This window comes from Oryctolagus cuniculus, chromosome 3 (assembly GCF_964237555.1).
Source record: "Oryctolagus cuniculus chromosome 3, mOryCun1.1, whole genome shotgun sequence".
Lineage (NCBI taxonomy): Eukaryota > Metazoa > Chordata > Mammalia > Lagomorpha > Leporidae > Oryctolagus > Oryctolagus cuniculus.
In genome coordinates, this window is record NC_091434.1 from 171,718,272 (window position 1) to 171,790,360 (window position 72,089).

Genomic DNA, 72,089 nt, shown 5'->3' on the forward strand with positions numbered 1-72,089 from the left:
CTTTAAAAAAATTCATAAAATGTTTTCCAAGTATCATGTTCAAGCATAAAATGGTTTGAATAAGTTCCAGGAGTGTTGGAGAGGGAATCCAAAATAGGTGTGAAGATCACAGAATTAATTAACTGTGGTCACAAGCAAGTTGACTAACTTCCCAAACATGGACCTGGGGATGGGAATGATGGCAGTCCTATCTGCTAGGGTTACTGTGAAGATACAATGGGCCAGTTCACATAAAACAGGACGGTGCCTGCATTACAGCTCAGTTAAAAAGCTGAAACGAGTTTCATGTCACAAACTCTAATTCCCTTAAATAATAGTTTTTGATAAAAATGGGTATTATGCTAGTATCTAGGTCTACAGTGTTGAGGTATAATCTCATGGACTTTTAATTGGGAAACTAACAAGTGAGTTTGGTACTTTCAAGCTGATGGCAATTTGGGAAATTACAAGCAAGGTGAAGTGTAGCTAGATTTTGTAGCTAGTCTCAGGGGATGGGCATACACACATGGGACCCTCTTAGACGCCAGGAAGCGGACATGCAGGTACAGCATGTATTTTCAGGTTTGCTGGTAAAACCTTGGGAAATGGCATATCCTTTACAAAATGTTAGTTACCCAGCAAGTACCCTGAACAGCTGGTGATAGCTAGGAGTTGCCTATGTATTATTTCCCTTTGTGAGAATGAGATGCCGTTGCTAAGTGCCACCAGCCATGTGACCCACCGTCCTGCTGCAGCAGCTCAATGCACAGAAGCTGCTGGGGTGGCCAGCTGGCCCTTTGTTTTGCTATGCCATTTACAGCTGTGCCTCAGTATGTGCCACAATGGCCCAGTGACCTGCGTTTGCCGCCATAGTCAGCGTTTCCTCAATGAATCGTTGTGACTTTTTTTTTTTTTTCCTGACAGGCAGAGTGGACAGTGAGAGAGAGAGAGAGAAAGGTCTTCTTTTGCCATTGGTTCACCCTCCAATGGCTGCCGCGGCTGGCGCGCTGCGGTCAGCGCACCGTGCTGATCCGATGGCAGGAGCCAGGTGCTTCTCCTGGTCTCCCATGGGGGTGTAGGGCCCAAACACTTGGGCCATCCTCCACTGCACTCCCTGGCCACAGCAGAGAGCTGGACTGGAAGAGGGGCAACCGGGACAGAATCCAGCGCCCCGACCGGGACTAGAACCTGGTGTGCCAGCACCGCAAGGCGGAGGATTAGCCTAGCGAGCTGCGGCGCCGGCCTCGTTGTGACTTTGATATTTGTCATTTCACTGACCTGAGCTGGCAATACCAGTAGAGTCCAGGAGGCTACCTGGCCAATATTTAGGGAGTGACACTTGGTTAGCCTCATGGTTCTAACAGCCCATCTTTTCTTGGGTAGGATTGCTTAACCAAAGCTGCTCTTACAACTTACGATGTAATGGTTTGACATGAATAATTCAGAAAAAATGGTTAATGTCCATTCAGATGCTACTGAATCTGCTGAAAATTTCTCTTCTCAATCAGCAACTAAATTTCCATACAGTAAAAAGCCTTAAAGAAAAATGTTCCATGCGTGATGTGTGAAGATCCAGTTAGTACCTGGGGAAGACACTCGATCTGAAATAGAACATGTCTGGGAGGACAGGGTAAAGATGACACCAAGAGAAGGAAAATGGGGCAGCACTCCACTCCAGAGAACCTGGCCCAGGCCCAGGCTTGTGGGGTACCCCCGGCAGGGGATCTGATCCATCTCACAGCACTCCACAGGGCAGTGTTGCGCCTCTCAGCTTGGCTCTCCTGCCACAGAACTGGAGCAGGCAGCGCTCACGGGCACACAGCTCAGTGCTTGTTACAACCCCACGACTACAACATTGTCGCTCCCCGTCTTCGTGGAGGAACGACACAGGACCCTGCGCTGTTCTTTTGTCTGCTCGGCCCTCCCCGGGTTTGCTGCTGGTTCTTCCCGGGTTGGCTACCGTCCCTTCCACCTCCGTGGAAGGGCGGTTCCCCCTGCCACTTTCCCCACTTCCGCGGGGGGAGCGGCACACCGCCGGCCGGCTCTCTCGGGGGCTGCTCAGGTGTTCCTTCAGATAGATGTTCTCCCTTAGATGTTCCTGGTGCATGTTGTCTCTCTCCTCCTTTATAGTCCTCTTCCACCAATCCCAACTCTGCTACCCACACCCCGAGTACGCTGCTCTCCTCCAATCAGGAGCAGGTCCTACAGTTTATTGGTTGAATTGGAGGCAGCTGTGTAGAAGCTGTTACTCCCTTCTCAGCGCCATATTGTGGGAGAGCAGATGCATAGAATAAGTCTTAATTCCATAACAGTCTAGTCCGAGTTGCTCCCAGTTGCTCCCCACACAACATGAGAAGCACTTAGCGACTGACTAGATTATGGCATAGTTCCCAAGAATTCCTTATGTATTCCTGCACTCCCAATGTCCCCCTCCCCCCCTTTTTAATTCAAAGAAATAATTTGGGTAAGGCACTGCCCAAATCATTCAATCAAGAATTCAGCTATGGGAATTGGATTGTAGTGGACTATGGAAATACTATCTACAGAAATTAATATGAGGGTACTACTACACCAAGGTTTGTGGAAAATGAAAAGATGTTCACTTTGTTGTAAAAAATTCGAGGTCTATGAATATGAGAGAGCTTCAAAATGTCTAAAGTATTGTGAAAAACCATGCATAGATTCCTAGTCCGTCTTTCTAGGAAGTCATGCCTGATGACAGCCTATTTATAGGTTTTTGACTTTCTTTCTCCCCTTAGTCATGTACAATGGTCCTCAGCCTTTAGGCTTTAATAGAATGACGAGGTCCAGCTCCACAGCTTGATTCAGTCTCAGCTGGGGCCTGGAAGTTTTTAGGTTATGCTTTTGCTGCTGCTGCTGGTCTAGCGACCACATCTTGAGAAGCACTGATCTTACAGAAAAAGGAAAAAATCTCCTGGCAGATGAGAATACCATGCTGTGTCAAAGTCCTGTGAGAGCTTTCTTTAACCACAAGTGAATCTGAATCCAAGTTCGCTCTTTCCTCCATGTGTAAATTCCATCCACATATACCAGTCTCCTCTTCAATCATTATATGAAAGTGAATCATTTAAAATATATTTAAGCAGATCTAAATGTTTACAGACCCCAAGTGTGTTTTTGTTGTTGTTGTTGCTGGAAAGGCAGACGTGAGGTGAGGAGGGGAGGGGCTTCAGTTGACAACAGCAAAGTTCTGAGGGACACCTTTTGCTGTATCTTAGCATTGGCATGTGTTTTTTTCTATCACTGCTGGACCATCTCAGAGGTGAATTACTAGTGTTGACAAGAACACAACAGAATCCAACTAATGTCATATATAATCTGTTTTGATCATATATCCTGAAAAGTAGACCCTCAGAAAGTGCTTGTGATTGAGTTGGAGAAATGCAGACCTTCAAGCAATGTGCAGTGACTTAAATGAGCAATGAGTGGTTCCAACACTGATTGTTTTCTTCAATACCAAGAAAGATGCTCTGGGAGGGTCAGGCTACACCTTGCCCCACTCAGCCAGGAATGTTACTGAACATTTCAGTAAAACAGTTTGTACCAGGATACCAATACAAAAGCAAAATCCTTCTCATGACTAATATGGTTTATTTCAACTAAATTTTTGATAATGTTTTTCTTTCTACTTAATTTTTTCAAGTAGTAGAATAACTTAGATTAATTAAAAGTCAGAGTCAGTCAACATTCTAGTATAGTTATAGAGAAGACTGGAAAAGGAAAGAGATTGTAACTGAGGGAGAAAATGCTGCTGACACATTGGCTGTAGCACAATTCAAGTTTATTCCATTTGTTCTTGCAACACAAAACTTTAACACAGTATTATTTAGCATTCGGATGTACAGGAACTAGGATACTCATGAGAGACCCAATTGTGTCAAAAGTATGACATTATGAAAAAATGAACTCAAATATATCAAAATGCACAAAGCACTAGTCTTCCTCCATTACTGCTTAGAAAGATATGATTGTTTCTCCATTTACAAAATAGAATCAGGACAATTTAAATTTTTTAAATTTTGCATGCAAAACACTGCAATTGCTTATTTATGTAGGAGGGCACTCTTACCAGCTTCTTCTATACACAATTGAGTATACGATATTGCATGGAAGAAAACAGTAGCTCAGTTGAAGTGTTAGGAAAAAAAAATCAAATAGGAACACATAGATTTAAAAATCCATTATCTGTGGAAAAAAAAAATCAATGAATAAAGGGCCTACTTGTTTGCAGCTTTCACATACTGCATCTACCTACTATTTCTCCTTCATGCCCAAATGGGTTCAGAAAGGTTAGCAACTACTTGGGATACTCAGGTGTTGTCTATGAACTATACTGCAAGAGGGACCTTGTTAGTACACTACAGTCAACAGGTAAACCACCTGTTTTTACTTGAGATAGTGCATATGAAATGACTGATTTAATACAAAACTACGGAACATGCAAGATCTTTTCTGAGATGTTAAACAGTATTTTAGTGGAGAACAAAACTTACTTAACCATTTGCTAATGCATGTAGTACCAAAAAGCAGACAGTTTTAGCTTCCTTTACTCAAAATATGAACATTAAGTGTTGTAAATTTCTCTGCCAAGTGGTTTAGAAATACATTATAAATAACCTACTTAAAAAAATTGTAAACCACCTTGGTCAGTCTATACTATTCTATCTTTATATGTTAATTTCTCAGGCAATTGCTTCATAATTATGGGGTTTACAAAATGGCTGAGATAGAAGAAGGAAGGCGAGATAGCCTCTACTGCATTACAAGGAACATCAGATCAGGACAAACTGTACAAAGAATCCCAATGGTTTCTCTACCGTAATTACACAGAAAGCAGACCAAGTTTAGGAATGATAGGACAACACACTCTCTACAATAGCCAACTACAAGAAAGCACTTGGAAAGTAATGGGTAAAACTCAATCCTTTTGAATAGCATTATGCCAAGAGGTGGAACAAAGATACCCTGGTGCACTATGTTGATAGTTGTAGACTGATAGAATGCCCTCCAGGTTCAATGAGGATGTCCAACTCTAATAGGCTGCATTAAGTTATCAGAACTAGCCAAATATATCAAAGTATTTAAACCACTCTTGTGATTGTATTCTTGGATGTAAGAAAATTACAGGGTTAGGCTAGGTGTAAGTGAAAAAGCCACAGGATTAAAAAAAGGATTCATGGGAGAAAACCCACACACACCCACACAACATCCACACACCCACACACACACCCACACACATACACACCCACACACGCCAACCAATTAGTAACTGATCAGTAAAACTTGTTATTAGCCAAACTGACCTTTTTTGATCATGGTTTAACCCTACTGTAGAATGAATGCTACACTGCCTTAAAAATCATTAATTCTTTATTAACCACAATCTGAATGTAAGTCCCTAAATGTACCCTCCTCCCCCACTTATTTAAAAATTTGAGGTACATTCAATTATTGCATGAGTTGGCCTTAAGGAAAAACTCCAGTATTTTCAGTAAGCTTACACGACAAAGGAATCTTAATATTTTAAGTTCAAGATAACAAATTTAAAGGTATATATTTTAATTAATTGTACTGCCTCTGAAATAAATATTTGGAGATATGTCTAAATTTTCTCCAGGCAGGTCATAAGAACATTATTTTAGGGCACTGTATTCTAAGAACACAATATGAGTATATTTTGAAGTTGTCATATTTTATGCAATGTATGATTTATAAAAAAGCCATTAAATATATAGGTGGGTTGGCATATGTTCTGCAGAAACCTATCACCAACTCAGGGGAACCTGGTAACAAGCACATTTTTGAAGGGATGGGGTTAAATTTGTCCAAACAGTAAATCTTACCCCAGTGACAGCTTTGGTACACTAAATAATCAGCATCCAAGATAGGTCTGAGACAGGCATTCCGAACAATGTTTCTTGATTCTCCAAAGTAACTGAGGTCAATCCATTCAATTAGGAAATAAAGAAAATATCCATAAGGTACTAACACAACTGTTCTTTCTTTATATGATACTAACACACATATGGCTATGATTCTATTTTTAAATCCCCTTTAACTACCAGCAGGAGTTTGAAAGTGTTTCAATGTTATATAAATGTCTGAATCTAGAGGAGAAAAAATATGCATACTGGAATGATTTCTCCTTTAGACTTCTAAAATTTAGGATTTTATAAATAAAACTAGTCAGTTTTATCTAAAGAGACATGAAACCCATGTGAAAGGGGAGAGAAAATCCAAAGTTCAGTCACCCAGCAATTTAGGAGTGTGCCCCTCCTCACCTTCACTGAGCTTTCACATAAAGCTCGAGGTCACTGAGGAAGATTTGGTCACCAACCACAGGCAGCGCTCTTAACGGTGCCAGGGAGTCCCCAGGAGAGTGCATTCTTAAGGCAGAAGGCTAGAGCTAATTGCTTATCTCAGCACCCTAAGTTGACATTGCAGCAGCCACTACTGCTTGCAGCGAGGGCTACCAAATATGTGGAGTTGGCCTTTGTACAATTAGATTTCCAACACAAACTAATTAACAAACTAGCTAGGGAGCTGAGAAGGTCACATGTTCCTGGTATATTTTGTCTTTGCTCTCCCTGGGGTTATAAACTGTGTAGTTCATTAGAAATGGAAGAGGCTGACTTGATCAGGAATCCTAGAAAAGCCTGATCATGCTTTCTTCCCTCTCCTCCAAAGCATTGTTTCCTTTTACTTTTTCCTGGTAGTCTGATTTGTTATGCATTTCTCTCTCCCCTCACCCCTCATAAAGTATTTAGCTGAAGAAGCTGGCAGATAGAGAGTGATAGACAGACAGGCAGCAGTGTGAGGCCACAGGAGAGTCATTCGTCCGAGTTATCAGTCCATCTATCCATCACTGGAGAAGAGCTTTGATTGCCTGGTTGTCAGTGGCTTCAAGGGCGGTCAGTCCATCTGGACCTTTCACAGTCTTATCAGCACCCTGGAAAAGAGAGGGGAGGACCTTCATCATTAAGTGAACCCACAACTGGGAAAAGAGAACATTGCAATAGATTGTGTGGCAGGGTTAGTGTTTACACTGAGAATTAAAAATCCTTACTAACAGAGTCCATTCTGAAACAGGCAAACAAAAAAGCTGGCGGGGTTTGGATTAAATTTTAAAACTGCTGTATTATATTATTTTCAAGGCATTCAGAATTTTAAGCTACAAATACCCTTTGACATTAACATGGGTAATGACTGGGTCTTTTGTACTATCATATTTACCTAATAAATCAAGTTCTAAAAAATAATATCCCCATGTATAGTATGAAAGAGGAAACAAGTAAGCCTCTTTAAGGGAGAAATCACTCCTATTTCAAATTACTTTTCTTCTTTGTAATACTCACTGCAGAGTTCATATTTATTAGACATATTAAAAACACAGAGGACATTAGTCATCTTTCTTATGAAAATTTAGTAGTAAGTGACTGGGAGATAGGCTCTAAGCAGGTTCCCTTTTATGTTCTAGGGAAATCTTTACCGCAAATCCAAGATTGCTCTGAATGCTTAACCTAGAGAGTACTGTCCCGGAACATGTTATCTGCAACATGATGTTTTAGTTTTGCAAATGTGTATGTGTACCTTTGGGTCTGTGTACTGTTTTATCTGTCCTCCATTCTTGAATCAAAGCTCCATGACAGTGGAAATCTTGTCTATATTATTCACTTCCGGACACCTAGCACTTGGAATGTGTCTAGTTCATAGCAGGTGAGTTTGTACACAACCAGGTCTGAACCCTTTCACTCCTAGGGTAGTAATATTCTATCACCTGAGGGTTCTCTTTGCCAGCTTCAGCTCCAGATTCAGTGTCACATCCAGCTCTGCTCATTCATTCTGTCAAGTTCCTGAGGCCTGCAGACTTGTCTAACTCGAAATAAATAGTCCTTTAGAGACTAACTCTAGTCAAATTTACCAGTCTTTTCCCCATTAACCTTTCTATGCTCTCATCCTGCAGAATATCTTGCCAATTCCCTAACGTGCTATATGCGGTGCCTTTATACACATGGGACTCCACAGGAAACGTCTTGCCCCTTTCCTTTGGCAAATCTATCCATTCATTTGTTCCACAAATACTAACAGAATGTACAGATCCTGTTAAAAGGACCAGAGAATCAAAGAAAAACTAAACAGGGTCTACAAGTCAGGCTGGTATGGGAGACAGTCAAACGGATACGACCCAATGGGATGAGGCCAGTTATCAGTGCTAGGCCCAGGAATGAGTGGCCTGCTGATGAGAACAGGATGTAGTAGAGAGGTGTAAGTGAGAGTCATCCTACATGAGTAACGCTTGGTTGAGTCCTGAGAAGTACACATACACTGTTGGGTATAATATGGAGGAGATAATGGGCATTCCAGGCAGTGTACAACGATCACCAAGTCCTCCTCAGAGTCACCAAAGGGCTCTACTTCCTCATTTTCTAATTTAATTTCTCTGCTTTATGGAAAACATGGAACTCATATTCAAGTGGGAGGGAAATCAGGAAGTGAAAACTTCAATTCCTATAGCATGGGCTGAGTGACAATAATTGGGATTACCACAAATGGTTTCTTACTCATTTGGGTGACTGTTGTTTCTTATGATTAGCATTGTAAATCACTGTCACATATTGTGGTGAAATCTGTTGCTTTTTCCTTCTTTTATGACTTCATTTTTTGGGGAGTCATTTGAGCCCTGCTGTATGAGTCCTAGGACTATAAATCAGAGTACCATGTACTTTTCTTGCCATGTGACAAAGATTTATTTAAGTCAAGCAGGAGCTCTGTCCTAGGCTCTGAATTTTGATTGGAGAGATCAAAAGAAGCAGGGGAGTAAGTTAGAGCTGAATTGTATCTGTGGCATAACCAGATAAACTGTGAAGTTGGTGCTACCCAGAGTCCTGGAGTTACCATAGCCTGGAGTTCTTATCATCCTGGTCTTCCAGCTTTCCTGGTGATTCTACGAGTACAACCTATGACTAGAGTACAACCTCTTCAAAAACTCCTTTCTATTCCTGCTATTTGCAACTGAAAATACTGAGCTGATGAAATATTTTTCAGAGTTACATAAATTACCTCCTCTTCCCAAATTACAATAGAGAACCCAAAGCACAATGGACTAAGCTAAGTTAGTTCTTGCTCTCCAGACGGTCCAGTGCTAGCCATATTAAGGTTGGTAGTGTGGTTCTGTTGCTCTCCCATGCTCTCTCTATCCTAACCTCCACATCTGCTTCCAGCCTGCTGGACAGGAGGGTGGGGATGTTGACAGCAAGTGGCTTTATATTTGAGATAATGATCTAGAAGTAGCACACACTATCTGTGCACATCATATTAGCCCAGACTTACGATACACAGACAAGAACAGTGCTATGGTGTAATGGTTAAACTGCTTCTTGGGAAACCATCACATACCAGAGTGCTAGGACAAGTCCTGGCTACTCTGCCTCCTAATGTGTCTGGGAGGCAGCAGATAATGGTCCAAGTATTTGGGTCCTAGGTGGAGTTCTGGGTTCTTGGCTTCAGCAGGGCCCAGCCCTGACTGTTGAATGCATTTGTGAAGTGAACCAATCAATGGAAGACTGCCCTCCCTTTCTCTGTTATGCTGCCTTTCAAATAAACAAACAGATGAAGCTGAGGATACAAATACAAGGGAAGCTGAGATACAAATCTCAGGTAGGCTGCCACGTGTGGAACTGAAACCCAGGGATCACTTTCTAAAATGATGAGGAAAAACAGACATGCCAGACAATTTACAACTTGACCTCTACTGTTGGGAATAAGTATTGTCAGGTTCTGGCAGCATTTATGCTAGCTTAACAGTGACTGACAGCCTTATTCCTAACTTATTAGAGCCCTACCTCTCAAAACACTACCTACCATATTCTCGTATCTAGCCTGCCTTTCCTTCTTCTTGCTCCCCTCCCCCTCTTCACTCCCTCAACCACCTTCCGTCCCCTGGCTGGCCCGAATATATTGGTATTTTCTATGGTTCTGGTTTTGGGAACTCTTCCTTGCTCAATGTGCTTTCCCTTGATCACTGCAGCCATATCTAGTCTTTTTCTTATCCTTAACATCTATCCTGAACATTAAATCTATTATTTAGTGTGTGTGTGTGTGTATACAGGTTTTGATATTTAGATGTAAGTTTCACAAATATTTCAAGTTTGACCTCTCCTAAAATGAGCCCATAATCTTTTCCTACAAATTTGTTCTTTTTTCAATATCTTTATCATGTGAAGAACACTATACCTTATAGGAAATGTGGACATTCTTTGCAATTCTTGTTAATTTCCCACATAATCAGTCACTAGGTTTTTAAACTGCACCATTCTGAACATTTTCCATCTGTCTTTGCTTCTCCATTGCTACCATTACTCTTAGTTCAGGATCTTCATATAAACATTGTGATACAGCAGTTTTCTGTTTTTACTTCCTTTACCATCCAATTTAGACTTCATGAATCAGTCTCAGTCATCTTTCCAAAATGCACGTCTAACTATACTACTCAACTAACTACGAGCCTTCAATAATATCCTTACAAAAGATAATGTAGATAAATAATATGAGGGAGAAAGACACTCATTACCTACATCTCTAGGTGTCCTTGCTAAAATCCTTTCTATCCTATACGTGTACCTAGGCTGAACAATTTTTTTTGTTTAATTTTTACTTTAAAATTTTATTTAAGGCACAAAAATTTCATGTACACAGATTTAGGAATACAGTGAAACTTCCCAGCAACACTTCCTCCCTTTTCCTCTTCTAAACCTCTTTTGATTTTTTTTACATTAATCTAATTTGTTTACTTTATACTCATAAGATTTTTTTTTTTTTTTTTGGACAGGCAGAGTGGACAGTGAGAGAGAGACAGAGAGAAAGGTCTTCCTTTGCCGTTGGTTCACCCTCCAATGGCCGCCGCTGCAGCCGGCGCACCGCGCTGATCCGATGGCAGGAGCCAGGATCCAGGTGCTTTTCCTGGTCTCCCATGGGGTGCAGGGCCCAAGCACCTGGGCCATCCTCCACTGCACTCCCTGGCCATAGCAGAGAGCTGGCCTGGAAGAGGGGCAACCGGGACAGAATCCGGCGCCCCAACCGGGACTAGAACCCGGTGTGCTGGCGCCGCAAGGTGGAGGATTAGCCTATTGAGCCACGGCGCCGGCCTATACTCATAAGATTAACCCTACATTAAGTAAAGAATGCAACAAATAGAAGAAAGAAGAAAGAGGGGGAGAAGGGGAGAGGAGAGGAAGAAGGGGGTTAGGAGGGAGGAAAAAGAAAAAATACTGTTCAGGGCTGTAAAAATCACTGAGGCTCAAAATGTCATTTTCACTCCTATACATTACATTTTTGGTACTTTGTTACCACAGATCAGAGAAAACACAGGGTATTGGACTTTTTGGGAATGGCTCATTTAATTAAATATAATGATTTCCAGTTGTGTCCATTTTGTTGCAAAAGATAGGATTTTGTTCTAACGGCTGAGTAGTATTCCATAGTGTAACTATATAACAATTTCTTTATCAAGTCATCAGTTGATGGACATCTGGGTTGATTCCATAACTTACGCTATTGTGAACTGAGCTGCAAAACACGTGGGGGTATAGATAACATTCATATGTTGATTTCATTTTTCTTGGGTAAATTCCCAAAAGTGGGATTGCTGGGTCATAATATTTATTTTCAGCTTTCTGAACTGTCTCCATACTGTCTTCCAAATTGGCTGTACTAGTATATAATCTCACCTATAGTGGATTAGGGTATCTTTTTTTGCAACATCCTCACCAGCATTTATTGTTAACTTCTGTATCACAGAAATTCTACCTGAGGTGAGGTGAAAGCTCATTGTGGTTTTGATTTGCATTTCCCTGACAGCTAGTGATCCTGGGCATTTTTTCATGTGTCTGTTGGCAATTTGAATTTCCTCTCTTGAAAAACACACGTTCAAGTCCTTTGCCCATTTCTTAACTAGATCGTTTGTTTTCTTGTTAAATTTCTTGAGCTCTTTATAGATTCTGGATATTAATTTTTGAAATTTATTTTTTTCAAAGTTTTATAGAAAGAGGTCTTCCACTTATTTGTTCACTCCCCTGATGACTGCAATGGCCAGAGCTGAGCTGATCAGGAGCCAGGAGCTTCTTCCAGGTCTCTCACGCAGGTGCAGGGGCCCAAGGACTTGGGCCATCTTCCACTGTTTTCCCAGGCCATTGCAAAGAGCTGGATCAGAAACGGAGCAGCCAGGACTTGAACCGGCACATACCCAGATGGGATGCTGGTGCTGCAGGCTAGGGCTTTAACCTGCTGTACCACAGCACTGGTCCTGTGGATATGAATTCTTTATCAGTTGCATAATTTGCAAATAGTTTTTCTCCCATTCTGTCAGTTGCCTTTTTACTTTGCTAAGCGTTCCTTTTGCAGTGCAGAAACTTTTCAGCTTGATGTAATCCCGTTTGTCTACTTTGGCTTTGATTGCCTGTGCTTCTGGGGTCTTTTCCAACAAGTCTATACCTATGCCAATGTCTTGCAGTTTCTCCAATGTTCTCTTTAGTAATTTGATGGTATCAGGTCAGAGATTTAGATCCTTTATCCATTTTGAGTTGACTTTTGTATTAGGTGTAAGGTAGGGGTCTTGATCCATGGAGATCTAATTTTCTCAGCACCATTTGTTGACTGTCCTTTCTCCAGGGATTGATTTTAGCTCCTCTGTCAAAGATAAGTTGGTTGTACATAAATGGATTGATTTCTGGAGTTTCTATTCTGTTCCATTGGTCTACATGTCTATTTTCGTGCCAGTACCAGGCGGTTTTCATTTTAACTGCTCTGTAGTGTGCCTTGAAATCTGGTATTGTGATGCCCCCCACTTTGTTTTGTCTAGGATTGCTTTAGCTATGTGGGGTCTCTTATATTTCCATATGAATTTTAGTATCATTTTCTCTTGATCTGAGAATATTGATGGTATTTTGATTGGGATTTCATTGAATCTGTAGATTGCTTCTAGTATTATGGACATTTTTATGATATTAGTTCTTCAAATTGAACATGGAAGAGTTTGTGTGTGTGTATGTCTTCTTCTATTTCTGCCTTTGATGTCTTGTAATTTTCATCACAGAGACTTTTCATTGCCTTGGTTATAAGTATTCCAAGGTATTTAATTTTTTCTGTAGCTATTATGAATGAGATTCATCATAGAAGTTCTTTCTCAGCCATGGCATTGTCTATGACTACAAAAGCTATCGACTTTTGTGTGTTAATTTTATATTCTGCCACTTTACCAAACTCTTTTGAGTTCCAATGGTCTTAGTGGACTCTTTTGTTCCCTCTATATACAGACTCATGTCACCTGCAAATAAAGCAAAATGACTTCCTCCTTTTAAAATCCCTTTGATTTCTTTTTTATTGCCTAGTGGCTGTGGCTAAAACTTCCAGGACTGTATTGAGCAGCAATGATGAAAAGTGGGTATCCACCCAATCTTAGTGGAAACCTTCCTAGCTTTCCTCATTCAATATAATGCTGCCTGAGGGTTTGTCTTAAGTTGTCTTGTTTGTTTGGGGAATGTTCCTCCTATACCCAACTTTAAGTTTTCATCATGAAAGGATGTTGTATTTTATCAAATGCTTTCTCTGCATCTATTGAGATAATATGGTTTTTATGCTTAGGTTTGTTAATGTGATATATTTATTGATTTGTGAATGCTGAACCATCCATGCACCACCAGAGAGAAATCCCACTTGGTCTGGGTGAACCATCTTTCTGATGTGTTGCTGGATTAGATTAGCTAATTTATTTATTTTGGGAGGATTTTTGCATCTGTGCATCTCAGGGATATTGGTCTATAGGTTTTTTTCTCTGTTGTATCTTTTTTTCTTTTTCTGCTGGCTTCACAGGAGTTTGGGAGGATTTCCTTCAATTATTTTGAATAGCTTGAGAAGAACTGTAGTTAGTTCTTTAAATGTCTGGTAAAATTCAGCAATGAAGCTGTCCAGCCCTGGGATTTTCTTTGTTGGGAAGGTCTTATTACTGACTCAATCTCTGTGTTGGTTATTGGTCTGTTTAGTTTTCCATGTCTTCATGACTCAGTTGGGCTAACGGTGTACTTTTTTTTTTTAAGCTCTTAATTTAAACTCTTCATTTCATAGCTCTTTTGTATTCTTTTTTGATTTTATTTCTTTAATTTAATTATTTCTTTCCTCCTACTAAGTTTGGGTTTGGTTTGTTGCTGTTTTTCTAGGTTCTTGAGATGCACTGATAGCTCATTTATTTGATGCCTTTCCAAAATTTCTTGATATAGGAACTGATTAGTATAAACTTGCCTCTTAACACTGCTTTTGCTCTATCCCATAAGTTTTGATATTTTCTTGTTATCTTCATTCATTTCCAGAAACTTTTTGATTTCCCTTTTGATTTCTTCTATGACCCACTGTGCATTCAGGAGCATGTTGTTCAGTCTCCATCTGTTTGCATATGTTCTATATTCTTGTATTGTTAATTTCTAGCTTCATTCCATTGTGATCAGAAAAGATGCATTGTATGATTTCAATTTTTTGAATCTACTCAGACTTGCTTTATGGTAGCATATGGTCTATTTTAGAGAAAGTTCCATGCACTGATGTTAAAAAGTGAGTCTTTTCCAATTGTGGGATGAAAGGTTCTGTAGGTATCTGTTAGGTCCATGTGGTCCATAGTGTTGATTAGCTCTATTGTTTCTTTGTTGTTTTTTTGTCTAGTTCATTACAATTGTATTGGGGTCTATGTCCCCTTTAGATCCATTAACATTTGTTTTAAATAGCCAGGCTCCCTGGCATTGAGTGCATATATATATTTGTTGTAACAGCTTGCTGTTGAATTGATCCCTTCTTTGTCTCTTTTAACAGTTTTTGTGTTAAAGTCTATTTTGTCTGATATTAGGATGGCTATACCTGCTCATTTTTTGCCTTCTAACAGCATGGAATATTTTTTTCTATCCTTTCATTTTCAGTCTGCATGTATCTTTCTTGGTGAGGTGTGTTTCTTGTGGGCAGCAAACTGATGAGTCTTGTTTTTTAATCCATTCAGCCAGTCTGTACCTTTTAATTGGAGAGTTGAGGCCATTTACATTCAAGGTGACTACTGATAAGTAATGACTTGACCTTGCCATTTCTTTCTGTAAATATTCCTATTGTTTGCTCTGGATTCCCTTGTACTTTTACTTTTTTCTGTCTTCACATTTTTTTTTTCATAATGGTGACTATCCTTCTGTGTTTCTGTATGTATCATATCCTTATGCATCTTTTGTAAGGCTGGATGAGTGGTGACAAACTTTTTCATTTTTTTTGTTATGGAAGAGTGAAAGTGAGAACTTTGCAGGCAACAGTTAGTCTGGTTTGACAGTATTTTTCTCTTAGGACTTGGACTATGTCTCTGCATTGTCTCCTAGCCTGTAGGGTTTCTGATGAGAAGTCAGTTTTGAGTCTAATTGGGGATTCTTTGAAAGTAATCTGGCGTTTCTCTCGGCACATTTTAGAACGCTTGCTTTATGTTTTACTACAATGTGTCATGGTGAAGATTTTTTCTGGTCATGTCTATTAGGAGTCCTATGTGCTTACAGTACCTGGACGAGCCTTTCTTTCTCCAAATTGGGGAAGTTTTCTGTAATTATTTCACTGAATAAGGCTTCCAATACATTTTATTTACACAACTTCAGGAGCTCCTATGTTAGGTCTTGGGTCTTTTGATGGTATCCCTTATATTTTCAACAGTGTTTTTAATTAAAAAAAAAATTTTTTTTTTTTTGGTCTGAGAAATTTCCAAAGGTTTGTCTTCTAGTTTGGGTATTCTTTCTTCTGCCTCACCAAGTCTGTTGTTAAGGTTTTCCACGGTATTTTTTGATATTGAATCCTTCATTTCTAATATTTCAGTTTGATTTCTTCTCAAAATCTCAACCTCATGGGAGAATTTTTCTTCCATGTCATTTATGGATTTTATTAAATTGTAATTTTGCTTCTAACTGCTTCTGATTAATCCTTTGAATTCACTTTTAGGCATTATATCATTCTCTTCATCTTCACATTCCATTTTGAAGTGTAGTGTTCCTTTTGGGGAGTTACCTTCCTTATTCTTGTGCTTCTGCATTTATTTTCAGACATTTGTGGAAATATTTGTTGGTTTCCTTCTCTGATGGATTTTATCTATGAACTATGCTTGGTGGAGTGTCTGCTCTTTCAGTGAATACCCAGAGGCATGTGCTGGGTGTGACCAGGGAGCTTTGATCAGTGTTCCAGGGTAGGGCAAATAGCTCCTCTACTGTCAGCAGGGAAGAGGGCATCATCACTTCACCCTCATAACTACACCCTCACCTCTTGTATTCCAAGGTGATCAATGTCCTTGGACAGCCCACAGTGGGTTTAACACTCACCTGTGCTGCTGCTTGAGCCACAAAGGATCTGTGCAGTTCTCTGTGATCAAGGATCCCACTGCAATGACCCACCCCAGGGAATCAGGGAGCTCTGAGCCTTTGGCATCAGACACAGTGATTGCCCAGGGGTCCAGCTATAACCTGTGCTCTGTTGTATAGTCACCGTGTTTCCACCATTTCAGCACACAAGGCTCCCACAGTCATGGGGTGTAGAGGATCCACTCCATCCTACCAGCCTATTGTCCATGGAGAGGCAGATACATTCCCAGGGCCAGCTGACTGTGGGTGCTCTGCCTTGGAAGTTAGCCCTGGAGTCTGTGGTATGTTGAGAGGTTGGAGGCACCTCACGGTCGTATGTGGGCACCTAGCCACTTGTCATTCCTCCCAGCCAGAATCAAAGTCAGTGGGGAACGCAGATTTTCCCCTCTGGTAAAATCCCTGAATCACATGCATGCACAAGAGCTGCCACAGCTGCTACTTGTTTCAAAATGGCTGCTTTTCCCCTCTGGTTGCCAGGAGTATGCAAGAGACTCCACAGCCATTATTGATTTCAGAATGATGCCTTTTCCCTGCCTGTTGTGGGGTCTTCCCACAGAGCTGACACAGTTGCTACTGTTGTCAAGATGGCACCTTGTCCCTGCCAGCTGCTGGACATGAGCACAAGTCCATGGCACCCTCTCCCAGCTGGTTGTCAAGTACTGTTGCAGGGAATGGGGAGACAGAAATGTTCTCTTCTTTCACTGGGTTAGGCTGGTCTGGTCTCAACGCACTCTCCAAAGCTGGTGCTTCCTTCATCTCTTAGCTTCAGGGATCATATGTTGTGTTTGCACTCATTGTTGCACATCTGCAACTGCCACGCTGATCCACAGCTTCCCTCTTCCTTCTGTGGAGTTTTCACGGCAGATGGCTATCCAGCTCTCCCCTGGGAATGCACTTCCTCCACTTTTTTTGCTGATATTTCCCCCTAGCCTAAGGCAGTATGTCCTTTTGCCATTCTGCCATCTTGGAATCCCCCTAGGCTGAACAACCGATCATACTGTACTGTATTGTGATCTCTTTCATGTCCCCCTTGTGACTCTTATTAATGCTTCTGCTTGAAATGTTACCTCAATTCATTATTAGAATCCTAGGCATTTGCCATGTTTTTTCAGTTCAGCTAAAATGTCTTCTTACAACCTACAGTTGTAAAGATACCCTTACTTTATAACACACTATCTTCTTGACTACTGAGGCCATGCTTGACCTCTAATTCTCTCAGGTCCACAGTGTATTACAAATAACTCCTATCACAGCAATCACACTGCTTTGATATACTTGTTTTACATATTCATCTCCCTTCAGAACTTTAAATATGTTGCCAACAGGAATCAAGTTTGTACGTCTTTGCAATCCTAACACCGTATACTGGGCTGTAATATGCAATCAATAAATGTTTATTAAATTAAATGATAACTAAGCATGCATAGTAAGGTACTCAATGAAACAATTATAGTATTACTCATTGAAGACAAAGTACTGAGTTGACCAACAAAACATCTGCACTGTGAACAGGTTGCCAATAAACACACCATATAAAATATTAACTTAGTTTCAACATTGAAGATCCTTCAGCTGGACATTTGATTAAAATCAGGACTGAGTTCACCTGCCTATATTTAGTGAATGATTCAGATGATAATAGTTTTCTAGAGGAGGAAAGTTGCTATGTAGAATACAGGGAATGTTAAAAAAATAACTGAAGTCATATTATCTCTAGTCATAGTTTACAACCTAGCTGGAAAGATAACACATATAGGCATGAAACAAAAATAAAGGTAACGAGCAAGTAAAGATACATTATTTGCTTCTTACCTCAAACAGCCTAATTCCACTTTATACCATCAGTTTTTAACAATAGGCCAGGAAAACAAGACTAGTAACATTTCAGGAATGAAACTCTTAAACTTACACGGATAATCTGACATAACTTGACAAAAGCTTTTGTGAAGATGCTGATTACATGAATAGTGATCAACTGTTAGTTTACAAAGCAGTTTTATTTCAATATAAAATTTATGAATTTTTTCTGAGAGAAGTCTCTTGAACTCTATAAACAGAGGTTCTCAGAGAGATTAAGAAACTTGCCCAAGCTCAGTCAGTAAATTACAGAAGTTAGACCTTCATAAATCCAAATCTTATGTTCTATGCTCTCTTTAGTTGAAAATTACCTACAGCCTTTCCCCTCAAAATATTATTAGGAAAAGACTCAGTGTTTGCAACTTATTACCTTCATAAATGTGCAACCTATTTGAGCGTCTTTTGAGGAAATGAAGGACTTTGTGGATGGTCTACATACGACATGTAATGTGTTCAGCACTTTGAAGTTAGAGAACATTTTCATAGTCTTAATTCACAGGTTGATCCAACAACTACTTACTGAGTTTCTATTACGTGCCAGACGTGGCTGCTTCTGTGCTATGATACCTGTGACAGAGACCATCCCTCATATAAGCTCCAAAATATTTACTATCTAGCCCTCCACAGAAAATACTGATCATTGTGCTGGAGCATCAAGGACAATGACAGGCTGGTTCTCATATTTTCACAGTCTAGCTGGGGACTGAGGGAAGGACCACACATACAAATATATCAGCGTGGCAAGTACTGTACTAAAAATAAGGGGACAGACCATTACCTTCCTTGATCCTCACAATAATCCTGAGGTATGAATACTATTAATCCACTGAGTTCAGATGTCTGTGATTTATTGGCTATTACATTACACAACAAGGCCTTAAATCTGTTTTCTAACTTCATTGCCAAGCTCCTTCATCTGCACCACTCTGCCCTTCTACCACTGTACTTGCTATGCAATGGGGAATGACATATATGAACCACCGCACTGGCTGAGAACTTTTATTTACCTGGTAGGCTATATTGTTGCTGTTGTCAATCTCTTTCCCTTTTTAAATTCAATTATTACAACCTCAGCAATCTCTTAAGGAGCAAGGTGTGTCAAAAGTTTTCCAAGTAGCCACTCCAACTTATTCACATAACAAATACAAAGGAAATCTACTACACATATCAGCAGTAAGACACATGACATTTTCTTTATTTTTTTGGACATAGTAACTATAGTTCATTTTCAGTTGCAGGTCTTGGATTTGTCCTTGTATTACTCCTAACAAAAATACAATTTTAACATCTCATCCACAATCACATTTTAGCAAGGACAGAAAGATATTTTCAAGGTTTCAGGGGGAAAATTCATCATGAAAATATGAGGATGGGGTACAGTATAAATGAGTCTTTACTCCTCTTCAAGGATATTCAGATATTGCAATGGTATATTACAAGGTGTAAAAAAGTTTTAGATAAAAAAAGCATGTTTATACTTGAAACTCCATCTGGGTCTCCCACAAGGGTGGCAGGGACCCAAGCACTTGAGACTCCTAGGGTGCACTGGCAGGAAGCTGGATGGCAAATGGAGTAACTGGGACTTGAACAGGCACTCTAATGTGCAATGCCAGTGTTCTAAGCAGCAGCAACCTGCTGTGCCACAACATTAGTCCCTCTTCTATGGTTTAAATATGTTCCCCAAAGTTCATGCGTTGTACTTTATTTTTTATTGATGTTATTTTAATTCAATATAAAGTATTTAAATACAGCAAACTGGAAGCTATATCCTTTTTTACATACACATATATACCATTTTTTCTTGAAAAGAGATTTCAATATCACAAATTCAGGGATCCATGACAATGATCATAAACATGGGTAAGAAGGGTATATTGTCAAAGCAATATTTATAAATATAAACCAAATGATATGACATACACACAATTTTTATACTCTATATATTAGCTTCTACAAATAAGAGATAATGTGATATTTATCTTTCTGGGTCTGGCTTATTTAACAGCATACTGATGCCTAGTTGCACCATTTTGTTCAAATTGTCAGGATTTCATTCTCTTTTTAATGGCTGAGTAATATTTCATCATGGGTATGTATGTGGGTGTGTGTATAAAATATCTTCTTTATCTAGTCATCAGTTGATGGACATTTAGGTTGATTTCATATCTCTGCCATTGTAAATTGAGCTGCTATACATGGGCATGCAGGTATTTCTTTTATATGCTGATTTCATTTCCTGTGGATATCTTCCCAGGAGTGGGATAGCTGGGTCATACTGTAGATCTACTTTTAGTTTTCTGAGGAATCTCCGAACTGCTTTCCATAATGATTGTAGCAATTTGTTTCTCACCAACAGTGTACTAGGGTACCTTTTCCTCTAGAACCTCTCCAGAATTTTTTTTTTTTTTTTTTGGGGATAATAGTTATTTTAACTGGAGTAAGGTGATATAGCTCATGGTGGTTTTAATTTGCATTGCCCTAATGGCTAGTGATCCTGAGAATTCTTTAATGTCTACTGTGTGTGTTTGGAAACTTAACCCCCAATACAATAGTATTTAGAGATAAGAGGTGATTAAGTCAGGAGGACTCTGTCCTCATGAATGGATTTATGTGTATATCATGAGAGTAGGTTAGTTATTGTGAAAGTGGGTCTGCTACACAAGTGGGTTTGGCATTCTCTTGTTCTGCTTTCTGCCTTCAGATGACTCTAGGTAAAGGCACCAATGCTCTTTAGCTTTCCATCTCCGGAACCGTGTGCCAAATAAATTGTTTATTATATGAATAAATTACCTAGTCTGCAGCATTCTGTTCTAGCAGCAGGAAACATACTCTTACCTATGAGAATTGCCAAGATCATAAAGCTGGTATTACTGAGTTCTTTGAAGGTCACTAGTCTTAAAAAAAAACTTTGAAACCAAACGTACCCATTCCACGATTTATGGAATATAATTTTTGGAATTCAAACAGTCATAAAATATGTACTTGAATACATAACTTTGCAGATTTTATTCTAGATAGAGCATTTTTTACTTTAATTACTCACTATCTGCAAGTACACCTACTAACTACCAGCCCTTATGTATTTGATTCTCAATATAAGCAGCAAAATTTGTACCTCAGAAACCTCCTTGGGGGCTCAAGTATGTTGGTACTTAGGAGAGGATTCAAGTTTTATCATTTATCAGCTGATTGGGCTGGCACTGTGGCGCAGATTAATCATCTACCTGTGGCAACGGGCATTCCATATGGGTGCCGGTTCTAGTCCTGGTTGTTCCTCTTCCGGTCCAGCTCTCTGGTATGGCCTGCGAAAGCAGTCAAAGATGGCCCAAGCACTTGGGCCCCGGCACCCACATGGGAGACCCAGAAGAAGCTCCTGGCTTTGGATTGGCCTATCTCCAGCTATTGTAGCCATTTGGGGAGTGAACCAGCAGATGGAAGACTTTTCTCTGTCTCTCCCTCTGTCTGTAACTCTACTTCTCAAATAAATAAAATCTAAAAAAACCCAAAAAACGGCTGCTTAATTAAAAAAACACACAGAAAATAAATTTCTTAAAAACATCAGTGTAAGCAGGTAAGATGGTTTTCTATTTTTTCTTAGACTTACTTCCAGTTTTTCTTTTAATCTATGGCAATTATGTACATATTAAACATTTTGACTTCAGTTGAATAAACTGTTGATCTCAACATTTTTTTTTTCATTTACCAGCTCACTAATTGAAAGCCAATTTAAACAGATCATGTCTTTCTCCCCAAAAATACGTACACAATCCATTTCTTATAACTGTCTTGACAATAAATATGGATGACAAATTCAAGTCACAGAAAGAATACACACTGCTGAGTCATAATTTCAGAACCTATCTTGATTCCATTATTTTATCTGACCTTCAGGCAGTCAGATTTCCTTGAGACAAAGGGTTACTTATCAATAAAAATGGAGATGATAATATCTATGTATTGGGTTGATAATAAATTATAAGCGATATAGTATATCGAAGTTTGGTTTCAAATATTCTAACAATCTCTTTGGTTTTGTGATTTCTGGCTCCCTTAGTTGTGATCAAAGTGAGTTTTTGAATTCCTGTATATTATTTTGCTGGATAATATACTAGAAATGTCAACAGTTCTGGAAAAGTTCTTAGAATATCTCATTTAAAATGAATTGATAATAATCCATAGGATTCTCCTTTTGAGAAAAGGCAGAACAAACTAGACAATATAAACACTGGTTTTAAAACTTTTAAAGATGCACTGGATTAGCTTTTTTTTTTTTTTTTTTTAGCAATTAGGTATTTTTGAAAGAGCATGGTCAACTGCTAAAAACCCTACAGCGTATCCATTAAAGAAGCTTATGTAGTAATAAAATCAAAGTAATTAATTTTGAAAAAGCAGAGCTAAAATTTACCATGCTGCTTTTTAAAAAGGTTAAAAAGTTCTATTTCTTTCAAGTAAAACATAATAGCTTTACATGGTTTTAATTGATCTGCCTTCAATATAGCTTCTCTGAATGCCATTTATTTGGCTACAAAAATTAAGACTCAGACACAACAAGAATGAGAAGGGCACAGGTGAAAGAAAAAACAAACCAGTTAAAAGCCAACTCATCAGTAATTTATTAACATGGAACATATTAAAGGAGAATTTCTGGGATAACAATCTTAGGGCCTAACATGTCTGCAAATCATGCCAGCTTTTCAGGAACTCTTTGATATAGATTCTATCACAATAGAAACTTAAAACCAGAAGGTCTCAAAGAGCTGGAACAAAATGCTTTGAGATTAAGAATATGGAGACCGGCGCCACGGCTCAATAGGCTAATCCTCCACCTAGTCGCGCCGGTACACTGGGTTCTAGTCCCAGTCGGGGTGCCGGATTCTGTCCCGGTTGCCCCTCTTCCAGGCCAGCTCTCTGTTGTGGCCAGGGAGTGCAGTGGAGGATGGCCCAAGTGCTTGGGTCCTGCACCCACATGGGAGACCAGAAGCACCTGGCTCCTGGCTCCTGATCAGCGTGGTGCATTGGCCGCAGTACGGCAGCCATTGGAGGGTGAACCAAAGGCAAAAGGAAGACCTTTCTCTCTGTCTCTCTCTCTCACTGTCTACTCTGCCTATCAAAACAAAACAAAACAAAAAAAAGAATATGGAATGGCCGGCACCGTGGCTCACTTGGCTAATCCTCCACCTGTGGCGCCGGCACCCCAGGTTCTAGTCCCGGTCGGGGCACTGGATTCTGTCCCAGTTGCTCCTCTTCCAGTCCAGCTCTCTGCTGTGGCCCGGGAGTGCAGTGGAGGATGGCCCAAGTGCTTGGGCCCTGCACCCGCATGGGAGACCAGGAAGAAGCACCTGGTTCCTGGCTTCAGATCGAAGCAGCATGCTGGCTGCAGCAGCCATTTGGGGGGTGAACCAATGGAAAAGGAAGACCTTTCTCTTTGTCTCTTTCTCTCTCATTGTCTAACTCTGCCTGTCCAAAAAAAAAAAAAAAAAAAAAATATGGAACAATGATTTTGGTCCTCTATAGCATAAGAGTAACCATGTTTTGTTTTTCATAGGAGGAAAGAGAAGTATTAGAAAAATTCTGATTAATAGTTTGAGATATGGCTAAAAGAGAACAGCATGCTTGGGGACAGTTTAGTAAATAACCCTAATCAAAAAGGGATCCCACAGAGGTTTTTATTTTCAGAGAACAAAATCTTTAGCTAAAAAAATAAAATAAATCAGATTCTGTCTTAAGCCTGGGGTCACACTGTACCTCAACTATATAGTGTTATATGAGTTATAGGAGCCTAAACAGACACATAACCAAGATGGAAATTGAATCAGTAATAAAGACCCTCCCAACAACAACAACAAAAAGCCCAGGACCAGATGGCTTCAATGGTGAATTCTAGCAGACATTTAAAGAACTAACTCCAATTCTTCTCAAGTTATTTAAAACAACTGAAATGGAGGGAATCCTCCCAAATTCTTTCTATGAAGCCAGCATTACCTTGATTCCTAAACCCGGAAAAGATGCAACAGAGAAAAAGAATTACAGACTAATTTCCCTGGACATAGACATAAAAATACTCAACAAAATTCTGGCCAACTGAATCCAACAACATCAGAAAGATCATTCATCTGCTCCAAGTAAGGTTTATCCACAGTATGCAGGGAAAGTTCAACATTTGCAAATCAATCAAAGTGATACATCACATTAACAAATTGAAGAATAAAAACCATATTATCTCAATAAATGCAGAGAAAGCATTGGACAAAATACAACACCCTTTCATGATGAATACTCTAAGCAAACTAGGTTTAGAAAGAACATTCCTCAACACAATCAAGGCAATTTATGACAAACACACGTCAAACATCCTACTGAATGGGGAAAAGCTGGAAGCATTCCCACTGAGATCTGGTACCAGACACGGATGCTCAGTCTCACCACTGCTATTCAATACAATCCTGGAAGTTTTAGCCAGAGCCATTAGGCAAGAAAAAGAAATCAAGGGATACAAATTGAGAAGAAGGAAGTCAAAATATCCCTATTTGCAGATGACATAATTCTATATATAGGCGATCCAAAAGACTCCACTAAGACTACTGGAACTCATAGAAGAGTTTGGTAAATTATCAGGATATGAAGTCAAACACAGAAAAATCTACGCCCTTTGTATACACAGACAATGCCACGGCTGAGAAAGAACTTCTAAAAAAAAAAAAAAAAAAATCAAAACCCTTGGGATAAATTTAACCAAGGATGTCAAATATCTCTACGATGAGAATTACAAAACATTAAAGAAAGAAATAAAAAGACACAAAAAATGGAAAACTCTTTCATGTTCATGGATTGGAAGAATCAATATAATCAAAATGTCCATTCTTCCAAAGATCATTTACAGATTCAATGCGATACCAATCAAAATACCAAAGACATTCTTCTCAGATCTAGAAAAAATTATGTGGAAATCCAAATAGGAGAGCTTGGGTAGCTAAAGCAATGCTATACAACAAAAACAAAGCCGGAATCATCACAATACCAGATTTCAACACATACTGCAGGGGCTGCCGCCTGCAGTGCCGGTGTCCCATGTGGGCTCCAGTTCGAGTCCCGGCTTCTCTGTTGCAGGTCCAGCTCTCTGCTATGGCCTGGGAAAGCAGTGGAGGATGGCCTAGGTCCTTGGGCCCCTGCACCCACATGGGAGACCCAGAGGAGGCTCCTGGCTCCTGGTTTTGGATCGGCACAGCTCCGGTTGTTGCAGCCAACTGGAGAGTGACCCAGTGGATGGAAGAACTCTCTTCCCTTCTCACTGACTCTCCTTTTCTCCCTGTGTAACTCTTTCAGGTAAATAAATAAATGTTAAAAAAAAAACAAAAAAAAAAACAAAACAAAAAAAAACAACTACAAGGCAGTTATAATCAAGACAGCCTGGTACTGGTACAAAAATTGATGGGTAGACAAATGGATCAAAATAGAAACACCAGAAATCAATCCAAACATCTACAACCAACTTGTATTTTACCAAGGAGCTAAAACCAATCCCTGGAGCAAGGACAGTCTCTTCAAAATTTCCACATGCAGAAGTATGAAGCAAGACCCCTACATTACACAAAAATCCGCTCAACATGGATTAAAGGTCTAAATCTATGACCCGACACCATCAAATTATTAGAGAACATTGGGGAAACGCTGCAAGGCATGAGCACAGGCAGAGTTCTTGGAAAAGACCCCAGAGGAGCAGGCAGGCAAAGCCAAAATTAACAAATGGGATTATACCAAATTGAGAAGTTTCTGTACTGCAAAAGAAACAGTCAGAGAAGTGAAGAGGTAACCGAAAGAATGGGAAAAAATATGTGCAAACTATGCAACTGATAAAGGATTAATAACCAGAATCTACAAAGAGATCAAGAAACTCCACAATAACAAACCCAGTTAGATGGGCAAAGGACTTACACATTTTTCAAAAGAGGAAATCCAAAAGGCCAAGAGACACATGAAAAAAATGTTCAGGATGACTAGCTGTCAGGGAAATGCAAATCGAAATTACAATGAGGTTTCACTTCACCCCAGTCAGAATGGCTTTCATACAGAAATCAACAAATATAAATGCTGGCAAGGATATGGGGAAAAAGGTACCCTAATCCACTGTTGGTGGGAATGTAAACTGGTAAAGCCACTAGGAAAGATACTATGGAGATCCCTCAGAAATCTGAATATAGACCTACCATATGACCCAGCCACCCCACTCCACAGAATTTACCCAAGGGAAATGAAATCAGTAAACAAAGAGCTGTCTGCACCTCCATGTTTATTGCAGCTCAATTCACAATAGCTAAGACATGGAATCAACCTAAATGCCTGTCAACTGAAGACTGGATAAAGAAATTATGGGATATGCACACTATGGAATACTACATATCAGTAGTAAAAAAAAGAAAAAGAAAAAGAAATCTGGTCATTTGCAACAAAATGAATCAATCTGGAAAGCTTCATACTTAGTGAAATAAGCCAGTCTCTAAGAGACTGTTCTCCCTGATATGTGAGAACAATGCACCTAAAACAAAAGCTGCAGAAGTGAAATTACACTTTGAGAAGCAATGACTTGAACAGCCCTAGTCTTGACTGTTGAGGAATAGTCTTCTTTTTTTAATTTTTATATTTTTATTTTTTTCTCTTCATACTATATGTTGAACTCTTGACATAGAGTTAATCATATGTATATAAAGTCAACTGAAAATAGATCTCAGTAAAAAAAAATAAGGGGGGGAATAAGGGAGGGAGGAGGAAGTTTATAACTGTGAAGCTGTATAGTTCTGATTAAAGTCCTACAGACTTACATCTAAGGGTACAGTTTAAAAGCTTGTCATGGGACTCCAAATCCCATTAAAATTGGTGGTAAAAATGCCATCTTAATTGTTACAGTGATCATATTAAGTGTTAAATGGAACACAAGTGTTAAAGGGATCATATAAATAGCATCAAGTGCCTGGTAATTAGAAATAATTAAAAAGGAGAGAATGCCCAACATGTGAAGCAGTCCACACAGCAGACTCATAGAATGACAAGCATTTTAAGGAACACTTCATCTCAGAATCAGCCCTTAAGGCATTCGCATATGGCTGAAAAGCCTATGGAAGCAGTTCAGGCATAGAAAACCATGACACCATGACAAAAAAATATCCTACATGAAGAACCTCTGTGAGTGAGACCCCAGTGGAAAGAAAGGGCCATCAAAGAAGGTTGTACTTTCCTCTGAAGAGAGGAGAGAATTTCCACTTTACTTATAGCCTTGTCTAAATACTGACGGAGTCTGTGGTCACAAAAGGCTTCCATTGCCTTGGCAGCGCATGGTAAGAGCCTCAGGTGATCACTGAAGTCATAAATAAAGTGTGAAATTAACAACAGAAAGTCACTGTGCACTTACTCTCCATGTAGGACCTCTGTCTTTATTGAGTTGTACTATGAGAAATAACTGCAAAACTTGTTCGCAAACAGTACTTTATATGTTTTATGTCTGTGCGGATACAAAGTGTTGAAAATCTTTACTTAGTATAGAGTTGGTCTTCTGTATATAAAGTTAATTAAAATGAATCTTAATGAAGAATGGGATGCAAGAGGGAGTAGAAAGTGGGAGGGTGGGTACTGGGGGAAGAACCACTGTATTCCTAACGTTGTACCTATGAAATCTGCATTCATTAAATAAAAGCTTTAAAAAAAAAAAAAGAAATTAGGTGTACTTGGAGAGTCCTCATTTACAGCAAACTATCTCTAATAGCCTTACTCAGTATGTACTACAGAAAATGAAGTGTATACATTTCAAACCAGTGCTATTCAAAGTGCGGTCTATGAACCTGGTGCCACACTGTTTTTACTTGTCCATGACATTTTCTGCATCCCTAAGTACATTAGCTAGTTCCTCACAAGATTTTCCTCTTTTATTTTTTTAAAGATCTGTTTATTTGGAAGGCAGAGTGACACAGGGAGAAACAGTGGGTTAGGGGGAAGACGGGGAGAGAGAGGTATCTTCCACCTGCTGGTTCACTCCCTCAAAGACCCCAACAGTCAGGGGTGGGCCAGGCCAAAGCCAGGAGCCAGGAATTCCATTGGGGGTTCCCACGTGGATGGCAGGGGCCCAACTAGGTCGTTATCCCCTGCTTTCCCAGGGGCATTAGCAGGGAACTGGATAGGAAGTGGAACAGTCAGTGGAACAGCACTCTGATAAAGGATGCTGGTGTTGTAAGGGGCAGCTTAATCAGCTGTGCCACAATGCTGGATTTTCTTATACATATATATTTTTATGTAAGTACTTATTATTTATTTGAAAGAGTTACAGAAAAAGAGAGTCAGAGAGAGACAGAAATATTTCCTCTGTTGGTTCACTCCCTAAATGGACACAACATCTGGGACTGGGCCAGGCTGAAGCCCAGGAGTCTGGAACTCAATCCAGGTCTCCCATGTGGGTGGAAAAGGCCCAAGCACTTAGGTATCCTCTGCTGCTTTCCTGATAAAGGAGAAACTCAAGCAACTTTCTCATCAAAAACCTGTAATAATTTGTGGAACACCAATTTTAAGTAACACTGTTTTAGACCTCAATATTGGACACTGTTTCTTTTTCTATCTCTGCTACCACAGAATTTAAATAACTTCACAAATACTTACCTTAAACAGTTACACAGTAAAGGAAAAGCAGTAAAAATTAGCAGTTGAACTCACCTTTGACAGAAGCAATTTCACACAGGAAACATGACCTTCATAGACAGCAGACAGAAGAGGGGTAATATGATGTTTATCTGGAGCCTATGAAATAATAAAAGAGATCACTTTATTCAGTTTTGATTCCTTCCTTCTTTTGTTATCTAATTAGGGAATTTTTATGAATGCTTCAACGACAATATTTACCTACTTGCCTTTCTACAATTATCCCAGAAACAAGTTTCTAGTCTCCTAGAGAGCAACCTAGAGACCCAAGCCCACAGGAATGTCTCTCCTGGGAGGCAGTGCAGTAAAATAGAGGGGGCAAGGCTCTGACCTTAGCTCCAATATGGCTTTTTTATTTTTTTTAAATTTTTTTGACAGGCAGAGTGGACAGTGAGAGAGAGAGACAGAGAGAAAGGTCTTCCTTTGCCGTTGGTTCACCCTCCAATGGCAGCCGCGGCAAGCGCACCACACTGATCTGATGGCAGGAGCCAGGTACTTATCCTGGTCTCCCATGGGGTGCAGGGCCCAAGCACTTGGGCCATTCTCCACTGCACTCCCTGGCCACAGCAGAGAGCTGGCCTGGAAGAGGGGCAACTGGGACAGAATCCGGCGCCCCGACTGGGACTAGAACCCGGTGTGCCGGCGCTGCAAGGCGGAGGATTAGCCTAGTGAGCCGCAGCGCCGGCCCTGATATGGCTTTGCTACTTATGTACTGTGTGACTATTTAGTCTCAGTTCTCCACTACTGTAAACATGCCAGTACGGTCCAGGAAGGGAGCAGTGGAGCAGAGCATAGTTAGGATGTAAACCAAGATGGCCACAATTGGGCCAGGTGACATGTTGTCCCCTGAAAAGTGAAAAGTTCATCTCACTGCTGTCATAGTTACTTAAATATTTTTCATAAGCTCTGAAATGCAGAAGTTACAAAAGGCTAGAGACAGGAGATGACTGGTCCCGTCTGACCACTTGCCCACTGACCTTTGTCTAACATTCCAGTTTAGAGTGATCCTGACAGCAGAGTCCTGTCTCCATTTCATGGTAAGTATTGGCAACCCACAGATACTGCCAATTCCTCAAAACCTTTAGAACCTGAAAAGCCAACATCCAAGGGGGAAATATACAGACCCTCAGTTTATCAGTTTCGAAAAGTCTGTTTGTTTGATTTACTTTTTAAAATCCCAAGTATGTATTCAGTTACAGGAAATTCGGTAAAATGTTAAATGATACAATGAGGTTTCCACAAATAGCCATTTTACAAAAACCAGAAAACAGTTACTCAAAGCATGTAACAGGAACTTTTTCTAGAATGTCAATGTTTCTACATACATTGATATCTGCTCCTTTCAGCAGCAGAAATTCCAGGATTTCAAGTTGCCCACAATCTGCTGCATAATGAAGTGGCTTCCTTCCGCCTTCTAGTGTCCTGTTGACATCTTCTCCCTTATAAGAGAATCAACATGAAATCAATATTTATGTTGATGGAAGATGGAGAAAAGATTTCCCTCATTTGGGACACCTGGTATTTTTCATTTCTTGAAGCCACCAGTTTCATGAAAAAACTACATTTCTTCAAAGCGAAATGAACAAAAAGTTAAAATGCAATTCTGCTCAGTAATGAAAAATGCATATGAAATAGCTGTTCTAAGTTTAAACTTTTTCCTTCATCCTGTCATGCTTCCTTTATCTCTTCACTTCTATGACAATTCTTATTTTAGCAGACAAAAAATGACAATACTACAAAGGCTGATGGAATAAAAGATCCTTGTGTGCAGGACCTCAGTAAAGCAGCACTTGCAGAGAAATTTACAGCACTAACCACTTGTATTGAAAAAGTAAAAAGGCTTCCAATCAATGATCTTTGTACTTTTATCAAAAAGAAACTGGGGGGGAAAAAGCAAATTAAATCAAAGTAAGCAGGAGGGAGGACTGAGTATCAGTATAGAAACAAAAGAAATAGAAAACAGAACACTGAGAAGTCAAAAGTTGATTCTTCAAGATCAACACAATGGATAAATCTCTGGCAAGAGCGATCAGGGCAAGAACGAAGGCACCAAAGTGCCAATATCAGACTCTACATAGGACTTTCCCAAAGGAAACCTCCAGGTGCCAAATTTCCACTGGTAAATTATTATATTTTTAAACTGAAATTTGGGAAGATTGGGGTCATGCTCCACATCATACCCAGGCATAGAATAGTTTTTTAAGAAAATATTTATTTAAAAGTCAGAGAGAAAGAGAGAGGGTGTGGGGCAGGGGAAGAGGAAAAAATAAGAATCTTCCATCTGCTGTTTCACTACCCAAATGGCCGCAATGGCCAGGGTTGGGCCAGGCAGGAGCCAGGAGACTCCTCCAGGTTTCCCATGTGGGTGCAGTGGTCCAAATACTTAAGCCCTCCTCTGCTGCTTTCCCAGGCACATTAGCTGGATTGGAAGTGGAGCAGCTGGGTCTCCAATCAGTGCCCTGAAGGGATGCCAGCGCTGCAGGTGGAGGCTTAACCAACTAGGCCACAGTGCTGGCCTCCCACTGGTAAATTCTACCAAGCATTTAAGGAAGAAATAATAATATTTCTATAGTCTTAAAGAAAATGAAAAGAGATGGGAAGACATTTCAGCTCACTCTGAAGTGAGCATTACTTTGATTCTAAAACTAGACAAAGATGTTACAAGAAAAGACTATTAGGTACTCTGGGACTTTAAAGTAGAATTGTGGGTCTTTGACCATGCAAACTTTATTCTTCACTGATTGACAAATGTATACACATAAATGATTTACATGTGTCTATGTAACACCCATTCACAAAAATATAAAATATGCCTTATCTACTACTTACCCAGCACTTCTCAATTTTTTTACTGAAGTACTCCAAATTACAAAGAAAAATACATATTTCCTTGAGTTTGAAGACAGAATCCTTACTAAATAGCTAAACAAAATTTTTTCTCAAAGCACTATTTTACTGTACAAATTTATACAACTATATCTGCATGAATATGAACACATATATGCATATGTAAATGTAAAGTCTGTATTAATATAAAAGTCATAACCCAGATCCATACCTATTGCTCTCCTAGCCTTCTTCACAATGGATGCTTCAGGAATTTGGGCCACATTTAATTTATGGCTTAGAATAACTCTCTTGGCCAGCGCTGCGGCTTACTAGGCTAATCCTCCGCCTTGCGGCGCCAGCACACCGGGTTCTAGTCCCAGTCGGGGTGCCGGATTCTGTCCCGGTTGCCCCTCTTCCAGGCCAGCTCTCTGCTGTGGCCCGGGAAGGCAGTGGAGGATGGCCCAAGTGCTTGCTTGGGCCCTGCACCCCATGGGAGACCAGGATAAGTACCTGGCTCCTGCCATCGGATCAGCACGGTGCGCCGGCCGCAGCGCACCAGCCGCGGCCATTGGAGGGTGAACCAACGGCAAAAGGAAGACCTTTCTCTCTGTCTCTCTCACTGTCCACTCTGCCTGTCAAAAAAAAAAAAAAAAAAAAAAAAAAGAATAACTCTCTCGAAGACAGTTGACTATTCTAGTTTAAAAAGCAGAATACTCTAAAATCTACTTCAGTCTCACTGACTTCTAATGTCAGACATATACTATAATTATATACAAATATTTCAAAGTTACAATTTTTTTTTAAAATGTATTATTGAAGATAGCATTGTGGCACAATGGGTTAAGTTGCCACCTACAATGCCAGCATCCCATATCAGCACCAGTTTGAGTCTTGGTTGCTCCTCATCCCATGCAGCTCTCTGCTGGTGGCCTGGGAAAGCCAAGGAAGTTGGCCCAAGTCCTTGGGCTCCTGTGCCCATGTGGGAAACCCAGGGGAAGCTCTTGGCTTTGGCCTGGCATGGCCCTGGCCATTGCGGCCATTTGGGGAGTGAACTAGTGGTTGGAAGCGTGCACTCTCTATTTCCATCTCTCAGTAAAATCTACCTTTCAAATATAAAAATAAATCTTAAAAAAATGTATTATTGCTCTGAGGTTTTTTTTTTTCTAACAAGAGTAGGCATAGGGGGCCAGCGGCATTGTGACAGAGAAGGTAAAGCCATCTTTGATGCCAGCATCCCATTTGGGTGCAGGTCAGAGTCCTGGTTGCTCTACTTCCAATCTGGTTCCCCACCAATGGTCTGGGAAGAGCAGCAGAAGATGGTCCAAGTGTCTGGGTCCATGCCACTCATATGGGAGACCTGGATAAAGCTCCTGGCTCCTGGCTTTTCAACCTGAACCAGTCCTCGCTGTTGCAGTCTTCTGGGAAGTGAACCAGCAGATGGAGGATCTCTCTCTCTAACCCTTTCACATAAAGAAATAACCATTAAAAAAATGAGTAGGCATGGAATTTAAAAGATGATGAAACACAGTACTGGAAAAAGATACTATTTACAATTAGATTTAATTCAACATTTATTATGCTTACTGTAAGTAGGGCACTGTGTTACTTTTGTGGGATAAAATATGAAGGAAGTCTCACCCTGATTCTCAATTTACTGTCTTCGGGAGAAGGAAACGTGTAAATACATGAATGCCATTTAGCCGGATGTCACAGGAATAGTGTAATAAACAGAAAATACAATGAAGGGGATGCTTTATAGCTTTAACTCATCGACAATCCATCTTTTACTGTGCTTTACCTGTTTTTGTTTTATTTTTAAATTTGAGAGGCAGAGAAAGAAAGGAATAGCTTGCACTTCCTTCTGTTCCCTCTACTTCCCAAATGCCCATAACAGTCTGGGCTTAGAGTTGGGAATCCATTTACTTGAGCCATCACCAGTGCCTCCCAGGGTCTGCAATCATGAAGCTGGAGTCAGGAGTTGAGGCCAGGTATCAAACCCAGGAACTCTGATGTAGGACATGGGTGTCTTCACCAGTATCTTAATTACTAGGCTAAAGGCCCACCACATGATTTAACTTTTGATATATTTGTATCTTTTTAAAAAATTGAGGGGCTGGTGCTGTGGTGTAGTGGATAAAGCCGCCACCTGCAATGCCGGCATCTCATATGGGCACCAGTCGAGTCCCAACTGCTGCACTTCCGATCCAGCTCTCTGCTGTGGCCTGGAAAAGCAGTAGAGGACGGCTCAAGTCCTTGGACACCCGCACCCACTTGGGAGACCCAGAAGAAGCTCCTGGCGTTGGATTGGCGTAGCTCCGGCCATTTGGGGAATGAACCAGCAGATGGAAGCTCTCTCCCTCTCCCTGCCTCTGCCTTTCAAATAAAATAAACCGTCACAAAAAATTATTTGAAAGGCAGAGTGACAGAGAGAAAGATCTTGCATCTGTTGTTTCACTTCCTGAATGGCTGCCATGGTTTGGGGCTTTGCCAGGCCAAAGCAAGGAGCCTGGAACACCCACGTGGCAGGGGCCCAAATACTAGGGCCATCTTCTGCTGCTTTCCCATGCTCATTAGCAGGGAGCTGGATCGGAAGCAGAGCAGCTGGAACTGGAACTCATATATGGGCTGCTGGCACTGCAGGTGGCCTAACCTGCTGTGCCACAACAACTGGCCCCATAGATGTATTCATATCTGATGTTGCTGGATTTTAAATGTCTTTAGGGGTGAGACATACTTCTTTAATTTCTAAACAACGACTCATATTGTTCTTTTAAATCTCAGTAACAATTTGCTGTGATTGCTGATTGATTATGAAAGTGAAATATAAAATGCTAAATTAAGAAATAGTACTTACTCAATACAGTGTCAATGGATTTGGAGTGTGGATATGTATGCACATGTGTGTCTGAGAGGACATGGATGAAGAATTAATCTTATTATGATGTACAGAATTTCCACAGGCCAACTGGAAATACAGCAGGAGCTAATCTGTGAGTACCAACTACACAGTGCTGATGTCATTCTTCTCTGAAACAAATGCAAAGTCCCTAACATGCAGTAAGTACTCAATAAATGTCAAGGATTATTATTTTTATTAAGTTATCCTTTAAATAGCTTTTTCTACCCAATTTCTCCATCTTCAACAATTCAAGAAGTCAATAAATCTAATAAAATAAGTAGTTAAGAATGGTCATGCCATTCTTCACTCAAAAATGGCTCCATTCCATTGAGTAGAAGATCCTCATTGTAACACACAATGTATCTTTAATTCAATACCGATTTCCATTCTGGCCCTTTTACTCCCATAGTCACACTGCCTCACACACCAGTGCTTTCTCACTTCTGAGAAATTTCATGTGGCCTTTCTTTGGTACCATTATCCCCCTTTCATTAATGTCTTGAGCTACTAAGAACAAAACAATATCTATGAGGGTAGATGAGATCTACGAGGATACTGTAAAAAGTATTCTGGAGCCAAAATTTTCTTTCAGTGAAAAAAAAAAAAAGTTTTCATAGTATGTAGAAAATGTATATTGTGAAAAATCTATTTACGGATGCCAAAATATTTTAACAACAAAATATACTCATATTTTTAATTCTATTTTTTCTAAAAGTTTTTGAAGCACCCTCATTTTTTGCATAAAGCTTTTATCAGACACTCGTTCCCCCCATACTCTTGCTGTGTAATTCCATCTTTTTAATACTCCCAATCCTTATTTATATGACTCTTACTAGATTTTTCTTTGCTCAAGGAGGTTTTTGTTATTTATGTACTTCAATAAAACTCAATTAAAAAAAGAAAAATCCTATTTACATACGGCCTATAACATTTATGGGTGATCTGTGTAGAGAAATTCAATGTTAATGAACTACTGTAGTCATTTATACCATTTTTGTCATACTGAAGAACCTGTTACTTACCAACTACCATTTCACAGAGAATTATTTTTAAAATATTACTACAGTGTCTGAAAGTCACATAATCTCAGTGTTGGAAAAGACTGAATGCCATCCAATTCAACCATCCATTGTGTGTTTCAGTTCCTGCTTGTGTATGCACAACCTATATCCCAATGAAAGACAACTCAGGACCTTGCTGTTCTAACCTGGTGGAAAATTCACTGTTTACTGGCTTTGGTTTTATCCTTGCTGGACACATGAAACTAAGTTTCTACTGTCCCATTAGATTGTGTTTAGCTGCCACATCACACTGTAACAAAAAACTAAATATTTTCTACATGATTTGTTGTTGGCTATCCTGAACTTTAGTCACTGATTTTTCTTTATATACATTTGTTTGTTAATATTAATTACTGTTAAATTTTAACTTAAACTAGTTACCACATTTTCCCAGATAATGATTAAGTCCTTTCTAGATTCTGATTCAAAGGAATTTTAGTAAGCACTCATAATCCCCTTTCAATTATACCTAACTTAGTTATGGTCATCCAGAACACTGATAAAAATATTAAATAAGACAAGACTTAGGAATGAGCCCTACTAGTGTACAAAAAACTTCCTTCAGTTTGCTGCATAGAGACAGGTAGTATCCTTGGGTATTACCATTCTAACAGTCTCAAGTGTAGTTCAGCAATTAGGCAAACTTTCCTATTAAAAGGAAGAACATCTGGGCCAATGTGGTACCCCAATTAAGCCACTGCCTGTAGCACCAGCATCCCATATCCCTTTTTCAACCTAGCTCCCTGGTAATGCAGTAGGGAAGGCACTGGATGGCGGCCCAAGTGTGTAGGCCCCTGCCACCCACATGAAAGGCTGGATGGAGTTTTGGGCTGGCCTGGTCACAGCCATCGTGGCCATTTGGAAAGTGAATCAGTGGATGGAAGATATCTCTCTCTCTCTCAAACTCTGCCTAAAAAGAGAAAGAATGACCTAATTCATAACATTTTTATCCAACCATCCTTTCTCCTAATTTATCACTAAAATATACAAATTTTAATGTGTCTGAGAATTCCTTTGTAACGGCCCAGGAACTGCATAAAAAGGAAATTAGCACAGCGTGACTTATTTCGAAGCGACCCACTGAAAAGTGTTACAAATCACCCCACGGCCATATTTAAAGTCACTCATGTTCATTAAATAAAATTTGGAAAGTAAGAGATGCTGCTTTTATTGAGTCCCACCACCCAAAATGCAATCATTATTACTATGCTCTACCTCTTTAATTTTTTCTATGAAAGTAGTTGCTTTAAAACACTGTACTCAAACTATATACTTTTTAACATTAGATAATCTTACTGTTCTTAAAAACTGCATCTGGGCCGATGCTGTGGCACAGCGGGTTAAAACTCTGAACTGCAGTGCCAGCATCCCATATGAGCACTGGTTCAAGTCTTAGCTGCACCACTTCTGATCCAGCTCCCTGCCAATGCGCCTGGGAAAGCAGCGGAGGATGGTCCAAATCTCTGGGAGACCTGGAAGAAGTTCCTGGCTTCGGATCAGCTCAGTTCCAGACGTTGCAGCCATCTGGGGAGTGAACCAGTGGATATAAGACCTCTCTCTCTCTACCTCTCTGTAACTCTTTCAAATAAATAAATAACCAAAAAAACCTGCATCGTTTTTCATTAAGTAACTGTACCGTAGCTTCAGTTTAGACCTGTAAATTCATACCAAATGCCCTGTAACACTGAAGTTCTTATTTTATAGGGCATAACAATATCCTATTTCATCAATTCTAAAATATACATTTTTCTGTATTTCAACATGTCTGAAATGGGTCCAAAAATAAATATTTTAGTATTTTGCCTTGGGGAAGGTACCCATGGGTTGACTGCATGCTTTGTATTAACACTAACCATCACTGCCTATGCCTGGTTTTGCTTCAGAAACAAATATATCAGGGTCAAGATGATAGAATATTAAATATAGAATTAGATTATCCTCAATTTAGAAAATATAAAATGGTGAAATTCACCAAAAGTAAGACCTGCCAAAATATGTTCAGGAAAATTTGGGTGAATGTGCCATCCATTATTTTTAATCCAGAAGGTAAAAGAAATCAAATACTAAATAGAGTGTCTCAGATCTAATTTCTAAGAAGGATACTATCTGCCATACTTCTTAGAGTTCAATATATACCAGCTGGCTATCATCAAGTGAGTTATTTAACAGCTGTACAACAAAGGACGATTTCCCTACTTTGTCAGTAAGTATTATTCAGGAGAACATCTGCTTTTCTTAAGATCAAGCTAGGTGCTGGCCTTCTGACTTAGTGGGTAAAACTGCTGCCTATAATGCCAGTATCTCATATGGGCACTGCTTTGTGTCCCAGCTGCAATACTTCTGATCCAGCTCCCTGCTAATGGCTTGGGAAAAGCTGTCCCAAGTATCTGGGGCCCTACATCCACACCTGGAAGAAGCTCCTAGCTTTGGCCTGGCCCAGCACTAGCCATTGTGGCTATCTGGGGAGCGAAAGATCTGAGGATCTTTCAAAATAAATTAATAAATATTTTTTAAAAAGATTAATAAATCTTTCAATAAATTCAATTAATTTAATTTAAAAATTCATTAATTATTAAATAAAATCTTTTAACTCTCAAAATAAATTAATAAATTTTTTAAAAATATTAAAAAAATCAAACTAAACTAAATCTATTCTATTTTCTTTTCTAAAGATTTATTTATTTGAGAGGTAGAGTTACAGAGAGAGGGAGAGACAGAGAAGGATCTTCCATCCACTGGTTTATTCCCCAAATGGCCACAATGGCTGGAGCTAGGCCTGTAGGAAGCCAGGAGCTTCCTCTGGGTCTCCCAAGCACTTGGGCCATCTTCCACTGCTTTCCCATGCCATAGCAGAGAGCTGGCTCAGAAGAGGAGCAGACAGGACATGAACCAGCGCTGGTGTGGGATGCTGGTGCTGCAGCAGAGGCTAATTAGCCTACTACACACAGCACCTACTTCTATTGCATTATTTTTGCCTCATCACAACAGAATGAAATTAAACTAATCATATAATTTTACATTTAAAATGTCACATTTTATATTAGTATTTTACTCTAAGACATTTTATTCTAATATCAAATTGGCTATTCACTTTTATAAACCATTAGCTGACAGTTTATAAAATTTCAGGCATTGTGACAAGCATCAAAGATTGTGATGAAAATGGAGTCACTTCCAACAAGGAATTTGTAGCCATAAAGGATAAGACAAGAAGCAAACTATTTTTAATGTTATATGATTTAAAGGTTCTAAGTCTGATTTGGGAACAAAGAAAAGGATACCTATTTCAGCCTGGGAGGGGTCTTGTAAAGCTACCAAGAAGATAAAGCTTGGGATCAAGTGAACATGAACATTTTGTATTCCCCCCCCCCCCCCCAAAGAAACCTGTTATTTAATGAGTACAAATTCCCTAGGTACAACTTTAGGAGTATAGTGATTCTTTCTACCATACCCCAACTCCCACCCCTCTTCTTTCTCCCTTTTCCCATTCTCAGTGCTATTCTGCATTGAGATTCATTTACACACAGGAGACCAACTCTATACTAAGATTTCAATTCACTTCACACACACACACACACACAAACTGAGAACAAGTTTTACAGTTAATTCTAATACAACTCATTGAGAAGTCTTGCATGAGAAGTGCACAGTGACTCCTGTTGTTAATTTAACAATTAACACTCTTACGTATGATGTCAGTGACCACCCAAGGCTCTTGACATGAGCTGCCAAGATTATGGAAGCCTTTTGAGTCCACAATCTCCACCAGTATTTAGACAAGGCCATAAGCAAAGTGGAAGTTCTTTCCTCCCTTCAGAGAAAAGTACATCTTTCTCTGATGTTCAGTTCTTTCCAGTGGGGTCTCTCTCATAGAGTTCCATCATGAATGACATTTTTTCCCACAGTGTCTTGGCTTTCTACACCTGAAATGCTCTCATGGCCTTTTCATCCAGACCAGAATGCCTTAATGGCTGATTCTGAGGTCAGAGTGCTATCTAAAGCGACTGTCATTCTATGAGTCAGCTGTGTGGACTGCTTCCCATGTTGGAACACTCCCTCCTTTTTAATTCTATTATTTTCACCAGAAACTTGATCTTATTTGTATGATCCCTTTCACACTTAATCCTATCTATATGACCACTTTAACACTTCAATGCTTACCACTTAATTTGGCATTTTTTCCACCCACCTTAATGGGATTTGGGGTCCCATGGCAAGTTTTTAAACTGTACTCTTAGAATTAAGTCTGTAGGAATGTATGCAGAACTACACAGCTTTACAGTTACAAACTTCTCCTCTCTCTCTCATTCCCACTCTTTTTACTGAGATCTATCTTTAATTGACTTTATAGACATAGGATTAGCTGTGTTAAGTAAAGAGTACAACGAATAGTATAAAGAGAAAAAAACAAGACAAGGGCTGTTCAAGTCATCGATTCTCAAAGTGTCAATTTCACTTCTACCTATTTCCTTTTAGGTGGTCTGTTATCACTGATTTGTCCCTTTGGGACTGGCTTATTTCACTAAGTATGCTGTTTTCCAGATTCATCCATTTTGTTGCAAACGACCGGATTTCATTTTTTTCCCTTACTGCTGTGTAGTATACCACAGAATACATTTCTGTTTTCTACATTTGAACATTTTCCATTTTATTATAAAATGTATTTTTATTTGAAAGGCAGTGTGACAGGGGATGGAGTGTGGGGAGAGGACAGAGAGAAGGAGAGATTCATTCCCATACGCCTATAAGAGCCAGGGCTGGGCCAGGCTGAAGCCAAGAGCTGGGAACACCATCTGGATCTCTCACACAGGTAGACGAAAATAAACGTTGGGGAAAATAATTTAAAAAGGCCCAAGTATGCAGAAGTAAAAGCTCTCTGCATTATAAACAAAATTCAACAGAAACTCTCCTTCTCAACTATTAGTTTTTCAGTTTGTCTTACAATGATAAAGCTAACTAGTCAAAACCACGTTAGCATCACAGCAAATTATCAAGACTATTCTCATATTTTTAAACTATCTACAACACTGAATTCTAGAGGACTGTAGAGACAAGTTATCTACAGTTATGCTATCTGGAAATGGGCTAGAGATCACATATAATCCGCTGAGGTGAGTTAACACTAACACAAATGAAAGGTATGGAAGGTATTTGTTAAACTCATTGCAGGTAGGCAGGTTTAGGAATCTCTGATCTAAAGTTAGGAAAGAATACATTATGAGTCAAGCATATTCAGTTCCAAAAGCAAGTCAATATGTGAAAAGGTAACCACAAGAATCAGCCAATCAGAACATACCACTCATGCTGCCTTGACATTAGGGGGAGCTGGGAAGAGCACCTTCAGACTTTTGGTGTGGCAGCTCTCTAATTTTGGTTTTAGGATTCTGTAGAGCTTTTGTTTATATGGGTTATATCTATTGATGACACTACTTCACAAAGCTCACAGAAAAATGGAATTAAATTTGAAATTTGAAAAATTAAAATTTAAAAAAATATGAAAATTTTCAAATTTTGAGTTATTTCACAATAGGCACTTTCCTTCTTAAAAATTTTTCAATAATATTCTATCAATTAAGTTAGCAATTAAAGTGGGAAAACTTTTCATTTTCTTTTTCTAAAGAAAGGCAGAAGCAGAGAGAGAAAGATTGAGAGAGATATTTTCCATGTATTGGTTCACTTCCCAAATGACCATAGTAGCTGGAGCTGGGCCAGTGTGAAGCCAGGAGCTTCTTTCAGGTCTCCCATGTGAGTGCAGAGGGCAAAGGAGTTGGGCCATCTTCCACTGCTTTCCCAGGCCCATTACCAGGCAGCTAGATTGGAAGTAGAGCAGCGGAACTTGAACCCATATGGGATGCCAGTGCTGCAGGTGGTGGCTTTTACCTGCTTATGCCATAGCACCAGCCCCAAACTTTTCCTTTTCAAATTAATCTATTTAGAAATAACAAAACCACATTTTAATAGAATTTTAAAACATTTTTTCAAAAAGAAGTCAGAAAGGTGGCACTGTATTAAATGTCTTGCAAATCTTCTCAATTTCTGTTGATTTTGTAAAATCATGCATTGGTCATAAAAAAAATACTGCTTTGCTGAATTATGCTTATCTTCCAAATGTTTACAAGTTTCTTTACATAATACTAAAAATCATTCATTAATATAACTTTCTTTAAAAAAAAAAAGATTTACTTATTTATTTGAAAGTCAGAGTTACACAGAGAGAAAAGGAGAGGCAGAGAGACAGAAAGGTCTTCCATCTGTTGGTTCACTCCCCAACTGGCCGTACTGGCCGGAGCTGCAACAATCCGAAGCCAGGAACCAGCAGCTTCCTTTGGGTCTCCCACGCACATGCAGGGACCCAAGGACTTGGGCCATCTTCTACTACTTTCCCAAGGCCATTAACAGAGAGCTGGATCGAAGTGGAGCAGCTGGGACGTGAACTGGGACCCATACAGGATGCTGGCACTGCAGGCAGCAGCTTTCCCAGCTATGCCAAAGTACCAGTCCCCGTTGATATAACTTTCAATATCATCAGAAAAGGCTTTAAAGTACTGGGAAGCCATCAAGCTCAAAAAGACAAATGTTCCAAAACTGAACTTTTGTCTTGAGAGCTCCAACTGTATCATCAGTAACAAAAACTATTATTTTTCTTAAAATGACAGGGTTCTGAGAAACTGTCAAATATACAAGTACGAATAACAAAATCTATAATTTGCCAGTTGCCTTTTCAAATAAAAATAATGATGTATAAGAAAAGCAGCCAGTTCAGACCACAACTGCAATAATTGCAGAAGTGCTTTATGAGTGCTTTCTACTTCCTTACACACAGTATTAAAAAATGTGTTCCAGAATCAAATTTAATAAAAGTGCACTTTCACTGCTTCATTAGGGCATTCTCAAGTGAGACTAGCATATTTTACATCTGTACATGTGTGGGAGTGGGGCTCACATCTAGCAGTAATAGGCCAGTTTTGGTGCCAAGGCCTTCATTCATCCAGTAGTTTTACTTTTGTTTATGCACCGTCAGTAACAGTAAAAGTGTCGTCACAATCAAAATGTTACATAACATCTTAATATTACTATGAAAATAGCTTTAACTTCACAAAGCTCTTAAAAAGACATTTACGACCTACCGAGATCCATTGTACTCTGAGAATTCTTAATTTAATGAAAGAAAGTATTCAAAATAAGGGCTCTAGAATGTGGAGTTTTTGGCCTAAAAGAATTAATGCTGAAAAATAGTCAATTAAGCCTTTCAAGTAAATATGATAAAAACTAGATGCAGATGTCAAAACTAACCTTGAAAAAAAAAAGTATAATTTTAAAAATATTTGCAATCATATATGTAAATAAAACAAGACAGAACGAAGGTGAGGAAACAAACTTCCTAGATCCTGTCTGACAGTTTTATTAGGAAACAGGTCTGGGGCAGGGCTGTGGCCTGCAGTGCCAGCATCCCATATGGGTGCTGGTTTGTGTCCCGGCTGCACCTCTTCCAATCCAGCTCTCTGTTATGGCCTGGGAAAGTAGTGGAAGACGGCCCAAGTGCTGGGGCCCTTCCCCTTTGTGGGAGACACGGAGGAAACTCCTGGCTCTTGGCTTCAGATTGGCCTAGCTCCAGGTGTTGCAGCCATTTGGGGAGTGAACCAGCAGATGGAAGACCTCTCTCTCTGCCTCTGCCTCTCAAATAAATAAATCCTTTAAAAAAAAAAAAAAAAAAGAGGTTCAGAACTAAGTGTTATAAATGAAAGCCTTGTAAAATAAATGATGGCTTATTCTCCACGAAGTATTCTACAGAATTATTTAAAATGAAAACAGTTTATATTCCTTGAATACTTACTATAAGTCCAGGTACTATTTTAAGTATTTTATAGGCGTTATGTAATTCATTTAATTACAAAAACTTTATAAGGCCAGACTGCTATTTCCATGCAAGGAAACTGAGGTATATTGTAGTTAGTATTGTTGACATGTTGAATGACCATGTTATTATGTGAATAAAGCAGGTTATAAACCATGATGAGCAGCATTATCCCCTTCACTTTAAAACTTACAAGAGTATGTTTATACAAAATACAAAACTTTAATGCACAACAAATTTATTAAGTCATCTTCGGAGAAATGGATTATGAAGATCTCATTTTCCCAATTTCAATGATAACTACATTTTAAAAATAGAACACACATTTTAAAAATAAAAGCAGCACAGATAATTTCATTTTAAAAATCTATAACAAACCAAATGCTGCTGGTTATTTGTTAACTTAGCAAAACTGAGATTCAAACATATTTTTGATGACATTTAAGTTCTAGTAGATCCAAACGTGACATATAACTTTCCAGACATGGAGAAAAAGAAGCCAATAAAACAAGTCTTTCTAGATAAAGGGAAAAATGAAAGCAAGTCTAAATAAAGTACAAAGTCTAAAAAACAAAAATTGGGCTGGCACTGCAGTGCAGTGGGTTAAAGCCCTGGCCTGAAGCGGCAGCATTCCATATGGGTGCTGGTTCTAATCCCAGCCATTCCTCTTCCGATCCAGCTCTCTGCTATGGCCTGGGAAAGCAGAAGACAGCCCAAGTCCTTGGGCCCCTGCAGCCATGTGGGTGACCTAGAAGAAGCTCCTGGTTCGTAGCTATGTATTGGTGCAGCTCTGGCCATTGCGGCCATCTGGGGAGTGAACCAGTGGATGGAAGACCTCTCTCTGTCTCTACCTCTCTAACTCTGTCTTTCAAATAAATAAGATAAATCTTAAAAAAAAATGTAAATTTACTGATTATTACAGTCAGTGTGAACAGGTTTGCCAAATTTAAAGATGAAAATTAACCTCAAATTTAAGTAAACATTAAAAAGAAAAGTAAACAAACATTCAACTAAAAGCTGCTATTAAGACCTTAAAAAACAAAATTATACAAGAAAACACAAAAAAATAAAATGAACAAAATATACAAGGCACATACATGTAGCAAACTAAGAAGAGTAAATTGCATACATGGTAGAGTAGAAATGAAAGCACAAGAAAGTAGACAGGAAAAAGATGTTCATTTTACAATTTAAAAATAGGTGAGCTAGTCATGAATCTATATGAAGAAAACCAAGCAGACAGACAAAAAGAACACTGTACTGACAGATTATCATCATCTCATTCTTCAGCAGATAAAGCTATAGCTGGCATGATTAATAATTAATGAAATGTAATATACTTCAAACTTTGTTCTCAATGGATACTACAACTTCTTTTACTAAATACTAAGCAAACTTGATTATAACTTGATTATAACAATGAAAATCTAATTTCAAAGTTAAAATCATAGAACCCATTCTCTATCCCAATGTAAGGTAACAATTTTTTTTTTTTTGACAGGCAGAGTTAGTGAGAGAGAGACAGAAAGGTCTTCCTTCCGTTGGTTCACCCCACAAATGGCCGCTATGGCCGGCGCGCTGTGCCGATCCGAAGCCAGGAGCCAGGTGTTTCCTCCTGGTCTCCCGTGCGGGTGCAGGGCCCAAGCACTTGGGCCATCCTCCACTGCCTTCCCGGGCCACAGCAGAGAGCTGGACTAGAAGAGGAGCAACCGGGACAGAACCGGCGCCCCGACCGGGACTAGAACCCGGGGTGCCAGCGCCGCAGGTGGAGGATTAGCCTAGTGAGCCGTGGTGCCGGCCTAAGATAACAAAATTAACACCAAAAGTTTTAGCACACATGAAAGATGGAAGGAAAAAAATGAGTAACAGAAATACTCACACATAAAAATCATTATTTAATTATCCTACACCATTGATGGGATGAAGAACAGTAGAGGGGCTGGCGCTGTGGCATAGCAGGTAAAGCCGCTGCCTGCAGTGCTGGCATCCCATATGGGAGCCTGTTCAAGTCCCGGCTGCTCCACTTCCAATCCAGCTCTCTGCTATGGCCTGGGAAAGCAGCAGAAGATAGCTCAAGCGCTTGGGCCCTTGCACCTGCATGGGAGACCCGGAAGAAGCTCCTGGCTCCTGGCTTCGGATCGGCACAGCTCCAGTTGTTGTGGCCAACTGGGGACTGAACCAGCAGATGGAAGACCCCCCCCGCCCCCACCTTTCCTTCTCTCTCTGTGTAACTCTGACTTTCAAATAAATAAATCTTAAAAAAAAAATAATAATAGTAGAATTATAGGTTACTTTGAAAACAGAAGTTAAAATATTAGATTATTATATGAAGTGTTTTAAAAGTTTGTAGCAAATGCATAAATTCAGAAACTATGCATGGATTTAAAGATGTTTTATACCTAAATAAACTTATTTTTAAAATTTAATTTCCTGGGGCCAGTGCTGTGGCATAGTGGGTAAAGGAGCCACCTGCAGTGCCAGCATCCCATATGGGCACTGGTTTGAGTCCTGGCTGCTCCTCTTCCAATCCAGCTCTCTGCTATGGCCTGGGAAAACAGTGGAAGATGGCCCAAGTCCTTTCCCCCTGCACCCGCATGGCAGATCTGGAAGAAGCTCCTGGCTTCTGACTTTGAATCTGCACAGCTCTGGCCACTGTGGGCATCTTGGAGTGAACCAGCAGATGGAAGACCTTTCTCTCTTTGCTTCTGTCTCCCTGTGACACTGCCTTTCAAATAAATAAATAAATCTTTTAAAAAATTTTAATTTCCCATGAACTTTTTGAAGTACTACTGCTTTAAGCACAGAACCAAACTGAAAAGCTTTTTGGTTAATTAATATAAAATTAAATGCTTTTATATGCTTTTTAAACAAGAGTTCTGCATCATCAGATTTTTGCTACAGCATTTTCAATCTTCTCTTCCCCTAGTCCCTGAACTGGTTTTAATATAAATATGCAAATAAATGGCACATTTTTAATAGCTTCAGACTTCTTCTTTAACTGTAGATTCTTCTGCATTCATCTCAGAAGTGAGGTGGGTGGGTATTATTAGATACAGTATTCTTTACAGATGTCTACACAGGATCAGGATTATTTGAATAATAAACATTGAGGTGGGAAAGCATTCTTTATACTATTTCTAAAGGAAAAGGCTATCTGATTCCTGCAGGGAATTTTCTGTGAGGACTTGAGGTGAAGCAAATAATTCTCTTCTATTGACCTCACTGATACAATTGAGTTCTAAGGCAAAAGTACATACTGTACTGTCACGAGACCAATGTCCCCAAAAGGAAAGCTACTTAACAAACAGTAGGCTAAATTAGCATATGTGTGACCATTTTGTAGCACAGTATGTGAATTAATACTGGATACCTGACTGATGGTAGAAAGCAGTAAACCTACTAAATCTACCAAATTTTATACAACTGAGACAATGTCCCCAGTAATTCAGTGAAAGTATTTCCTGTCTCTACTTGGAATTCAGAATTCCTTCAGACTGCAGCATTTAAAATTTTCTAAATGGTGGATCTTTTTGAGATAAATGTTACGTTTTCTTCCTTCCTACCTCTGTCTGCCCCCTGTCCTCTGGTCCCCAACCTTCAGAGATGTCCTTACTTTAGAATTTAACTTAGCAAAGAATCATACATTACTGCACTTGTGTCTTAGTGAGTAAAACTGTACCAGAATTATAATTTAAAATATAATAATAAATTTCAAATGTAAATTCTACCACTGAAGGGCAAAACAATAAAAAGATGAGTAGCAATACTTAATACTTTACCTAGAACTTCACGACACAGAAAAACAGATGACACGAAAGAAAAATGAAGGCCTGAGAAGTATGAAGTCACTTATTATTGTCTATTTGCTAAAAAGTTATCAGGTCTATCACACCAAATGCATCACACTTTCAATGTTATAAGAATGAGTTCAATTCAAAGTAATGAACAGTAACAATTCCATAATTATCATATAATAACATAATACATTCTCATGAAACACTTTAAATATGTTTTGAAGAATAGCTCCCTTTTATTAGTTAAAATTCACAAATGGCTGATCCTGACCATAGCAATCACCCACCCATGTTCCTAATTGGAGGGCATTCTCACTGACAAATTACTGCAAACCATACTTCATTGACGGTGGTAGCTGAGAATACTAGAAAAAAGTTCATAATTAAAAAAAACAAAACATACCTGACTTGTTTCAGGTTTACAAAATAAAACCAAGTCCCGTGTCTGTAACATAGTTGTACATTTAATTCTGGAATTCTTGGCCTACCCCTATTCAAGGTTCTAGAAATATGTAGTCAAATTGTAGGACCATTTTCATTAATTTAACAGTATTCCACAGAATACTGGGGAATTAAGTTGAAGAAATAAAATAAGAACTAGAAAAATTGTTAAGCACAAATATATAACTCTTAACACATATTTTTAATCAGTAAGAAACTAACAAAATTTTTTGTTGGAAGCTCATGATTATTAATTCCACAAATCTTGTAGAATATTCATTCTCCCATCAGAAGAGATGCCACAACTAGCGCACTACCACTTCTGCTGGTTCTGAAAGCATTCTTTATTGTCCTATACTATGCCTGGGTCTTCCTATCTCCTCCAGACAGAAGCATCCAACTGGTCATATTTGGGTTATGAGCCCATTTCCTGTGTGGGCAGAGGAAAGCACTTTGTTTGCCTTTCTTGGCTTTTGTTGTGGTAGGAGCCAGGCCTTGCCTTTCATCAAGATTCATACCTTATAGAAAGGAACTCCTGAAGCCTAAGAAGGACTTCATGTGCTGGGAAGCCACTCCACCTCCCCTAAAGACAATGTCCCACTGTTTCTTAAGATCTGCAGAAGTATGTTTTTTATGGGAGAGTTTTCGAATCCTTACATTTGAGAAGTAATATTCAAATACCTAAATGGTAATCACTGATCCATACCTACAAAAAACCTTTTTTTTTTTAAAGCAGTCATGAATATGAAACTCTTTGAATGTTCAAAATTTAGACATCTTCCACAGAGAAAGATTTGAGTTTCATAAGTCAGTTCTTCAAATTCAAGTTCAACTGCTTTTCAGTTAAGTCAGAAGCCCATAAGCTCTCAAGTTTAAGAAACTCTACAGCAGGGCCGGTGCTATGGGCCCCTGCACCCACGTGGGCAACCCGGAAGAAGCTCCTGGCTCCTGGCTTCGGAGCAGCGCAGCTCCAGCCGTTGCTGCCATCTGGGGAGTGAGCCAGCGGATGGAAGACCTCTCTCTCTCTCTGCCTCTCCTTCTCTCTCTGTGTTACACTGACTTTCAAATAAATAATAATAATAAAAATAAATAAAAAATAAAAATAAAAACTCTATAGTGGAGTATAACCACTGTAAGAAAGCTGTTTTCAAGAAGGTACATTGCCATAAATGAGGCACAAGCAGTCAGAAATGCAGAACAAAACACACATGAAGAAAAACTTGAAAAATAAGGAGAAAAATCAAGCAGACAGAGTAGAACGAAAAAGAATATTCCAACAGAGGTAATGGCTAATACAAAGTACTTCATTAGGAGACAAACTGGAGTGGTGACAAAAGTATCTATTCAGGTTCAAGAAAAGTAAATTAAATCCCTAATCCTAATTACCAGTATGATCCTGATCAGGGTCTTTAATATCTAATGTTTCCTTATCTACAGAATAAGAGAGCTGAACTAGCAGAAGTAGTTTTCCTTTAAAGAAACTTACAGTTTGTATTAGTAAATGGAGCTAACATTATTGTCACTCAATAAGCACAATGATATATAGTTTGTATGTATTAGGTAGGCATTATTAGCATCCTGATTTTTACCAACTGAAGAAATTCAAGTTCTGTGTGGTTCACCCAACTCACTCCAAGTGATCCAGTTAGCAAAAGGGCCAGAGCTGAAAGTCTAATTCCAAAGCCAACGCTATGGTTTTGCCATTAGGGCAATTCCACATTCCTACTGGATAGCACTATAAAGAGCTTCCAATTTACTAAGGATAGTGTTTATTACAACTTTGTTTGCTGATACCAAAAATTTTCATATGGCAGAGTTCAGACCTAAGTAAGAAAATGTTCATTATTTTATGTATGCCAAACTGAAAACTTTCCAAAATATATACATGTTTCTGACTTGAATAAGAGAAAAGCAAATAAAATTTAAACTTTTCTTGAAGTTCAAGACTACACTTATAGGGGCTGGCACTATGGCATAGCGGGTTAACACCCTGGCCTGAAGCGCTGGCATCCCATATGGGCACCAGCTCTAGTCCTGGCTGCTCCACTTCCGATCCAGCTCTCTGCTGTGGCCTGGGATAGCAGTAGAAGATGGCCCAAGTCCTTAGGCCCCTGCACTCACGTGGGAGACTGGAAGAGGCTCCTGGCTTCGGATCTGCGCAGCTCCAGCCGTTGCGGCCACCTGGGGAGTGAACCAGGGGATGGAAGACCTCTCTGTCTCTACCTCTCTCTGTAACTCTTTCAAATAAATAAAATAAATCTTTAAAAAAAAAAAAAGAAGACTACACTTATATGTATTAATTATTGTTTAGGTCTTTGAAACTTTAGGTACTCTCTGCTCTTCATATTCTTGGGTCAGCTTCTTCTATTTTGCTCTCTTCACTGTTTTCAGTAATCACAGCTCCTGCCCACCCTGGCAATTTTCAGCCAACTGAAAAAACACCCATACAGCAAAGCAAGTTTCCAAGCTTATCGGAATATTTATACAGTAAAGATACAGTTGCAAAAGATTACTTTCTGCCATATTGCTTATTACAATGTGGTTTTTGATGTAATACCACAAAGTAATTTGATTTGATTAAACAATTTTACTGTTTCAAGCACTCTGATACATAACATTCCCACACTGTATCATATCCTCCTATCCTAAAATATTTAATTAAAAGAATTAGTTTCTAAGGCATAATGTCCTTCAGTTCACACAATCTCAACATTTCAGAGAAAACAATGTTTAATGTTTATTAAGACATAGGGGCTAAGTGTGAGGTAGGTTCAAATCAGCTTCACATTCTCCCCAGAGATGACAGGAAAAAAAAAGGACTTTAAAGGTTCCCTAAATTCTGCAGTGAATCTAAAAAGAAAAGTAGTTCTTTCCCATCCTAAAACATATGAAGCTATAAATCATTAAACTAGCTTAGTATAGATAGAAAAAGAGAAAGAAATGCAAACACATATTGGAATTGTTTACGATAAAGACAGTTCAGAACACAATTGTTTATGATAATGATGGTAGTCCAGATTGGTGGGTAAAGATGAATTAATATAATAAATGTTAAAGGAACTGCCAAAAAGACAAACTATATTCCTATCTCATGTCTTACTTCAAAATAAATGACAAAAGGTCAAATGTCTTAAAATGCAATAGATGGGAGGAAAAAACTCTAGAAAACCAAGATCATTTATTATTTTATAGAGGAAAACAAAGAGGTCTCTGCATATAGGACAACATACCCAATACAAAGGAGGCAAAAGTGATATGTTTAACCACAAAAAATAAAAACCATTGCAGGACAAAATAATGTCAACAGATAAACTGGGAATGATATTTATGAAACCTATTATTAAAAACACTCAATTTACAAAAAGCTCAAATTAGTAAGAAACAGATCAACTACTTAACAAAAAAATTAACGATAGAGAAGAAATCTGAGGGAAAAACTACAAATGCTAATGAAGTTCTGCTAAGATATTCATTCAATCTCCTCTTTAAAGAAATGCAAATATCACTTTTCAAATGCCTGCTGATGTCCAGTACCATCACTGGTGTGAGGGGACCATCAGTCTCACATGCAGCTGCCACTGATGTGTGTCTAAGTCTGGAAATTTATCAGGAGGGTAATGCAGACAGATTCAAAATCTGTCAAGGCATATATACAGAGGTGATCACTAAAATGCTGCTTATTTGCAAAAATAAACTGGAAACAAAATATTTATCATAGAGGATTAAAAATGTATAGTATATTCATAAAGTAGAATATCATGCACCACTTAAAAGGAGGATTAATTTCAATGTACATTGTTTAAGAAATTAAGGAATTTTAAAAAGCAAAGTACACAAGTATTTAAAGATTTTTTTTAAAGTGGGGAAACAGATGAATAAGTAAATTTCCAATATTTTTCTGAAATTAATTATGTGAACCTGTGAAGAATAATTAATTGTTCACAGAGATTGGGGAAGGGAGACCTTCATCTTTTGGTCCTAATTGTTGCATTTTTTAAAAATTTATTTGAAATTCAGAGTTACAGAGAGAGGGAGAGACAGAGAGAGAGAGATCTTTCATTTGCTGGTTCACTCTCCAGTGACTGCAATGACCAGGGCTGGGCTAGTCGGAAGCCAGGAGCTTCTTCAAGGTTACCCACATTGGTAGCAGGGACCCAAGCACATGTGCCATCCTCTGCTGCTTTCCCAGACCATCAGCCAAGAATAATACTGGCACCCACATGGGATGCTATACCACAAGGCCAGTCCCTAGCATTTTCTAATTTGTACCTAAATTATTTTGATTTTACTTTTTAAAGTTAATGAGCTTTATCTATGTAGTAGAATTAAGGTTTATTTTTCATCTTTGTACTTTTCTGTCTTCTTTATACTTTTCCCTTTTAAAGAAAACCCATCTGGTTGGGGGACTAGGCATGGGATACTCTGTTTCACTGCATTGTGTTCAACAGTCTTATTTTTAAAATAGGCAGATATTACTTCTGTAATTTAAAACAGTTCTAATTCATTAAACTTTTTAATTATGTGCACTAATGGATAATGTTTAAAGATCTATAAGAAAAATACTATATGACTACATGCCTGTGCCCCACAAACAGATCCTCCTATATTTTATATTTAAAGAAAAAAGGCTGAAAGCCTAGTAGAAAGAAAGATGTCTACATTGTACTAAACCTTCTACATCTATTAAGGGCACTTATATCTTACAGAAGCTGATACTTGTTCTGTCTGGGCTACCTGCCCTGCCGTGGAAAAAAGCAAAACAAAGTGATAAATTTTTATAAGAAAAAAACCTAGAAGAATATAATAACAAAAATAGAAAAAGCTGCCTAAAATCAATAAACAGAAGGTAGACTGAATCAGGCTCTGTTTAAATTGGCTATTTTATTAGAAGAGTAAAAAGTGATCCCAATAAGCCTTGCAATTTCTATAAGATTAGAGTTGATATCTTTTTCAAGTTCAACAGATCCTATCTCTAACAAGGTGCACAACTGTTGCTTTTCAAACCTATTAGCGTGTCAAAGGCAGATGTAATTAGAATGGGTTGGAGAGGGAAAGGAAACCACAGAGAAAGGGAAGTTAGAGACCTGATGATAGTATTTCACAGCAAGTGAAACAGAAGTACACGTAAACAAGAGAGACCTGCTGGAGATTAGAAGGGACTATTTATCAATGTAACTCACAAGTATTCAACTGAAAGAGCTCTGGATCCTCAAAATCAATCACAAAGCTCTCTTCTTACTGGTCTCAATGGGTAACTACCATCCTAATGCGACAATTTTTAAGATGTAGGTACTCAATAACGTGGTACTCCAGTTTACCTGGCCTTACTGAGAACTGGAGGTCAAGAGTATGAGAAGTGGTAGACAGCGAGCAGCTTTCAAACTCCATTAGAATCCAAGGAACTGGGTTCAAAGCCTGGGTTCACCCTCGAGAGCTGGATGAACTTCAGCAAGTTATTTAATCTTTATCTTTGTATTCATTTCTAAAAGCTGGAAAATGAGGTTAACAATACTAAAAATTATACTCACAAGCTGATGTGATAATTAAATGAAATACCTGTGTACTCAATCACAAAGCTCAATTATATAAAAGCTTAAGTACATACTTTTTAAAAAGTTGTTTAAAAACTGTCTTAAGGGGCTGGTGCTGTGGCATAGTGGCTAAAGCTGTTGCCTGCAGTGCCAGCATCCCATATGGGCACTGGTTCGAGTCTCGGCTACTCCACTTCCAATAGAGCTCTCTGGTATGGCCTGGGAAAGCAGTAGAAGATGGCCCAAATCCTTGGACTCCCGCACCAGAAGAAGCTCCTGGCTTCTGGCTTCAGATCGGCACAGCTCTGGCCGTTGTGGCCAACTGGGGAGTGACCCCAGTTGGATGGAAGACCTCTATCTCTTTCTGCCTCTCTTCTCTCTCTCTATAACTCTGACTTAAAATTAATAAATCAATCTTTAAAAAACTGTCTGAAAAGAAATCTCAGAAATTTAATTACTAAGACACAATTTAAATTTTTCTGGACTGTGTAGGATCACAATTATGCATATCAATTCTAACATTTGATTATAAGTAAAAAGAAGTCTCCACAAACTATCAAACAGTCTCTACATACATACTTTGAGCCAAGATAGCCTCTGGCAAGAATTTAAGTTTACAGAGACTCTGGTCTCTATGCTGATTATTTTCAAATTGTTACATTAAATTTTTTTAAAAATTATAGCTGTTTTCTTATTTTCATTCATAGTCTGAGCTAATTTGTTGTTCCTATCTCTTGTAAGTCCCTCTTTCATTTTCCTAATGTGTCAATTCTAAGCTTTTGTAAGCTAAGAAATAAAACAACTATTTCATACACATGGATACTGGGGAAAAAAGTATAAATACTTATATAATATACATATGTACAAAATACATATATTATATACACACATGTATAATATATATCTGTGTGTATACATTAACCAGTCAGTGGTAATTTATTATAACTAGTGAAGTTTACTAAATAAATGCAGAATAAGAACTTCTTACTAGGAACTTATGATTTTAATAAATTTCCTTGACATTATGCAGGAGATACAATGTGGAAAAAGAATACAGTATCTACCCTGCAGAAGCTCAGAGTCTAATGAAAGACAGATATGGATACAAAACCACAGCAATCTGATAAGCAAAACAGTAAAAAAAAAGCAGAGGTTTATTTTTCTGAAAGTGGTGGTATTTAAAGAGTTTGCCAGCTTGGAGGCTGGGGACTGAGATGGGTGGACTTGGTCAAGAAGGACGAAAGAGCACATGGCAGGATCAGGAGGCTTGCAGAGGCAAGTTTAGAGAGTGTCGGCATGGACCAGATCATAACGACCCAGCACACCAAACTGACCAAGAGTTGGCTCTTTTCTCCCAAGTCCAGACGAATCACAAAAAAGGAGGTTGGCTGAAAAAGCCAATATGTTTAGATTCACATTAGAGAGATCCCTGCAGTGGTGCTGTGTAAACTGACTAGTTAGGGGGTCGGGGGTGGGGCAACCACAAAGTCTTAAAGTGCTCTCCTTTAGGTCCGTGTACAGATGCTCCAGCTTCCTAAGCACTGCATTCAGCTTCTCTGGTATCATTCCAGGCCTGGTCAAGTGCTTGGGATCAAAACGGCACCCTCCCCCCACCAACAAAAGTGGGTGAACTCATAAACTGTGGCTTACGGTCAGTCAAGAAGCCAAAATGCACTAGTGAAAGACTTTTTAAAATTGCCTCAACCATCATTTTAATGTTTAATATGGAGTAACCTAACTTTTTTCCTGTATGTTGCTTTTTCCTTATAGAAACATGCAATTTTCAGTGGTCTGGGAATTCTGAACTGACTCTTCAGAGTTCAAAAACTCACTTAACATCAACAATTTATGGCTATCCATACTTCAATTTCTGTAGAGAAGTCAGAAGCAAGTAAAAACATACAATTACCGATTTTTTTAAAGAAAAACATTAAAATGCTTCTCCTACAAGAACATTCTTATATGTTAACAATATGAGTGATTTGCATAAAGTTACTAAATAGATTATTTTAAAAAGGCTTCTAAGAATGAAAACTAGACAAGTTCAAATGTTTCTTTAGTGCTCTGTATACACCAACTCAGATAAATGCACCTAAACTCAGCAAATAATGCTCCTAAATTGATGGATGAAAAAGATGAGATAATGAACAAGTACAGAAGAGGCAGCTGAGCAGAAGAGGCTGTAATTAGGACTTGAGAGTGTAAAAAGGCAAAATAAAGGAGTTCATCAATAAAAAACTGGAGGGTCAGGTGTTTTTTGTTTTGGTTATTGTTCTCATTAACAAAGTAAAAGATATTTTAAGAGAACCATGTTACTCAGTGAAAACTAAGAAAGGCAAAAGTTCAATGGTCTGTAAGTAGGATTACATTACAGTCAAACCCTTTTGGATAACCTGGTATTCAATACTTCCTTTACTTTTGTACATCCTCCCTATCACACACATTTTTTTTTGTTGTTGTTGTTAATGACAGTAGGTGGTACGGTAGTAATTAGGGGAGAATCAAACTTAACACAGTAACCTAATTTCAAAGCCACCTGAAAGGAAATTAAATTAATCCATCCTTATTGGCATATATTCTTACAACAATGTTTTCATGTGATTGAGAACTCCTTGGGCACAAATTATTGGCCTGGATGTGGAACTTGGGGGTGTCCTACCATAAATCTTGTTTTTTTATGCTTTCACAACTATGTTTTAGAGTGAGAGAGACTGTATGGGGTAACTAAAATGTCTCTGCTCTGAAGTGAGCACTTCTAGGTTCACCATTTTGTAAAATCAGTATCTGTATGAGACTAATGATAGGACTTACCTTGTAGTATTTGCAAAGATAACATATGTATCACGAAGACTGCATATGAAGTGTGTTACTTTTGTAGCTTTAAGTTCAGTTAGTACTTAGCAACTTTCTGAATTTCAAATAACCTGGGTTCCGCCTTGACAAGAAAACCAAAGCCTACTCATTTCCAGAATACAATGTCCCACCACTGGTCAGGCTACCACGGACTGCAGTTCCACATAATTTCTTTTCTTCAACCTTACATTGAAACAGCCAATAATTCAGATCTCAGTGAGAAACCACTAGCGGAGAAGACAGTGCGCAGAAGGCACCCTGTCCTAAAAAGCCACTGCAAGCAACAAGCAGAAAGATCTAAATTGTGAGGGTACAGAATACAGTACAGCAGTCAGCAGCCTGCCTTGCGCAACCCTCCAAGTTTTAAGAAACTCCTGCTTCTGCTTCCTGGCTTCCTACCACACATCTCCAAGGCGGCACGCCGCTGGTCACACCTTGGAAGAATGAAAATCTACAATAGGCTCTCCCGCGTTCCAGAAGGTGCGCAAGACGCCCTTCGCAGCGTCACAAAACCAGACTTCCATTCTGGAAGCCTTTTTGTTGGGTGAGCACCATACTAGAATCACCTGTAAGTCCCCTCCTACAGAAGGTGAGGTCACGGGTCTCATTACGGCTGCGGTTTTACGGTCTGCGCTTGGGTTTTGAGGTCGGCTCTCCCGATCATGATTTCACCCTCAAGCACACTGTCACTGCACCGCATCATCACGCATGTGAGCGTTCCAGAGCGAACTGGCGAGAGGATGAACTTACCACGCTTGCTTGTCTGACGACCACTCCTATTTCTCCAACACCCCAGATGTCAACTGACAGCCCTACCACTTGAGGCAAAGATGCGTTTGTTGTGGCGAGGGGAGAGGAAAAGGCCACACCCTGAGTCAAGGCTCCACAACCAAGTGACACCGAGTTTCAGGATGTTAACTACTGCTATTTTCGGTACCCTCTTTCACGGTCAGTGACTTTTTAAAATTCACGCCAGGCCCAGAGTTAGAGAAAACGCTACTCAGACGACTTCGCCCGGCGACGGGCAAGTCGGAGACGGAGACGTACCCCCACTCACAGCCAGAGTTAAGGGGCCAGCCCCAGACGCTCAGCGCTCAGGACGGACTCTCGGGAGCCCGGGACCACTCCGGCCCTGCCCCGAGGGCTCCGGCCGGCAACAGCACACAGCAGGGACCTGACACAGCACGCCACCCGCCACCCGGCCACCTGCACTCCCCGTCTCCTCCGAGCCACCTCCGCCCGTCTCCCCGCCCGCCCGCCCGCCCCCGCCAGCCCGGCTCCATCAGCTCTGCCTCATCTCCACCCCACCCCCGTCCTCTCGCCCGCTCACCTTGGCCACGTAGTCCTTCACCTCGTCCAAGTCTCCGTTCTTCAGGGCCCACATGAACTCCTTGTCGCACATCGCTGCAGCGGGGCGGGCCGCTTGGTCCGGCAGAAGACGAGGCGGCGGCGGCAGCAGCCAGCGGATACCGCCCGGCGGGAGGGACACGGGGCCGCACGAAGCCGGAGAGGAGACGAGAAGGCGGCTTAGGCTGCCAGACGGGCGAGGCAGTTGGCCGCGACAACCGTTGGGGCGGGAGAATGAACTTTTGCGGCCACCAGGCCCAGCGGAGCAGGTTCCGCCTGGCCGAGAGAAGCTGGAGCGCTAGCACTTCCGGTTCACTCCCCGCTAGGACCCGCCCCTAACTTCCTCTTCCTCTTCCCCTCCCCGGAACTGCCCTCTGTGGACCCCGCCCCTGCGCCGGCGGCGCGAGCCACACTAGTGCGCAGGCGCAGTGGCTAGGTGGCCCTCGCCTGGCCGGGAGGGAGGGGCTGGGGAGGGGTTCCCGGGTTTGGGAAGCTGAGTGTAGGGGTACCGGGGAGCTGCGGGGAGAAGAGCCGGTGGGGGAGGGTCAGAGCAGGTCAGACTGGAATAGGAGATTTCTGCACCCAGTAAACGGGAAGAACTTTTTTAAATCTTGGAGGGCCTCTTGCTCACCTTCTAAAGATGTCAAGTTCAGGCGATTTTTGATTTGGGTTTCTCCCTTCTCTCCCCTCCCTCCATCCCGTCCTCCCTCCCTCCTCCCCTCTCTTCCTCTCTCCCTCCAGTCCTTCCTGACTCCTTCCTCCCTCCCATCTTCCTCCCCTTCCTCCCTTCCCTCTCCCTCCTCCCTCCCTTCATCCCTCCCTCCATCCCATCCTCCCTCCCTCCTGCCCTCTCTCCCTCCAGTCCTTCCTGCCTCCCTTCCTCCCTTCCCTCTCCCTCCTCCCTCCCTTCTTCCCTCCCTCCCTCCCTCCCTCCTGCCCTCTCTTCCTCTCTCCCTCCAGTCCTTCCTGCCTCCCTTCCTCCCTCCCATCTTCCTCCCTTCCCTCTCCCTCCTTCCTCCCTTCATCCCTCCCTCCCATCTTCCTCCCCTTCCTTCCTTTCCCTCTCCCTCCCTTCATCCCTCCCTCCACCCCATCCTCCCTCCCTCCTGCCCTCTCTCCCTCCAGTCCTTCCTGCCTCCCTTCCTCCCTCCCATCTTCTTCCCTTCCCTCTCCCTCCTCCCTCCCTTCATCCCTCCCTCCTGCCCTCTCTCCCTCCCTCCTGCCCTCCCTCCCTCTCTCCTCCAGTCCTTCCTGCCTCCCTTCCTCCCTTCCCTCTCCTTCCTCCCTCCCTTCATCCCTCCCTCCATCCCATCCTCCCTCCCTCCTGCCCTCTCTCCCTCTCTCCCTCCAGTCCTTCCTGCCTCCCTTCCTCCCTCCCATCTTCCTCCCTTCCCTCTCCCTCCTCCCTCCCTTCATCCCTCCCTCCCATCTTCCTCCCCTTCCTTCCTTTCCCTCTCCCTCCTCCCTCCCTTCATCCCTCCCTCCATCCCATCCTCCCTCCCTCCTGCCCTCTCTCCCTCCAGTCCTTCCTGCCTCCCTTCCTCCCTCCCATCTTATTCCCTTGCCTCTCCCTTCTCCCTTCCTTCATCCCTCCCTCCTGCCCTCTCTCCCTCCAGTCCTTCCTGCCTCACTTCCTCCCTCCCATCTTCCTCCCTTCCCTCTCCCTCCTCCCTCCCTTCATCCCTCCCTCCCATCTTCCTCCCTTCTTTGCCCCCCTTTCTTTCCTCTTCCTCTTCCTTCCTTCCCTCCTTTTGCCGTCCCTCCTTCCTGCCCTTCTTTGCTTGGGCTCCCACTACATGTCAGATTCACTATGCACAGAGACTACGGTAAAAAGCAGTGGCATAAATCAATTCCTGCCTTAAGGAAATCTTCAATACTTAGGAAAACAGCATGAATATAGTATGTTAATATGCATAATTTTCTGAGGAGGGGGAAATAGTTAACTCCTCTTCCTGACCAACAAATGATGCCCAGGACTAGGTATTCAGGTTGATGCCACCAGTGAAGCAGACTTAACTGTCTTGTACAATTTGTGTTTTACAACTTCTGTGTTTGTTTCTAATGGTTTGAAGCTTCAGGACTGTTCTAGTGAAACCTGTTCTTCCTAGGGTTTGTATGTGATTACCTTAAGGTGCAGCCCTGGCTGACTCAGACATGCACACGTGAACATTGAGAGATGCAACCAGAACTCTGATGGGGACTATTATGCCTGTATATAAAATCAGGTCTATTATTTATACCACACAAAACAAACATGCCAAGCTACTCTACTGCTGTTGCAACATACTGTGGGCGTTCAGAACACAGCCTGTGGAGCCAGACGGCTTATGAATACAGGACCCACCCTCACCAATTTTGTGCTATCTGGAGAAGTTTACTTAATCCCCCTCTACTTCCGTGTTCCACATGTGTAAAATACGGATATGTGTAAACTACGGTAATTTGTTGGGGGAGCTATTATTTAGAAATAACAGAAGTTTCAAATAAAAACATCCAAATATTTAACAGCTGGCTAGATTCTTACTCTGTTAATTTTGCTGCCTAACAATTAAAAATACGAATCCACATCCCCAGTGATGATACATTTCTGGAAACAAATCTTTAGGAGGAAATCCTAGAGTCTCCATCTCTTCTCTAACTCTCACACCCACCTATGTGATTTCTGAATCACACTTTGATGGCTCTTGATTTACATCTCTTAGAATTCTCATATGCAATCCACATTAGATTTAGTGTTACCCATTTGAATGTCTCACACTTAACACATCTCATGTAGTACTGGGTCTCCTGTAGATTCTAAACCTAGTTGTCTGTTGTGTTTCTCTGTCTCTGTAAGTGATGCTGCCAACAACCACCCTGTGAATAAAAACATAAACAAAGGAGTCATAATAATGCTTCCCAATCCAAGATTTTCTTTGTTTTTTTTTTTTTTTTAAGATTTATGTATTCACTTGAGAGGGAGTGAGAGAGAGAAAAGAGGGATAAAGACCTTCCATCTGGTTCACTCTTCTTTTTTTAAAAGATTTATTTATTTACTCGAAAGGCAGAAATACAGAGAGAGAGAGAGAGAGAGACCTTCCATCCACTGGTTCACTTCCCAAATAGCTGCAATGACCCAGGCTAGGACAGGCTGCAGCCAGGAGTCAGGAGCTTCTTCCAAGTCTCTCACATGGATGCAGGGTCCCAAGCACCTGGGCCATCCTCTGCTGCTTTCTCAGGTGCATTAGCAGGGAGCTGGATCAGAAGTGGAGCAGCCGGGTCCCCAGCTGGTGTTCATATGGAATGCTGGCACTGCAGGCAGAGGCTTAACCTTCTATGCCAGAGTACTGGCCCCTGATTCACTCCTTAAGTGGCTGCAGAAGCCAGGTCTGAGCCAGTCTGAAGCCAGGACCCTGTAACTTTGTCTTGGTCTCCCACGTGGTGGAAGGGGTCCAAGCATTTCAGCCATTTTCTGCTGCCTTCCCAGGTGCATTAGCAGGAAGTGAGATTGGAAGTGGAGTAGGTGAGACATGAACTGCTGTTTCAATACATGATGCAAGTGTTGGCTTAACCCACAGTGTTACAGTGCCAGCCCTCCAAGTTTCCTTTCTAATTGAAGTTATCCTCAAGTCTTTTGAAAGTATTTCAAATTTGTTCTTTTTGCCGTCTTCACTGCTGCCCCCTTTCTGTGCCATTCCAAAAGCTGTATCATCTCTGAGCTGCTTCAATCCTAATTATTTTGGCCTGCTGGACTCTCCGTGATCTGACCTTTGAAAGCCTCTCCTGCTTTTTGGTTCTCCCACCCACTCCATTATTTCTTTGATTTCTATGTATCTCATCTCTGTTTAAGGAAAAACAAGCTTATTCCACTTAAGGCCTTTATGCTTATTGTTTCCTGTCTGGGGTCTTGATGAAAATGTTATATCTACCTCCTAGGCCACCCACCCCACTTCAAATAAGGCCCCTAATTACTTCATCATATAACACAGTTTTGTAGGGAGCAACTGGGAGCAACTCGGACTAGACTAAGTTACTGGAATTAAGACTTATTCTATGCATCTGCTCTCCCACAATATGGCGCTGGGAGAGGAGGAAACAGCTTCTACACAGCTGCCTCCAGTTCAACCAATAAACAGCAGGACCTGCTCCTGATTGGAGGAGAGCAGCATACTCGGCGTGTGGGTAGCAGAGTTGGGATTGGTGGAAGAGGACTATAAAGGAGGAGAGAGACAACATGCACCGGGAACATCTATCTGAAGGAACACCTGTGCAGCCCCCGAGAGAGCCGGCCGGCGGTGTGCCGCTCCCCCGCGGAAGTGGGGAAAGTGGCAGGGGGAACCGCCCTTCCACGGAGGTGGAAGGGACGGTAGCCAACCCAGGAAGAACCAGCAGCAAACCCGGGGAGGGCCGAGCAGACAAAAGAACAACGCAGGGTCCTATGTCGTTCCTCCACGAAGAGGGGGAGCGACATAATGGTGCCGTGACTCGGATATGAAGCCTAGGCAGGGTTTAGTGTCGTTCCTCCATGAAGAGGGGGAGCGACAAGTTTCTTTTCCCCTTTCACAGAACAAATATTATCACAAATATTTTCATTATTTTTAAATTTACCTATTTTGGAAGGTATTCATGATGATCAACAAGTATTTCCTTTTGTCTGCAATTCTGAACACAAGAGGCAATCTCTCTCCCTGGTATCCTTGTGGTTGGGTAATGCCACATAACTAATACTGGCCTATTAGTTATGAGCTTTAGTAATGTGTATCATTCTCACGCTCACCAATTCAAGATCCTTCAGAGTTAATTTTTCTGTCCTGCTACAACCAGCAACATTCAAGATAGCTATTACACAATCGGTCTGGGCTCCTGATAGACTACAATGAGCAGGGCACTTCCTGCCCTCCACTCTCCCAGTCCCCAATCCCATCACAGGTGCACAGTATGAATATGAATGAAACTTTCATTGTTTTAAGCCTCTGGGATTTTGGTGTTTATCCCTGGTGCAATCCTGAACCACACTTGACTAATACAGAAATTGTTGCTAGAATGGTGATGTTACTGGAGCAAAAATTTGAAATACGGAAGATATTAGCTTTGGGGGCTACTTTGAACACAAACAAAGGAGGTGATAGGAGAAAACATAAGGGAGGTGGTGACTCACATACATCAGAATGAAACTTCTGTGATAGTATGGTGAGGCATGGAAGGCAGGTAATGTCCTCTATGAACCTGTAGCTCTGGTGGAAAATGGAAAGCTACTGGGCTGTGTTGGTGACTACTGATTACATAAAGAAGTACAGGAAAAGATGAGTTCAGAAAGTAATTGTCCAGTTTGCAATTAGGAATGAAAGGAATCACTGGGAGTGAAATGTGGACTCTTGAACAGTCAGAAGGTACAAGTGATTTTCATTTTTAATCATTAAAAAACAAAATTAAGGGGTGAGCATTTGGTGCGTGGCTAAAATCGCACTTGGGATGCCCACATTCCATATCAGAGTGCTGGGGTTCAAGTCTTGGCTCTGCTCCTGATTCCAGCTTTCTGCTAATATGCACTCTGGTAATGGCTCAAAAGTAGTTGGGTCCCTGGCACTCATGTGGGAGGGCTGGACTGAGTTCCAGCCTTCTTCTTTGGCCTGGCCCAACCCTGGCTGTTCCAGGCATTTTGGAGAATGAACCAGAAAATGGGAGATCTGTCTGTCCCCACCCCCATTCTCACCTTTCAAATGAATAAAATAAATAACAGGAAGAATCTGTAAAAAATAAAGCTGAGGTGAGTAACAAAGGCTGACTAGAACTCAACCTTGTGACATGAATCAAGTCAAAGATATGACTCTCAGAGCCATTGCTCAAATTTCCGAAGAGGTTAAAGTGGTACTCAGGGAACAAAATGGGAGAGTTCTTTTTTTTTTTTCTTTTATTTGACAGATAGAGTTAGACAGTGAGAGAGAGAGAGAGAGAGAGAGAGAGACAGACAGACAGACAGAGAAAGGTCTTCCTTCCATTGGTTCACCCCCCAAATGGCCGCTATGGCTGGAGCTAAGCCGATCTGAAGTCAGGAGCCAGGTGCTTCCTCCTGGTCTCCCATGTGGGTGCAGGGCCCAAGCACTTGGGCCATCCTCCACTGCACTCCTGGGTCACAGCAGAGAGCTGGACTGGAAGAGGAGCAACTGGGACTAGAACCCGGTGCCCATCTGGGATGCCGGCACCGCAGGCAGAGGATTAACTAAGTGAGCCACAGCGCTGACCTCGGGACAGTTTTTGCTACAAGGAAAACTCACAGGCTCAAACTATCCTCAAGAAGAAATAAAAAATGAAAACCATGTCTTAGTACAGTGACTGAGACAATGGAACATGGAGCTGGCATGAACTATAGAAGAGGCTGACTACAGTTTTTGAAGTGATGCCAAAATATCTACGAGTCATCTTCACAGGAAGCTGCACATAGATTTGAAATGACCATGTAGCCTCAACCTCCTAAGGGCAGGAAGTAGTCTGAGAAATCTGCTCAAATTCCAAGGAGAGCATGTTCTCCAACGCTTCCTTAAGTTGAGGACAACACAGCTGCCGGACAGGAAGAACCTCTGTAGAAGATGGAGCTAAGGACTGCAGAAGACAGTACGCTGAGAGAGGGAACTACCCTAGATCAAATTGGGCCGATCAAGGAATGTTCTCCACTGCCATAGACAGAATCTTTGCAATGTCTGCTGGGCCGGCTTCCTTAACTGCCACAGACTAATGATTGCTATCTGTATCCTGTTCTTCCCTTTTCAAACAGCAATTTGTGTTGTTTAGGTTCCTGTTCCTACTCTCTCATTCTGTATTAAGTATATTGGGTGATAGGTAGGATGGGGATGCCTTGTTTATTTAGTTTACATGTCTCCAGATCAAGAGAAGATGCATCTAAGCCCAACCTGGACTTTGACACTGATAGTGTGATAAGATAAAACTACTGTGTTTATTTCCCTGGAAAACAGTATGCACTTATTTTGCACATGGGGAGGGGAGTGTTAAATGAAACATATAGGAAACCATTGTTCTGAGCCATTGTGAGGTTCCAACAGACCATATGAAACCAAAATGGAGTCAATCATATTGAACGCCACAAGATCAAAATGAAATGTTAAATAGATCTCAAAACAGACCAGCATTTCTCCAAAACAAGATACTGAAATTTACCTGAGTCAGCCTAATGAAATTCTCTGTTTTAACCTTACAAAAAAAGTAACTAAGTGACCTGATGCTAACCAATCCATGTTTCCCTATTATTCTGCTTCCTTGTTCCCACTTTATAAAGCCTACTGTTCTACTATAGTCTGAGAGCTCCCATTTTATTTTATAGAATGGAGGCTGCCCATTCTTACATTCATATATTCTTTTTTTAGACTATTTATTATTTATTTGACAGGTAGAGTTACAGACAGTGAGAGGGAGAGACAGAAAGGTTTTCCTTCCGTTGGTTCACTTCCCAAGTGGCTGCAATGGCCGGAGCTGCGCCGATCCAAAGCCAGGAGGAGCCAGGTGCTTCCTCCTGGTCTCCCATGCGGGTGCATGGGTTCAGGCACCTGGGCCATCCTCCACTGCCTTCCCGGGCCCTAGCAGAGAGCTGGACTGGAGGAGGAGCAATAGGGACTAGAACTGGAACCCATATGGGATGCTGGCTCTGCAGGTGGAGGATTAGCCTAGTGTGCCACAGTGCCGGCCCCTCATATAATCTTATATTCACAAGTTGTGAATCTAAGATATAACCTTTCCTTTTGGCAAGGTTATCCTGGCATCTAATACTAAAAAAGGCAGATTGGTGGCCACTGGTAGTGTCTGCACACATGTTCCCTAGTTGGATACACTTTCTGGGTCCACAGTGGTTGGACAGGGACATGTGCTAAGTTTTGGGAAACGAGCTGTGAACATATCAACTAGAAGGAACAAATCAATCTAGAATAAAACATTTAAACATTTAATTGCCACCGCAAATTTCTCCAATATACCGTTTCCAATAGGGGGGCAGCTATTGAAGTAGCACCTTGACAATAAGGACTCCATTTTGGAGCACCTGAGACTCCATTTTGAGAAAGCACCCCCCCCCCCCATGATACTCTGGTCTAAAACTCTGAATTGAAACACTCAGACAATAGCAGTCCACTACATCACAGTTGGCAAAACATAGAAAACCCTTAGCATGGTCGCTCAACCTTAAAAACAGATAAGCTGCACCTGGGTTAATGATACGCTTGTAATTTGTTTATGTTCTACGCATGATTTAGGCCATACTTGGGTTAATGTCAAGATTATAATTGAAATTGTTAAGATTGCAACTTGTTAAGATTATAATTGATATTAGTTTCACATAGGCTTTAGGTTAGCTTGACCTCTGGAACCATGACTTCCCTTTCCAATTTTATGGTTTTTGCCTTTATAAACCCTGTTGCTTTGGGCTTCGGGGTTGAGAGTTCTTTGGGGCACGAGCCCACTCTTGGCTGCTGGCAATACAGGACTGTCAAATTTCATCAATGTGTGGTGCTCCTTTGTACTCGCTCAGGCACAACATTATCAGCCTGGGTTCCCCTGACAGGACAGATATGTAGTACCAATGAGGAATATCTTAGGTTTTAAGGCATTAATATTTTGGGAGTTGTATGTTATTATATTTTGTTCTGAGTAAAGCAGCTTTGCCATTTGTCTCATGTGTGAGTAGTCTGAACTGGTCTGCTTGGGCTGTGATCACAATTAGGTAGCTTAAACAACATACATTTGTTTCTCACAGTTTGGAAGGTCTCAATCAGGGTGCTAACATGATTGGGTTCAGGTGAGGGTTTGTTTCCTGATTTTCTCAGATGATGATGATGATGATGTGTGTGTGTGAGAGAGGGACAGAGAGAAGGAGGGAGGGAGGAGAGGCTATCTTGTGTCTCTCCAATCCCATATATAATAAATTATTACAATCTTTAAAAATAAAGGGCCCAAGTGCTTGGCCCCTGCACCCACGTGGGAGAGGGTTCCATTCTTACGATCAAATTATCTCCCAAAGGCCCTGTCACCAAATACTAACACACTTGGAATTAAGGTTATGATACTATGTATAACAGGGTGATACAAACATGAAGTCTGTAGCATTCTTAATGAGGAAAGAATCTTGTCTATTTTTCTGTAATATAAATTATATACTAGGTATGTATCATTACACCTGGCTTATGGCAGGTGCTCAATAAATATTCCTTGAATTACCAGATGGGTTAATTCTCTTAGCATAATTAAGTATCTCCACTAATCAAAATTCACCATTGGAAGGTGGTAGATCAAGACAACGCCTTCAGATAGGGTCTACAAATTCTTCAAACAGAAAGAATTCGAGTTCTGCCTCAATGCACAGCACAAAGTAAAACCTTAAAGATGGCCATGATAGGGGGCGGCACTGTGGTGTGGTAGGTTAAGCCTCCACCTGCCACTCCAGGGGCTCCGGTTTACCTCCCAGCTGCTCCTCTTCTGATCCAGCTTTCTGCTATGGCCTAGGAAAGCAGTAGAAGATGGCCCAATGGGGCTGGCACTGTGGCTTAGCTGGTAAAGCCACCACCTGCAGTGCTGGCATCCCATAGGGGCACCAGTTTGAGTCCCAGCTGCTCCACTTCCAATCCAGCTCTCTGCTGTGGCCTGGGAAAGCAGAAGATGGCTCAGGTACTTGGGCCCGTGCAACCTTGTGGGAGACCCTGAAGAAACTCCTGGCTTCAGATCAGCACAGCTCTGTTGCCGCCAACTGGGGAGTGAACCAGCAGATGGAAGACCTCTCTCTCTTGCTCTCTGCCTCTCCTTCTCTCTCTGTGTAACTCTTTCGAATAAATAAATATAATCTTAAAAAAAAAAATGGCCCAAGTGCCTGGTCCCTGCACCCACGTGGGAGACCTCAAAGAAGCTCCTGGCGTCAGATCGGTGCAGCGCGGGCTGTTGCGGCCATTTGTGGACTGAACCAGTGGATGGGTGACTTTTTTCTGTCTCTAACTCTTCCTCACAAATGAATACAAAAATCTTTTTCTTTTTTAAATTCTGTCTATCCCTCTCAGTAACTCCACCTCGCAAATGAATAAAAAACTTTTTTTTAAGAGATGGCCATGGCAAGTTTAACTAGGATCATGGTCTTTTATTTCCATACCATAAATATTACATGAGTGCACACGTGTTTTTTTTTTTTTTTTTTTTTTTTGACAGGCAGAGTGGACAGTGAGAGAGAGAGAGAGAGAGAGAGAGAGAGAGAAAGGTCTTCCTTTTGCCATTGGTTCACCCTCCAATGGCGCACCGCGCTGATCCGAAGGCAGGAGCCAGGTGCTTCTCCTGGTCTCCCATGGGGTGCAGGGCCCAAGCACTTGGCCCATCCTCCACTGCACTCCCGGGCCACAGCAGAGAGCTGGCCTGGAAGAGGGGCAACCGGGACAGGATCTGGCGCCACACCACTGATCAAATTAATTTCTCCAATGGCACTCAGCTGGAGTTCAGCGGTCCCAGCGCGCAGGACTTTGTGCCTCCGAGTTCTACCCGCCTGCTCTCCCCACCTTCGCGGGGAAAAGCCGCCCCACGCGTGCACCCCCGAGTTCTGAGAGACAGGGCAGTGTTGCGCATGCGCCCGCCTCCCGGGCACCGGCCAGGGAGGCCCTGCGCGAAGTAAACATGGCGGCGGGAGCCCACACCGAGGTGTCGGGGAGCGAGGGCGTGGAGCGTCGCCACGCAGGCAGCCTGGAGGTGTGACGGCGGCGTGGCGGCGTCACGTGGCCGAGTCGCGTCAGGGGGCGGGGCCTCCGGAGACACCGCCCACAACCTGTCCAGGAAGCTGTCCAGGGCGGGGGTGCCCCTCTTCAGGCCTTTGCGCCTGCGTGTCTGGTCCACCAGCCTCCTGGGCACCGGCCAGGGAGGCCCTGTGCGAAGTAAACATGGCTCTGGGAGGCCACACCGAGGTGTCAGGGAGCGAAGGCGTGGAGCGTCACCACGCAGGCAGCCTGGAGGCGCGACGGCGGAGTGGCGGCATCACGTGGCCGAGCCGCGTCACGGGGCGGGGCCTCGGGAGCCACCGCCCACCACCTGTCCAGGAGGCTGTCCAGGGCGGGAGTGCCCCTCTTCAGGCCTTTGCGCCTTCATGTCTGGTCCGCCAGCCGGCTCGGGCGGTGGCTGCTGTCGAAGGGGTCCCCGGACTCCTCGAACGTGAGGCCTCGCTTCCTGTCCAGGGCGCGGTAGATGCCCCCGACCACTTACTAGGGTCGCTTGATCTCCACGAGTCAGTTGGGGCCCATGAAGGGGGCTGGGCGGTCAGCACCCTGGACGCTGGATCTCCACGAGTCAGGTGGGGCCCATGAAAGGGGCTAGGAGGTCAGCACCCTGGACGCTGGATCTCCACGGGCCAGGTGGGGCCCATGAAAGGGGCTAGGAGTCAGCACCCTGGACGCTGGATCTCCACGAGCCAGGTGGGGCCCATGAAGGGGGCTGGGCGGTCAGCACCCTGGACGCTGGATCTCCACGAGACAGGTGGGGCCCATGAAGGGGGCTGGGCGGTCAGCACCCTGGACGCTGGATCTCCACGAGCCAGGTGGGGCCCATGAAGGGGGCTGGGCGGTCAGCACCCTGGACGCTGGATCTCCACGAGACAGGTGGGGCCCATGAAGGGGGCTGGGCGGTCAGTGCCGGCCGTGGGGCCGCCCCGCGGTGGATGGCGTCGGCCGCGGCCTCACGTCGTGCACATGGAGGCGCAGGCCCCCCGTGTTCTCCTCGCGCAGCGCCCCCTCCTTGGTGGTGGCCGGCTGGAAGCCGACGGCCACGCTGTGCGGTGTTGCATCCCCTTGGTGATATCAGTGAGGATGTTGGGGCTGGTGCTGTCGGGCCTGAAGCACCAGATCCCCCTGGCATCCGGACTTGGCCAGCCGCTTCAGCCCCTGCACCAGCCTGGGCAGGTCGCCCGGGGTGCTTGGCCTCCACGGCCACCATGGCGACGGGGCTGAACCCCATCACCCAGATGTGCACGTGCTCGGAGGTGGCACTGGTGCCCACTTTCACCAGGAACTGGCCGACGCCCCCCAGGACCCGAGGATCGATCTCAGGACTGGTTTCAGGTAGAGATCCTTGCTGCCGGGCGAGTAGCTGGGGCCCATGATCCCGACCTTCGGGCCGGTGGACAGTAGCCTCGAGAACACGAGTCCGAGGTTGGCGCCATCTTGGAGATGGACACCACGAGGGACCCTTTGGGGCCCATCATCGTGGGGACCCCTCCTACAACAGCTTGCAGTGGTGAGGGGCAAGGGCAGGTGGATGGCGATCACCTGCCGCAGGGGTTTGCTCTCCTCGTCCTTGTCCCCACTGCCCAGCTTAGTGTCCAGTTTCTCTATCAGTTTTGCCGTCTCCTCCTCGTTGAAGTTCATGATGGCATCAATCACCTTGAGGATGGGGTCCAGGGTGAGCTGGCAGAAGTCTGGCACAGCCGTGTCTGTCTCCGTCTGCACGCACACAACAGACACGCAGGCCACCAGCACCAGGGCGCCGTCTGTGACATGGAGGGAGCCGTCACCTCTGAGGAGAAAGCCACATACCCCAGGGCGCCGTCTGTGACACGGAGGGAGCCACGTGCTCCAGGGAGCCGTCCTTGCTCTGCTTGATGAAGTTCAGGTGATTCACTGAGAGCTGGTAGAAGAGGGAGATGCTTGTGGACTTGATGGTGATGCAGTGTCACAGGTGTCCCTGAAGCAAGTCTCCTCGGCGCAGGCCGAGTTGGCGATGCGGGCCTTGCGCACCAGGGAGTCGGTCAGCGTGGGCTTGCCATGGCCCACCTGTGCAGTGACAGACATGTTGCGACATTGACCGCCTTGTCTGTGATGGCCCGGAGCTGCTCCATCATGAAGTTCACCATGGTGGCGGATGGCTGGCAGACCCCAGCGAGGCAAGTGGCGCCAAGGATGGTGGCGGGAGAGTTATACAATGCTATTTTATTATTTTTTAAATATTTATTTGAAAGTCAGAGTTATACAGAGAGAAGGAGAGAAAGAGAGGGAGAGAGAGAGAGGGGAGAGAGAGAGAGTGGGAGAGGGGGGGAGAGAGAGAGGGGGGAGAGAAAGAGAGGGGGGTGGAGAGAGAGGGGGGTGGAGAGAGAGGGGGAGAGGGAGAGGTGTGTCTTACATCCGCTGGTTCACTCCCCAGTTGGCCACAACACCATAGCTGTACTGATCTGAAGCTAGGAGTGTTCTCTCTCTCTCCCTCCCTCCCTCCCTCCCTCCCTCCCTCTCTTCTTTCTGCCTTTCACGCAAATAAAAATGGAGAAGAAATGGCAGATGTCACACTGCCATTTGTCTCCTATAGGAGACAGCAATTGCTGAAAAGCAGCCTTCGGAAACTATAGCAGAGATTCAGCTGGTAAAGTCTGTCATATTTAGTTGAATTTGCAACACAATTAAAGAACTCTTAAAGAGCCGCCATCTCACTGCCCTATCAGAGGACAATCTGCTTCTTACAGTGCTCTGCTTCAGCAACCATCAACTGATTCGTATCTCCAATGCTCAAAGCCAAGAGACTATGCTTGTCTTTTGTGTGTCTCATTTGTTTATTGCTTTCCTTTGGTAGTTTATTTTTGCATGCAATTCTGGGGGATAAGGGCAAAGGAAAACTATGGTACTTTGGGAAAGCGTCATGTGTTTAGACCCTGCAGTGAACTCTACGTATAATGGGTTCAATGTGGCAAAGCCGTCCAAGGGAGATGCAAAGAGTGACTATTTCTCCAAGTTTAGGAGAAATTTACTAAAGGAAAAGAAAGATGACAATTCAGACTCCTGTTGTTGCTGTGGATTCGTTTCTGGGAGGAGGAGCGTAGTGGGGGCAAGAGGTGTGGAGTTACCACACAGACCCTGGGAGTCGGGTGAAAGCAGGCCTGAGGCAAGCAGCCTGCAGACTCGTTTATTTCAGTTGCTACAGCTGCTTATAGCCAAGGCAGCCAGTCCAGTCAAGGGGCGGTCTATGCCCTAACCAATCACAGCCTGCTGCCAGGCAGTTTCCAAAGTCATACAATCACAGCCTGTTGCCAGTTAGGCTCTGTTGCCAGGCAGTTTCTGAAACCATCCAATCATAGCCTGTTGTCAGACAGGCTCTGTTGTCATGTGGTTTCTGAAGCCATCCAATCACAGCCTGTTGTCAGGCAGTTTCTGTTGTCAACGGCCATCTTGGCATGACCTTCTCACCTTCTCATTCCACCACGTCCCATGAGCTGTATTTTTTTAAAGGTTTTATTTATTTGAGAGGCAGAGTTACAGAGAGAGGGAGAGACAGAGTGGGATCTTCTATCCATTGGTTCACTCCCCAAATGGCCAAAACAGCCAGAGCTGGGCCGATACGAGGCCAGGAGCCAGGAACTTCTTCTGGGTCTCCCATGTGGATGCAGGGGCCTAAACATTTGGGCCGTCCTCCACTGCTTTCCCAGGCCATAGGCAGAGAACTGGATTGGAAGAGAAGCAACTGGGACATGAACTGGCATCCATACAAGATGCTGGTGCCGCAGGTGGAGGCTTAGCCTGCTTTGCCACAGTACTGGCCCCCATGAGCTGGA

General features: G+C 41.7%; 1 protein-coding gene and 1 pseudogene across 1 annotated transcript; both read right to left on the reverse strand.

The window, feature by feature from the left end:
- Positions 1-3,764: 3,764 nt before the first annotated feature.
- Positions 3,765-57,934, reverse strand: MTPN (myotrophin). The gene is made up of 4 exons (XM_002711934.5): positions 57,540-57,934; positions 30,272-30,385; positions 28,962-29,045; positions 3,765-6,949 (listed from the first exon to the last, which is right to left on the reverse strand). The coding sequence occupies exons 1-4, from the start codon at positions 57,609-57,611 to the stop codon at positions 6,863-6,865; spliced, it is 357 nt and encodes a 118-aa protein (XP_002711980.1). The 5' UTR covers positions 57,612-57,934; the 3' UTR covers positions 3,765-6,862.
- An 11,298-nt stretch (positions 57,935-69,232) lies between these two features.
- On the reverse strand, positions 69,233-70,406 carry LOC103348629 (elongation factor 2 pseudogene; annotated as a pseudogene).
- Between the last annotated feature and the right edge of the window lie 1,683 nt (positions 70,407-72,089).

Excerpts from the sequence above, each read along its gene's own strand:
- MTPN (XM_002711934.5), bottom strand. The coding sequence starts at position 57,611 with ATGTGCGACAAGGAGTTCATGTGGGCCCTGAAGAACGGAGACTTGGAC. Across the intron at positions 29,046-30,271 it reads TGAAAGGAGCAGATATCAAT|GCTCCAGATAAACATCATAT; the intron begins GTATGTAGAAAC and ends ATTATTTCATAG. Across the intron at positions 6,950-28,961 it reads TGAAATTGCTTCTGTCAAAG|GGTGCTGATAAGACTGTGAA; the intron begins GTGAGTTCAACT and ends TCTCTTTTCCAG.